The sequence below is a fragment of the Peromyscus californicus genome, unplaced genomic scaffold, assembly GCF_007827085.1.
Source record: "Peromyscus californicus insignis strain IS unplaced genomic scaffold, ASM782708v3 Scaffold_4__1_contigs__length_199733344, whole genome shotgun sequence".
Lineage (NCBI taxonomy): Eukaryota > Metazoa > Chordata > Mammalia > Rodentia > Cricetidae > Peromyscus > Peromyscus californicus.
The window spans coordinates 1,279,320-1,336,210 of NW_026294562.1; the positions used below are offsets into that span (position 1 = coordinate 1,279,320).

At 39.9% G+C, this 56,891-nt stretch overlaps 1 protein-coding gene across 4 annotated transcripts; it reads left to right on the forward strand.

The window, feature by feature from the left end:
• Positions 1-3,390: 3,390 nt before the first annotated feature.
• Rab11fip2 (RAB11 family interacting protein 2) lies at positions 3,391-43,647 on the forward strand. 4 transcript variants are annotated; one of them, XM_052760858.1, is made up of 6 exons: positions 3,407-4,287; positions 9,387-9,829; positions 10,628-11,096; positions 15,679-15,720; positions 33,620-33,665; positions 39,404-43,647. In XM_052760858.1, exons 1-6 carry the CDS (start codon positions 3,935-3,937, stop codon positions 39,629-39,631), a joined length of 1,581 nt encoding a protein of 526 aa, XP_052616818.1. In that variant the 5' UTR covers positions 3,407-3,934; the 3' UTR covers positions 39,632-43,647. The 4 variants fall into 4 exon arrangements, with proteins under 4 accessions (XP_052616821.1, XP_052616822.1, XP_052616818.1 ...); XM_052760862.1 differs by lacking the exons at positions 33,620-33,665; positions 39,404-43,647 and adding an exon at positions 24,584-27,123 and having other exon boundaries at positions 3,398-4,287; XM_052760860.1 differs by lacking the exon at positions 15,679-15,720.
• The last annotated feature ends 13,244 nt before the right edge of the window (positions 43,648-56,891 follow it).

A 56,891-nucleotide genomic window follows, 5' to 3' on the forward strand; every position in this document is an offset into this window, starting at 1 on the left:
TTAGCGAGAGTTACATTTGCTTCCTTTTTCTGATCATTAATTGATTTCATTTGGGAGAGAGAATACACAGGACATCTTGAACATATACAGACATACATATTTACATATATATGCCTTCCAAATTAGAGGATCCGTGATTAATAAGTTACATAAAAAGGAAATCTGTTTTAGTGTATTTTCTGCACCCAATTAGGTAATTAAAACGCAATTTGCTTTTTTGTCCTACAGTTGGACTAGTTGGAATTATGACTGTGAGGGGATGCCCTGGTGTTTGCTAGGACAGACTCTGATTTTACAGATGGCTCAAAGAAGGAAATTTCCTTCCTGAAGAGACACAGCCAGCAACAGGCAAATGTGGGATTCAGACCCAGGCTTCTGGCTCGGGCTTTGCACACTGCATAGAACATTGCTTCTCATGTATCACAGACTGAGACCTCACAACCCCACAAGACCGAGTGATGAAAATGAACCAGAACAACCTCCTACACCCTCAATACTACTTCCTTGTTGTTAGACTTCAATTTGCTAAATAATTTCTTACTTAAAAATTGTGTATCGTGTGTGTGTGTGTGTGTGTGTGTGTGTGTGTGTGTGTGTGTGTGAGTGTGTGAAGTATGAACACTTTAATAATACCTTGGAAAAGCTTCTTGCTTCCCTTTGGCTTCTGCATCTCCATCTGGAAAACAATTAACACACCCGTTACATAATGCATGCTGAAGCATTAACACACTGGACCCAGTGGGCTATTTAAACACTGTGGGCTCATCATTGTACTACAGGAGATCAGCAAGATGTGAGTTTAGAGATACTGATGTTCAGTGGGAAAATCTTCCATAATGCTTGGAATGAACTCCCTTGTGAAAATGTCCTGAAAGGCATAGTACCTGCTAACTATTTTCATCTGTGAAATCTTCTCCTGGTGGGGTGTGTGTGGTGGATAGTGGTGAACGGTATAAAATTAGAATTCTCAACATATCCCTTCTATAAAATATGTCCTTTACCTCAAGCCCTTGTTTGTGGAATTGTACTCAAGATTTTTGGACATGTCATTAGTAAGAATAAAAAAAAAAAAAAGAAAGAAAAAAGAAGTAGCTGTCTTCAATTTGGGGGTTGTCCTTATTCACTCATATGGTCTATCTTTAAAAATATCTATAAATACATACATCTTAAAAGTAGTTAAATAATTTTTAAAATGTAGAAAGAAACCTGAACACGTTAGTAGATCACTTTGATCTCAGTTCTTATATAAATACTTTTATTTTTCCATATGAGCCAACCATATACTTGGCTCAGCTGATTTTTTTATATTCTGAATGTAGTGAGGCAATAAAAAAAAGAATTACTCTAGGAAATTAGTTCCTTTTTATAATGCAATTCTGGACTTTCTTTGGCTCTTATGGTTTGTGTGTTTGCTTCCCCAGTGAGCAAAAAGATGCTATTTTCTTATTCTGACTTGAAACTATTATGTTATGATTTCTGATTTTGATAGATAGTATGTTAAACAATTTTGGCTCTAGCTAGGTTTTGAGAAAACTCAACTTTAGGTGTGATGGAAGAGAGGATAATGATCTCAGTTGTCCAGCTTTTCTTGTCTTTAGGGCAGTCTCTGGGTTGTGTTGAAGTCTGTTATTGTGAACTACTGCAGCCAACTTCTACCCCAGAGATGGCTGTATTTCAACCATGAGTGAAATGATACTTGTAAACAAGCTTATAATCATTAATAAAGCTTACCGAACATTTTAAGCTCTTTAAAAACACACATCCATTATTATAATTAATTGCCTATTGTTTAATTACAACCTATAATAGAAATGTGAATCCTTTAAAGTATAGTTTATAAGACTTCTAAACTTAAATTGGATTTCATGATGCTTATTTTGTTTTTCTGCAAGTTTCAGGTGTCAAATTATTTCTCTCTAGAGATGCTGATGAAATTCCACCGCTGACTGCTCCACTGTACTCTTTTCAAATCCCTGAGAATATTTTTCTTTATACTTGACAACTGCCCACTCTGGGATCCAGATGCTATGCATGCAGTGTGATGATTTTGTTCTGCTTTGCACACATGGCCTTTTCAAACACTGTCTCCCAGGGCTGAAGACTCTGCCTGTACAACAGAAGTTTTAAACCTTGCCCGAAAATAATAAACACAATACCTTATAGTTTGTGGCCATTTTAAGTTCGAAAAAGCACATTCCCATCTATCAAATTGTTTTATTCTCAAAATTAGTCCTGTAAGGGAAGAAAAGGCATTTAGTCAGTCAATAGATTGGCTAGCATGCCTACTTAATGCTTAGTTCCCTGAAGGCCTTTAGGGATATCCATCCTTTTGACATTGCTACAAGATGCTGTTATCTGTCTACAAAGTTCTCCCTGGAGAACAGCACAATGAAGTTAAGTAATCCCATAACGTGTAGGTAAGTTTATAATGCGTTCATTAGGTCTCATTCATAGCTGCTGTTGGCCGCAGGCTGGACATGCTGCCAGGTAGTCCAAAGAATTTAAGTATTTTCCTAGGAAGACATGGATGGAAAAGTCAACAGAGGTAGTATACGTGTCTTCTGAGATTGAAAACTAGCAGGGAAGGGAGACATAGAGCACATTTCACAGTGCTGGCAGGAAAGCGCCACTTAGGATCCCACAATAGTCCTACCAATGAAGCAAGGGCTTGGTCTCCAGGAGCGCTCAAGAGGGCTCAAAGAACATTTGGGACACCATACTCACAACTTAGGCTGGAGACCTGGTAGAGACCCAAAACTGTGAAAAAGTGGGACTTAGGGAAAGAAAATGACTTGACTAAATCGTCCACAGAGAATGATGGCAGCAGTCACGGGGGCCAGACCGATTCTATGATCTTTATTAAGCAATGCTAGCTTTGGAATCTATCTGCGCCCTTCGCTTTTGGTCTGTGCTCAGGAGGTCCCTCTGGTCAGCTGAAAGTTTCCTCTTCAAGAGGGATGGAGAATGGTTGGATGAAGTGTGTATCTGTCACTGAAGAAGAGCTATGTGCTCCACCACCATTTAAGGCCACCAGGGCCTGGCCAGGCACAGAGAATACAGCTGGGATAGATTCCTGACTTCCAAGATGGAAACGGGTTCTCTGCCAAGTGCAGGCGTTGTGCGGGGCCCAGTGCCGCCTCCCAGAATCCTCCTGTCGGCCTCTGCGGGCTCACACGTCCCGCGCCCAGCAACTGCCAGGCCTGAACCACAGCGCCTACAGACCAGTGCGCGCGTCCCAGCCTCCGCGTCCCGCGCACGGCCCCGCGTCGTCACGGCAACTAGGGCGGTGCTAACCCCCAACCCCGCCCGGCCCCGCCCCTCGCGCAGCCCGGCTCAACATGGAGACCGCCAACCCGGAAGTGGCGCGGCCGCCGCGCGCCGGGCGCTAGGAGCCGCGAGTCCCTAGCCAGGCCTCGCCCCGTGCCGCCGCCGCCGCCGATCCAGGAGGGCGGCTTCCACCCCCCTCGCCCAGGCCTACGCCACTCTCGGGGGAGGAGCCGAGGCGAGGCTGCGCGGGCGGAGGGAGCCAGGCCCCGCGGGCCGCCGACGGTTCGTATCAGCCGGGTCGGAGGAGGAGCCGGGCCGCAGGGGCGCTGGCCCAGGGACGGTGCGACGCGAGGCGTCCGGTTGCGCGCGGAGGCCTGGACTGCGCGGCCAGGTGATGTGGACCCCTGTGCTTCTGCAGAAGAAAGGGACCCCCGCAGCGGCGGCGGCGGCCCCGGCCGTCCGTACCAGTTATTTTGACATTAGCCGTTAGGGACCTTGGGGCAGCCCCACTCCCCAGCTCGCTCAAGTGCCCTTAAGGATGCAGATCAGGGAATAGGGCTCTCCCTGCGGGAGGGGCACTGCCTGCGCTTCCGAACTCTGTGCAGAGGAAAAAAGAACAGAAAAGAAACAACAAAACCCGAAAAACATAACAAAACAAAATCCCAGAATGATGTTGTCCGAGCAAGCCCAAAAGTGGTTTCCAACCCACGTGCAGGTCACAGTGCTCCAAGCTAAAGATCTGAAGCCAAAAGGCAAAAGTGGCACCAATGACACGTACACCATAATTCAGTTGGGCAAAGAAAAGTACTCTACATCTGTAGCAGAGAAAACACTGGAGCCTGTCTGGAAGGAGGAGGCCTCCTTTGAGCTGCCTGGGTTGCTCATGCAGGGCAATCCAGAGAAATACATTCTTTTTCTTATAGTGATGCACAGGTCCCTAGTGGGACTGGACAAGTTTTTAGGGCAGGTGGCAATCAATCTCAATGACATCTTTGAGGATAAACAAAGGAGGAAAACAGAGTAAGTTCTATAATTTATTTTAAATGTTGGGTGCTTAAATGTATATGGATTTACTGTTCTTGAACATAATATGTCTGAGGCATTGGCATTTGGGATTGAAATAAGACCCAGTTTTAAGCACTTCTGTTTGCATATGACTTTGAAGAAAAATAGCCTTTGCTATGAAATGATTTTTTTAAAATGAGTTATTAGTGATCCGTGGTTTTTCTCATTTCTGTGAGGTAAACAACTCTTAAGCAGTGGACTATATTGCGGATTTTAAGATACTTTTTGTAAGAGGCCTAGGGCATGAACTAGAAAATCAGAAAATTAAATCTATGCATGTAATGGTTTATGTTTGTTGAGCACTGTTAAAAGATAAATTACCAATAAGGGCTGTCAAAAAGTAAATTACTGATTTGAGAACTCTGCATTTCAGCATTGTAAACAGTTGGCCTTTATTTTTGCTCCACCAGTTTTCAGGGTCAGTACTTCTTGATAGAGTAGAAAGTTGTTAAAAGAAAAAAAAAGTTTTGGAAGTCTGCACAAACATCTCCAGTTTTGAACCCACTGACATTTTCCCTTTGAATTTGCAGTATAGTGGAGCTATTGTTTACTGAAGAATCAGTTCAGCAAAGCTGGTGTGTTTAGACCGAATTAACTACTGTAAGATTGGAGACAGTGATTAAAGTCTTGTGATGCAGTGATTTAATGAGTTCTTCAATGAAAACATGGCTTTTGAAACAGAACGTTCAAGCCTGAGTTAGATATACTTAATTTAAGAAACCAAAATACAAATCAACACTAGGATGTTATGGCCTAAGTCTAAACAAGTAGCGTGCTTGGCAAGGTGGGTCTCCTGCTCCATCCTCTAACTTAACGTGCTTCTTTGGTCCGAAGGCTCATTGAGATGGCTGGAATTTTATGAAAGGAGGGTGGATGGAACTCATCAGAGGACTTCACATTTACCATTTTTTTTTTCCGGTCCTGATGCAGGTTTATCTACCCTTTAGAGCACTTTTTTTACAGTGATAATTTTAAGTTCATGTTAATTTCTTACATTTTAAAAATAATAATCATTTTTTTCTTGTAAAACCTGCCAGCAGACTTCACTTAATAGGAATTGTTTTTGTTTTGTTTGAATCAAGTCTTTATCTAAGATTTAGTGTATGTAAGATAAAATACTAGACATACAAGAAGATCAAAAGGTAAATATTCATTGAGGAGAGGAGAAAAAGTTTGAATATCATACTTAATAATTTTAAACTTCTTGATATTTAACAAGTAGCATTTACTTTCTTCTGAAGGGTTCTTCATGGAATTTAAAATGAAAAATGAATAATAACCAAATAATTTGTCCCAAATTGTCAGTTTGGGGTGATTTAGTATATAACCTGTAAAGTGTTTTGACTGTGAGCTTTTAAGTATCTACAGCTTCAGATTTCTTGCCATGCTTTAAACAGTACTTTTAATATTAATGATAATATACTACAGACCTCTCAAATTTAAATTCTCCAAATTTAAGTAGGCCCAAGTGTGTATACAAAGATCCTGAGAACGAAATAGCCTTTTAAAATTTCTTGTTTTATTTCCATCTTTGGCAGCTTCACAGTTACAATAAACTAGACCATGAACAATCTCTAATATCGTAGTCTGTCTATAAAACCAAGGAGAGCTTTTGGAGCGGAGATGCTTTGAAATGCTCTCAACAGAGCTTGTGATGTTACTGCATACAAAGGGATTTTCATATGGTATTAAACCCTTAATATTTTGTGTGGGTGACTAAATGGGAACTGTGTATTTGATGAGGTATCTTTATTGGTAATATTTCTAGATTTTTAATATATTTAATAGCTTCCTTTTTTAGTCCAGCTGCACATGTGGCACAGTAAGAGACAGACTTGAGCCACCAGTGTATTAAAAGAAAGGTATTTAATATTCTGCACATTGCTAAACCTTGTCAGCATATTCCCAAGTGCTTTTTGGAAAAGTGGAATGAGTGGTGAAGGCTGCCAGTTGATTGAGATGTCCCATGGTACTGCTGGGTGTGACACTTTGTACTTTTTGACAGTGAAAAGACAAGTGTTTACATCTTGTCTTCCAGTTGTGTCATGAGAGGCAAAAAGTATCATGCTCAAAATTATTATTTTAACTTAATTTTTAATATATATATGTATATATATACATATATACACACACACGTATATATATATATGTTAAGGAAGGGGAGTGGGGGGAAGGGCCTGAGCCAAATCCTTTGAGCAGACAGAGAACTTTCGAATTTGCCTTCTTTTAATAGGTGTCTGGGTTGGTTCTGGCATGAGATTTAAGGAAAAAACACAATGTTTAATAATAGAATGGGAAAATCATTGATGCTGTTATGAAATATCCATTGATTTTTTTTAATAACCCAAGTAGGTGATGTTCATGTTTTTCTTAATGCTCTTAAAATCAATAATAATCAGAGTATTTAGAACCAGGTGTGATTTGCACATATGTAGATTTTAGGATGTGTGTGTGTGTGTGTGTGTGTGTGTGTGTGTGTGTGTGTGTGTGTATCTGCCTTGCACCTGCCTTCTGGCCTCTGGCCTCCTTATTGCCAGTCTTGTCCCATTTTTGACCACACAGCACCGATTGCTTGGGAATCATTCCCACATGTGTGGTAGTTTTGGACATGGACCTGTGCCCACTGAAAATTGAACAGAAGCCATATACCATTTCAACCCAGCACTCCAGAGGTGGAAAAGAATAGGCATTAATCCAGCAACTCCCAAGTTCTGTGTCTTCATTTGTCCCTTTGAAGCCTGGGAAAACAAACACTATTTCAGGATTCTTGAAGTTCTCATTAAGATCAGTTTCAAAACAGAATAGCTAAAGTTACTTGTCAGGCATCTCTATAAATCAGTGTGTTTATTAGAGTTCTTTGCAGGGGTTTCTTTTGTTTTTGTTGTTTTGTTTTTATGGGGGAGAAAGGAAAAAAATCCATTGTATTTACATTTGTATTCAAATGCATTGTTGTTTTATTCTTTAAAGTTTGCATAGGTGTTTAGAGTTTCCTACTAAAACAAAAATGGTACAAGACATGCATGTTTGGAGTTGAATCTTGTTGATTTTATGAAGAAGGTTCTAGAAATAAAAAGTAGAGTGAATTTTTAGTGTAAAGCAAGCTGTCTTCAAGGAGCTAGACTCTTGGAGGAAAGCCCCCCGCCCCCATGCTTTCTGGTTAAATACAGTGTTCTGTAACGTGTGGCAGCCATGTGGTTAACCTTATTAACACATGCGCTTCATCAAATAAGGACTAGCTTGTATTTTCTGCAGATGTTTTTCATCAGCTTTAGATGTTTTTCTTATTGGCTTCTATCTGACTTGGGGAAATGGCTTGCCATTCTCCTTGCCTCAGTTTCTTTATCACTGGAGTAAATAAGAGTGTTAAAGTAGATAAATTCATTTGCTCTTATTTCAAAAACTCTGAATTTTGTCCACCTTCCCCCTTCCATTTTGGTGAGCATTGATACTGTCCTCGACTTGGGTTTCATCAAGTTGTTATAAACTTCACATACATGTTTTTGTTGCTTGTTTTTTTTTTGGGGGGGGGGGGTAACGGTCTTATAAAGAGCGATCGCTCATTTTTCACATAGCCTGAGGTTTTAGAGTATTTCTCAGACATCACCCATCAGAAGCATTTCTCAGACCATTGAAAATGGCTCTCTTTTCCAAGACCCTAAGTTAATTCTGGGTTGTACAGCTTTGCCTCATTTGGAGGTGTTCTGAGAACTCATGTTTGTGTTGTTTGGTGTCCTCCATCCTACAGTTCATTGCCGCCATTTCTTATTCCCAGTCCTGTTTAGATGTTATCATTGTATAACTTTTTCAGGTTCTTGGAGTAATGCATTCTATTATAAACTGTTCTGTTGTAAGAAACTGCTCCTTTTGGCATGTTTGGCAGTATGGTATGTCTTAATTGATTGAATCGTTCGAGTCCATTAAGGAAGCACGGCACCATCATGAAGCTGATACAGGTTGTATGTTGGGCTCTCTGTCCTGCCTGTGTGCCAGTCTTTGGCTTGATGTATACTAAATCCAGCCATCTTTTAGCTATCCTGTTGGCAAACAACAAGAAAAAAAAAGTAATGTAAAATTAGGTCAGAGTTGCTTCATAATAAAATTCATTGCATTTACTAGCGCTATATTTAAGTAACAGCATGTCTTCAGAATGGGGCTCAGACTCTGTCGTTAAATGATGTGAAAACATTGGGGCAACATACTGCAGGTTGAGGCTGTTTAACCTGTAGAGTGACCACTAGTGACACTAACAACTGGGAGGATTCCTTGAGGATAAAAATACTGTAAACAAAATCAAAAGAGGCCCTGCTTCTTATATAGTTCACTTCAAAATTGGCAGCATGAGGCAAGACGTTCCTGGAGGCGGGGGTCTGGCTGTTTGTAAAGTCCTTTTTACTTCACAGAGTCAATAGCTTCTGGCAAGAAATATTTGATCTTTTTATTCTTTGAAAACTTCACAAGATTTATTGTTTATCACTTCTTACATTTTATTCATTTTTCATATTTTATTTAGGAAAAGGCTTAGATTCATTTTATATGAATATTGGAGCTTTAATGATTAGCACACTATGTACTATTCCTATTGTTAATAAAATTTTTTTACTATAAATTTATATATTGGGATAGGGGTTAAGTATTTTATTTAAATGTCATCATTATTTGTCATTTTATGGTACTCAGAAATAATTGAAAGTGATGCATTATACGTTCCTGGCTCAGTGTCTTTGAATGTTAAACATATCCTTAGGCCATTAGTAACACTTGTCCCATATGGAAACATAATTAGCTGTTGTTGATAAGAATTTTTGATGATGATTTTTGAATTATGAGGGGAAAGTTTATCTAAAACCCTTTATATACTCCAAAGATTCATTTCTTTGGTATGTGTCACTCTATAGAATCTAGGACCAGTTTGTTTGTTTGATTTGTTTTCTTCTTAAACAATGAGTTAAACTAGAAATTTGTGGGTGGTCACTTTACTTAAAAAGCTGCCTGGATATAACAAAGCTTGCTGTTACCATTATATGTTACAACCAACTTTTTCTCTTCTCTTGAAGGTGGTTTAGATTAGAATCCAAACAAGGAAAGAGAATCAAAAACAGGGGTGAGATAAAGGTCAATATTCAGTTTATGAGAAACAATATGACAGCAAGTATGTTTGACTTGTCAATGAAGGATAAGACAAGATCGCCTTTTGCAAAATTAAAAGATAAGATGAAAGGGAGAAAAAATGACGGGACATTTTCTGATACATCTTCTGCAATCATTCCAAGCACGCACATGCCTGATGCCAATACTGAATTTTCAAGCAGTGAAATACAGATGAAATCCAAACCAAAAAAGCCTTTTCTTTTGGGTCCTCAGCGGCTCTCTTCTGCCCATTCAATGTCTGATTTAACTGGGTCCCACTTACCTTCTGAAAAACTGAAGTCCAGTGCTGTAGGTCCAACACATCTTCTCAGTCGCCAGATAGATTCCTTTGGAATTGTTCCAGAAAGTGGTAAGTGGCACTCATTTCTGTTTATCCTCCCCTGTATTTTATGTATTTGTGTTTATATTATAGGTGATAATGAAATGAATCCCAGTCTTCTCTCATGGCCTGGCTCCCCCCCCCCCCCATTTCTCCTTCTCAAAAGCTTGCAGCAGGACTAGGATGTTAAAGTGCTTACCTTGAAAGCATGAGAACCTGAGTTCAGTCTCCAAAACCCACATTCAAAAAGCAAGGCAGGTGGTGGTGTGCGGCTTGTAATCTTGTGTCTAAGAGGTGGAGACAGGTGGGTCCCTGGGGCTCTCAGGCCGGCCAACCTAGGCCACTTGACAAATTTCCTTACCAGTGAGAGATCCTGTCTCAAAAAACAAGATGGGTATGAAGAATGGCAGTAAAGGTTGATTTATGGCCTCCACCAACACCCACATCCACACCAAAAACCAAACCATACCAAACAACCTGCAGCATATATTCCCTCCCATCTAAGTGTTTCTAGAAAGTACGTCTATATCCAGAGGAAAGTAAATTTGATTCTAGTGATGGAAAAGTTTTGACAGCAGGTCCTTTGGGTTGACCTTATACTTTTCTCGTGTGGTGGTTTCTAAGCCAGTAAGATATTAATTTTCTCACAATACACCATTATTAGCACATCTACTTCATAATATCCCTCACCTAATTTTAAGATTGTTTTGATTATTTTGAGGGTTAATATCTTTAGCTAATTGCTCTCATTCTGAAGCAGCAGAATGTGTCAGATAGTGTAATAGCATATGTCATCCATCACCTACTAATGAAAAAAAATGTTTGTAGGAAGTCTCAAATCTCCACACAGAAGAACACTAAGCTTTGATACTTCTAAATTGAACCAACCTGGCAGCATTGTGGATGAAGGCGAACCCTCTTTTGGAAGACAGAGTGACCCATTTACAAATGTGACTGCTTCATTACCCCAAAAATTTGCAACACTGCCAAGGAAGAAAAATCCATTTGAAGAAAGCAGTGAGTCATGGGACAGCAGCATGAATTTATTTTCAAAACCAATTGAATTAAGGAAAGAAAATAAGAGAGAGAAAAGAGAGAAAGTGAGCCTTTTTGAAAGAGTGACCGGGAAGAAAGATAGCAGACGATCTGAGAAGCTTAACAATGGGGGATCTGATAGCCCCTGTGACTTGAAATCACCTAGTGCGTTTAATGAAAATCAGCAGGACTATTTTGACTATGAATCAACCAATCCATTTACAGCAAAATTCAGGGCTTCAACTATAATGTCATCTTCAAGGTAAGCTCACCAAAGAGGAGTGTGTGCCATTTGGGGAACTTTGTACTTGAAAGCAATAAATATTCCTTTTAGATGCATGAATATTTTATATTCATTTTATTTTTTAACTTAATTTTTTTCTAACAATTCATCATAGACCTAAACATTGTTGCTTGCATGTGTCCTTGGAAATGGATGTTTTGCCTTGGAAGGACAAAGGCTTCTTCCTCTTATCCTAGTCTGCTCCTACCTATGGGAGCCTGGAAGCTACCATAGATAGTTCTTGGAGAAAACAGCAAGGCTTTTGATGAGACCCAGTGAGAGTGAATAAACCATGGGTATGAATTCAATCCGGAAATGTGTTTCTAGGTACTTCCCGAGGATTAAATCATGGGCTGCTTGGAGAACGTTAGTGGGCCAATAGCAGTCAACATGCTGTTCTTTAGCAAACACTGGCTAGAGTATTAATATTGTCATAATAGATGTTAACTGTCCTTATGAAATGGCTGATCAGAAATAACTTTTATTCATGAATGTTTTCTGGAATCTGGTGACCCTTGTGGGTACTGTGAATACACTAACCAGAGCCTTGGGATGACAAGTAGCCATAGGTATAATCAGCTGATAAATATTAAAGTTTTAATGTCCTGGGTCCTTCCATATGTCCTGCTGCTTACTCCACAGCATCTTAAAGTCAGGGGTTCTGCAGATATGAGTGATGGAGGGTCTGATTAAGGAACCTCAAGCAAAGAGGAAGATGGCCTTGAAACTTTTAAGTAATTGTGGAAGAACATAGTAGAGGCAGAGTGTTTGCTACATAATGGAAGCTTTTCCTTCAGTTGTAACGTGTAATAAATATATAGGCCTGAGTGGGAATCCTTGCTTTGTAGTACTATGACGTCTGTAGATATCAGCATCTACATCTTTTGAGGCAAAGAGAACAATACTTTGTAGGATTCAGTGAGGGTAAATAATGCATAAATTGCATAGTACAAAGCCAGGCACCAAATAGAGAACCAATAGATGGTCACTGCTTCAGCCTGAGCATCCTTAATTTGAAACTTGATCTACTGTTATGTAGAAATATGGCATCAGTATTAATGCTTTCATCATGGATGGAACTCTTAAATTTCAGATTTGGAACATTTCAGATTTGGGCTTTTTGTATGTAAAGTCTATGTAGATTCTAAAATCTCCCCAAACCAAACTCTAAAGCATGTTGGGTCCCAGGAGTTTTCAGTACGGGGTAGGTGACCTCTATCTCGTTTGATGTATTGTCTGTATTATTTTCTTTAAGATTAGTGCTTTTTGTTCTGTTCCACTACAAACAGAAGATGGAGCATCATCAGCCAAGTTCGGAGGGAAGTGCTCATTTTTTTTGTTTGTTTTATTTTATTATTAGATGGGGATTTGCTGTGATTTTAGAAAAAATTTCATTCTTTATGTTTATAGACTATACTTCAGAGAAACAGCTTTTTGTTTTGTGGTATTAGTAGTCCATTGGAGAGTTCAGTGTTGATGAGCTGCTCTAACATGCTGATATTAGTGTAGTCTCCTTCATATTTCATCAAATCCTAAATACAGGCGTAAATAGGAGTATGCCCCACCCACTTTCTGAACATTTTTAATTTTTGAAGGGATTGTTGAATACAATTGTTTAAGATAATTTAGAGATTGGCTAATCCAGGTAATTTTAGAGTCAGTGAAAAGCAAGAAAAGGGGAACTAGTTGGAAAATAATATTTTAAAATTATGCTATCATTTGAAAAAATAAGTATCCTCAAGTCTTTCATGCCTTGGGCTGCCATGAACTTTAATAGGGAAGATGGTCTTCAGTAGATTTCAGCTTCCAGTTGCTCTACTTTAATATTAACAGTACTTTTATCAAAATTAGGGCTGTATTGTACATTCTGTGATTACAATTATATAAGAGTAGATTTTTTCTTTAAATTTAAGTCATTTTTCTTTGTGTTTATGAGGCTATAGGTATGAGGACAAAATGTACATTCCTGGAAGTTTGTTTTTCTGTGTCACAAGCCGTCTTTCTGATAAATTAAAACATTTGTAGTTCATGAGTGGTTCCAGTTAAAGTGCAAACAGTTGGATAGAAATGGACTGAATAAAAAGGCTGCAGTTCCGAGGTCCCAGCCAGCAGTTTTAGCGTGGGTGGAATTTGAGAGAATATTGCCAGCATAGTGTCTAGAATTCCTCTCCTCCAGTATCATCCCTCAGCTGGATCAAGCAGCATCCAGACCAGGGCTTTTGAAGACAGTATGTTAAGTAAAACTTACTTAGAGATCTCCTGGACTTTTGTGACCCATAATTTTGAGATTACTGAGTCAATTCAAAGCTCAATTAATTGTCATAAAACTGGTGTGTGAACTGACATGCCTAGGATTGCAGGAGCATTGGAACTATATCAATGTCCTCTAAGTGATTAAGCATGTGACTAGAACTAGAGAATCTTCTTTATGTCCCTCCGTCTCAGTAACTAAGAACATAATATTTAGAAGTTAAAGTTTTTAGTTTTTGTGTATGTTACATCTGCCTGAGGAAAAACCACATTAGAAACCACAAAATCCACTTCATTTTGTGTCTTGAAATTGTTCATATAGCCTTGTGGAAATCTGATGAGGAAATTAGTCAGGCTGCGTGCTGAGCTGATTCAGCATAGTGCAAGGTTCCTCCCTGATGTTCACTCTTTCAGTGTTCTTCCTAGTGACTTCCTCTGGTTCTTTGAAGCCTTAACCACACTGCTAGAAGGAAATAGTGGCTTCCAGAGCTCAGTGTTTTCTGATACAGTCTAACCTTCTGAAGGAATATCTTAGTCACTTTTCCTTCCATTGTCATGAGTAATTGAAGGGCAGGGCCTGCATTTCATTCATCTTTTTTACCTTAATCTCCAGTCCACAGTAGAGATTTTGAACATAGAGCAAAACAGGCGCTAGAAATGTTCTTTTCATTCTTACTGTCTCCTGCTTCCAGTGCAGAGTGAGCTGTGGAGATCTTTCTAATAGACTGAAAATGGATCCAAAAAGGTTGATATGTACATATTTTACATAAACACTATTTAAAATCTAAGAGAGTAAGCAGGTGTGTCAACAAATACCTGTTAGCCTAGCACTAGGGAGGTTGAGGCATCCTGGGCAACTCAATGAAATCTTATTTAATAATTGAAAAGTTTAAATAAATGAGCAAAGATGTAGCTCATTGGTAAGAGCATTTGCCTGGTGTGTACAAGGTCCTGGGTTAAGTCCCCAGCATTAATTTAAGAAGCTGAGTTTTACACTAATATTTAAGATTTATGACATGAGCAGACATTTCTAGTGTATATATGGTAGGTAGGCTAGGTTATCAACTGCAGTAACTCCAGATCTCAATGACTTTGTGCAGGACATTCTTAGGAGAATGGAATAAATAAGTGCTCCATGGAGTCTCTCAACCCCTACAAAGTTTCTCTGGAGCTAGGTTTCTTCCTTCTGGTAATGCCACCATTGTTTTTTCCCTTCAAACATCAGTGAGGCACACAGTGAGAGGTGGGGACCATCCATCATAGTATGTTGTCATGTGCTAGGACTGGAGTCATGAGTCTGCATATGGCCCTTTGGCCAGAGTTTAGTCAGGTCCCATCCTTACAGCAAACTGTTAAGAAATTGGGTTTAGCTATATGCCCAGAGGGAAATGGAGTTGGTTTAGTATACAGAATAGTATAGGTGAAAGACACCAGTTCAGTTTCCACTGAGATTCTAGATGCCATCTAGCACTTAGCATCTGTCAATCTTCCACTGCTCATGAGCATGAAATTATAGTTAGAATTCATGTCACTTTTAGGAAAATGTCAGATGGTATTGTTTGTGCTTCAGAATTGTTCCTCTTGCCTTTTATTGGCAAAACTCTGAGGAAAGTATTGATAAATTTTTGTATCAACAGATTTAAATACTAATTTGTGTTATGTCTTCTTAATTGTAAAGCAGTGCTTTTTGTATCAGCAAAAACATCATTTTAACAAAAGCAGATATGCCTTCAGAGTTAGGATTTTTTAAAAGGTTGTTTACATAATTGTTTTTTAAAAACAGATTATAAATGATCAGAAGAGTGGAAATGGGCAGATATGTTCACCCAATCAATGTTGTTTTTCAGACCTAGTCTCACTATGTATTACAGGATGGGCTGGATTTGAGCTCCTCTTTCTTCAACCTTCCAAGCATTGCGATTGAACCTGAGTGCTTCCATAGCCACAGTTTGTTGTGTTTTCTACAGTCGAGCATGTAACTGTTCTGGCTCTGTACAGAGGTGGTGTGAGAGTTGCGCAGCACATCAACTTCCCTGTCTGCAGTTTCCTGCTTGCCCCCATTGTCGGTTCCTCGCTTAGACTAGGAATTGGCCAAAGAGGCCTTGTGATCACCTCTGCCTTGTTGACTGTTTCTGTAAATGACATTTTGTTGGATTACAACTATCCTCGTCTTTGTGTGGATGTTTGGTGCAAGAATGAATGAGCTGAATAATATGTGTCAGAAACATATGACCTGCAGAACCAATATTTATCCTTTGGCCTTTTTTTTTTTTTTTTTTTTTTTTTTAACCTCCATGCTTTCACTATGCAGTCCATGCTGGCCCCAAGCACCTCTTCATTGTTGGAATTACAGGTATGCACTATCACACTGGACTTTATTCTTTGACCTTTTCCTTTTTCAATAGTATGTTGACATCCATACTGGCTGAGTGGAGATCAGTCTGGATCTCAGAAGGACAGGAGACCTGAAACAACCACTTGGACTTTGAAAGACAGATGCTCCCAGAATTAAGTCGCTAAGATATTCTCATGGAGTCACATTTACCATTATTTATCTTTCTAAGTGAGCAGTGGGTCAAAATGCCTTCTGTTCTGTTTAAGAAAACTCAAGTCAGAAATGCTTAAGAAGTGTGGATCCAAACAGCAACTCCAAATACTTTGTAAATGTTAAGATTTATCATACTGTAGCCTTTTCTTCCTACCTGACTTTTCTTTTTGCTGAACCTCCCTACTCATCTTAGGAAGTTCATTTCCTTAGAAGACTTCTCTACCTCTACCCCAAGAATGTCGTCAGCCATATGCATTCCTTTCTTGGACTCGGGCAGGAGGGAGTGTCACAAACCCTTCTGTCCACAATGCTAAGAACTCATGATCTCCCAAGTAGAATCCTGGTGTTTCCTCTCCTTTGGATTTGTTCAGATAGAGAAGTTGGAATTGCCATCAGGTGCTTGTGTCTGGGTCTTAGGATGTTCTCTTGAGTGTCATGCCAGTCTTGTTGACTGCCCCCAACCCTAGCCTCCTCTCACCTGGGCTAGTGCTCATCAGCATTGGCTCCTGTGTAGATGTATCCAACCTTCTTATTAAATAAGAAACACAGAACCAATGCAAAGAAGAAAGCCAAGAGGTCAGAGCTAAGAGCTAAAACCTTACCCTTCCTCCTGCGGTGGTCCTACCTCTCCGAACCAGAGCTACCCCTGTGTTAAAGTCTTTATATAGAGTTCCTGTCCTGCCTTCTCATTGGTTGTAAACCCAACCACATGACCACCTCCTCACAGCCTGTCTGTATAGGCCTCCAGGTTTTCCATGATTGGTATTAAGATTAAAGGCATGTGTATCCAATAATGGCTGTATCCCTGAACACACAGAGACTTACCCAGCTCTGCCTACCAAGTGCTGGAATTACAAGCGTACGCTACCACTGCCCTGCTTTCCTATGGCTTGCTAATAGCTCTGACCCCCGGGCAACTTTATTTATTAACATACAAATAACATTTTAATACAAATAAAATATCACCATATTTCCCCTTTTCTATTTTAATAAAAAGGAAAAAAAAAGAAAAAGCTTATAACTAATATAAGAAAAACTATATACAAAAGGACAATAACTATATACAATATATACAAGTAATAAATACCTAAACAATGTCTAGTCCATTTGTATTTGACAAATTCAGAGAAAATAATTTCATTATCTATCCTATTTTGGTAAGTCCAAAATGTATCCTAATTAATCTTCAACTATAACTAACTAACCTTCAACTATAACTAACTAATCTTCAACTCCCTCAGAGACCCAAGAAGGAAATAATATTAGCTAACAAAAATAAAAACAGGAAGTGCACATAAGCAACTTCCAAAAAATTTGTGAGTTGACAGAAACAGACAGCTGTCTGGACAGTCACCTGAGGTTTCTCCGAAGTGCTGGGGCATCATCTTCAGCCTATAGGCTTAGCATATCTGACAGACTCATTTGTGAAGTAGGATGTACACAAGGTCAACAGTTCAACCTCACATTGAGTGAGAGTAGTCCATGTACCAGAAACACCTGAATTCCACTAGTGTCATGTCATGATTCAGGATTTTAAATTCTGGAAATTGTTGATGGTTTTTTAATTCTTTAAAAAAGAAACAGTCTTTTAAATCCTCCTGTTTCATTTTGTTTTTAAACTATAGTTTGCTGGACCTCCTTTCATGTGAAGTATGAATCTTTTCATCAGTGTGCCTTGAAGGAAAATCAGTGTTTTAAAAACTTCCCACTGATGATCTAAATTGTATCCCTCTAGTCATATATATTCAGTTTTGACAGCTGGGAGTCAGGAGTTGAGCTGATAAACTCAGATTTGAATGGACCCTACCTGAGATAGAGAACAGCAGGGAAATCAGGTTGGCTAAAACAGATCCACAGACAAAGAGGAGATTCCATGTGTTGAAATAGGTAAGAGGCACCTGAGCTATAGTGAGCATTGAAGACAAGGCTGACCTGTGACATGGGGGGAACTGTTTGTCAGGATACAGATGAAACTGGGCATCAGTTGTGAAGTTGTGATCAGTGACTCAAAAGCATATTTAGTCAATTGAGGAGATGATGTGTATACCTCATGATGTGTTTTCCTGAGGAGGTCTGAAAAATGTCAGACCTCTATCTAGTTTTGAGAATTCTTTGACTATGTGGAGAAAGTTACTTCCTGTCTTACTTTAATGAACAAATAAACATACAACCAACCAAACCCACTTTTGTCTCTTATATCCTAGGCCAGTACTCCACTACTTAGCTCCTTTTTACTTTTTACTTTGAGACAGGGTCTCATTAAGTTGCTCAGGGTGACCTTAAGCTTCCTTCGGGCTGGGCTGACCTTGGAGTTATGACATTCCTGCCTCATCTTCCAGAGTAGCCGTGGTTATGGACCTATGCTACCAGGATGGTACTTTGAGCTTTTAAAAATGCAAATAATACAAATCTGCTTCATGTGAAGAGCTAATGAAGTCAGAGAGCAATATATAATGCAAGGCATTTTGTGTTTGACTTGGAAACGTAGGTCTGTCTGTGACTGGCACAGAAAACATGTTTCCTTCCTCCTTTGCTTTGTTGCAACCCTGAGTACCGGTAGCTCTTGCTCAGTTGCTGTACGATAACTTGGTAGTGAGCTTTATATTTATTTCTGGGATTTTTCATTTTATTAGGTGGTGTATTTTACTTGTATTTGGTCATCAAAGAACCTTCCTAGTCTTCCCATGTCCTTCCTTGCCAGTGAGCTCAAACCAAATATTTTTTAGGAAAGTATAGAAATAGTATCTAAGATAAAGACATATTTATCACTAATATTTTGCAGTTTTAATTGACAGTATACCTTTTCCTTTTGTGATCGGGTAGTTCTCCATTCCTTACTCCCTTCTTTCCTTAACCCCTTAACTGGTCATTTCCTGTTTGTGATTGTGTCACATCATTCTTAGGACCTACAGAAAATTAGATACCCAGAATGTATGTTTAAGTGTGTCTAACTTCCACAGACCAAGAATCACTATAAACTGTTGCATGTAGCCATTATCAGGAAGCTGTAACATGTCTATAAAAATGGACTATTATTGTAAGGTTACATTTTTTTTTTTTACTTGAAAAAATAAATAAGCGATCCTAAAGAAAATATCTTATTCATAGTTGTTACATCTTCCTTTCCAATGTCTTCTATGGACATTTTGTGTGTGTGTGTGTGTGTGTGTGTGTGTGTGTGTGTGTGTGTGTGTGTGTGAGAGAGAGAGAGAGAGAGAGAGAGAGAGAGACAGAGACAGAGACAGAGACAGAAAGAGACAGAGAGAGACAGAGAGAGAGACACAGAGAGAGAGAGACAGAGAGAGAGAGAGAGAGAGAGAGAGAGAGAGAGAGAGAGAGAATTTAAAGCAGTCCTTAGCATTGTAAACGTTACTGTGTGTAAGGTTTTACTCGTTGTTCATACTTGTATGAAGATGGCTTGCCTATTAGTCTGTCTGTCGTTTCTGAGTCTGAAAACTTGCAGTCTCGTTGATGAGACTGAGAATGTCAACTTTGGATGATTTTTTTTTTTTTGAGCTCTTAATCCATTAGTGGCCAGGGATTTTCAGGGTTTCCCATGTAATAGTGACTGGGAGTGAGAGGCAAGGGTGTGATTAGTTCCCACAGCACTGACTGGAACTTATGTGTGACTCCCTAGAGATGACTTGAAACTTTTTTACCCTTTGTCATCCTAATACTCATTATAATGGGTCTCATTAATTGGCGCATCTCCCATTGGGTTAATTTGCAGATACCATCCATGCCATCCTTTTCTTAACTCTCTAATGCAAATTGATATTTATGGTCTTTAAAATTTAAAACAAAAGAAAATCTGTAACAAAAAAGACAAACTTTGCTAAGTTTTCCTTTTTTATTTTTTTAAGATGAGAGATTAAGATACAGAGAGATTATGTGTGAGAGAAAAGGAAGCAAACACACCACGAACCCCCACGAAAACTACTGTAGGCTAATAAACTGATGTGAAAATTTCTCAATTTACAGCACTTGACAGGTGCTAAAAGAAAAGCATCTTTAATTTTAATGTGTTGTTAGGACCTCTTTAGAGAGACTGTACAAGTTATTAACAAGGTCCTCCGAGACAGGAGACGGGTAATTAACAAGACCTATGGAGATATAGTTTAGGTAATTAACGAGCTCTTAGGCACTGGACACAGGATAACACGTGGTGAGTCCGATAGTTAAAGAGAGCAGGTCGTTATGATGTGACCAAATGCAAGCAAGAGCCTGTACATCCTCTGGAGCTTTCCAATAGGAAAGTATTAAGACTACATTCCAATGACCCCAGCGTGCTAATTTTCATAAATCAATACATAAGCTTTTTGGTTGAAGATAATATTTGAGAGAATTACTTCTTTGTAAAACCAAGAAGCAGAAGAGCTTCCTAGATGGAGGCTGATGATCTTTTTTAATGGTGGGCACTGAACTGTATAGTTAAGAGGAAAGTCTGTCAGAAGGACATACATTATATGTTTCTCAGTTGTTTTAAACATCATTGGTTGAGTGTGTTTTTCACTTGTGTCCTCTTGTCTAAAACTGCCTATTCTAGATTATCTTGCTCCTCTGATAACTTTAAAACAATCAGGCTTTTGGCGAGAGAGGAGACAACAGTGGGGACAGTCGGTTTTGACATCCTGGCCTGGGTTCCTTCACTCACCTCTCTTCTACCTTCATGTTTGAGAGATGCTGTTACCAGTTGGTTTGGTTATTTCCATGTAACTTTGATATTGGTGTCTATAGTTTTAATTCAGAAAACTCCCAGGTAAGCATTTTATTACAAACATGTTGTATTTGATAGGTGTGTCTCAACTAGTGGCCACAGGTCATTTAGGCTGAGTGAGTTTTAACTATGTGGTTCTTGAGCACAACCTTTATAGATGACATCATGTCTCAATGTCAAAAGCTAGAATGTGCCTGCAAAGGTTAAAATCTAATGAGTTTCTGATGTTGCATGACCTGTCTCAGTATGGCTCCTGTAGGCCATCAAGATGAATATGTTTCTGAATTTCAACTCTGATGATCAAATGATACTTTTATTATTTCTTTTCAGTATTTTCCACATGAGAGAGTATGGTGGTTTAAATGAGAATATATCCCATTAGCTAAGATACTTGAATACTTGTTCTTTAGTTGGTGACATTGTTTGGAGAAGTTAGGAGGTGAGGCCTTATTGGAGGAAGTATGTAACCAGGGGTGGGATTTGGAAAGCTTTAGGCCTTGCTTTATTCCCACTTCATTTTCTCTGTTTTGTGGTTGTGGTTGAGATGAGCTCTTGGCTTCCTGCTATGTCTCCCTGCATAAATTGAATGTGCTTAGGCTTCTAGAGCATTTTAAGGTGGGATGTGATAGGATAGAATTAATGTCTTAGTCCAGAGATAACATGGAGTGCCTGTGGGGAAATAATGGGAGGGGATGACTAAGGCTGGGGTGACTAGTCAGTTAGGAAGCTGTGAACATTGTGGGGCTTTGGGTGGAGAGGAAGGGAGTGCCTTCTGAGAAACGCTTCCGTGTATTCTCCTGCCTTTGAGAGAGACAATGGCAAAGGACTGGTAAGAGGAGAAAAGGAACCAATGTAAGGATGAATCTCAAGTGTGGAAGCCAAAGATCGTGATGTCTTATGTGTGCGTGCGTTTGTGTGTGTGTGTGTGTGTGTGTGTGTGTGTGTGTGTGTGTGTGTGTTGTAGGTCCACACTGGGTGTCTTCCTCTATCTCTCTCCACCTTACTTTTTGCATCAGGGTCTCTCACTGAACCTAGAGCTTACCAATTTGGCTATACTAGCTTGCCAGCAAGCCCTAGCAATCCCGTCTCTGCCTTCCTAGTGCTGGGGTTACAGGTGCACATTCTGGGACTGTGCCTCTCTGTTATGAGTGTGCTGGAGATCAGAACTCAGGTCCTCATGCTTGGGTGGCAAGTGCTTTACTACCTGAATTGACTCCCCAGGCCATGGTGTGTCTTAAATTTGACAGGATAGAGCATTTTTGAAACTGTTTTGTTTCATAGAAGAGTGTAAGGTATATGGTTTCTGAATCAGACTTAGGGTGTTAGTTTTGATGGAGAGGTTTGAGGTTTTAGTTTTAGTTTTGTTTTGTTTTGTTTTTTATCATAAGGTGGTGTTTCTTTGTCTTCTTTTCTTTTTCAAGAATAGGGACTGTGTGTTTTGAATTAAAACTAGCAAGCTAGTATGAAAACATTAACAGCTCTTGCAAGTTTGTTTTCCAACACTTGAATAATCTTTGGCTTCTTTGAACACAAGAATGCAAATTTCAGTAACTTTAAAGATTTGTGCATTTAAAGTGTTTTCATCTTATCGTTATAATGATTATACACATTTCTCTCCAGTGGTTCTAGCTTTTCCAAATCTTGCCCTTCTTAATCTCCCGTGAGTCTTTCACTGTGGAAATAACCTTGCTTCTTACACCTATAGCCCTCATTTATTTTTGTGCACGCCTCCTCTGCAGGCTTCTGTTTTCTGTGCCCAAGACATTTCCAACTGGGCTCTGTGACTGCGTCACCTGATACTGCTTTCATTTTATTGATGATAACGCTTTCCCTTTTGAAATTCAGGCAATGTATTTATGTATTATGTATTTATGGTAGTAACTACTGTAGCCAGATTATCTAAATATCTAATGGTGATGTATAAAATAGACCAAAAATTGTTACTGTATTCACTTACTCCATTGAAATATTAGGATCTGAGCATATGACATAGATGTCTTTGAACTTACTGTTTAAAGGTGAATTATTCCTCTTTGAATTAATTTGAATATAATGTTATTATATAATTATGAATAAATAGCTAAATTTTTATTAGATGTTGAATGATGTTTTAATGAGCTTTATATACTTATTTTACATTTGGAAATTGTTCTGATGAAGGAGCTAATACCATTTAAATAGCTGATGCTTGAACATGCTTGGTTTTCTTAAAGTTTATGTCCCCATATTTTCGGTGTAGTTTCACAGGCTTGTGTAAAGCTTCACTAAGGCAAGGAGTGGAGGTTTGAGGGCATGATTTACATGACTAAGATAGTTGGGAGGGTCATGAAAGAAATGACCTGTTACCAATACAGAATAGAGCATGCCCTTTAGAAGTACAGGAAATTTGCCATGGAAAGGTAGAGAAAGGAGCAGTTCAGTGTACTGAAAATTGAGGAAAGGTTTCCTCAAGGCACATGTCTTTGGCCTTGATCTTGACCACTGAACATGGACTTTATAAGTTAGGAAATGAGTTGATAGACATATCCATTTTAGTAAACAGTAATGAAGAGCATATAGAAAGTATTTAGAGAGGCATGTGTGGTGGTACACACCTGTAATTCCAGCTCTCAAGATGCTGAGGCACCAAGATCATGAGTTCAAGGCCATCCTTTGCCATATAATGAGGCCTTGTCTCAAAAACAACTAAATGAGTAAAGCAAACAGGAAAAAGAAAAGGTCATTTGATAGGTTTCAAAGGAATAGTTTCTAAATAGTGGTTTTTATACTATTAAATTATTAGTTCTTTATTAAAAACTGAGCAATCTCACCATTTCTTCTCTAGCTAGAGTTAGGGAGCTGTATTTCATGTCTGTCATTTGCTGCCTGGTAAGTTCCTGAGGAAGCAGGTTTGCTACTGCAGGCTACCAGTGCTCCACTTAATAGGTGCAGCAGCTCAGCTTTAAGCACCATGGACACTTTGTTAGGGAGTTTGGTATAGGAGGAGAGTGTCCAGACAGTCATGTATTTTGTTTATCAGAGACATAACAAATATGGTTTTTCATATCTTTCTTTATCTTCAAAGAAATGAATTGTCTAAAGCTATGAAAAATGAAAATCACACTGAATGTGATTTACATTTTGATTCAGGGTTATATTTGATTCTTCAGCAAAGGATTTCACAATGTACTATGAAAATAGAACACTTTGAAGGGAATATGGGATAGGTACAAGTTCAGAATTGTAAGTCAGGTTTGGGTTTATTTACATCTTTGGTAAAAAGCTGTAGGGCCTTGTATGTTAGCCTTTCACTGTGAAACAGGGTAACCTGATGAGGAAGAGATTAGCATGGCACCCGAAGTGCGGAGGGCAGTGCTGGACCCATCACTGGAGATGGTCACTCTGGCTATGATCTCACTACACAGCATCTACAGAACACTTAACGATTGTGCTAACTATATTAGATGGAGATACTCCAAGTAGAGTATAAGCTCTACTTGAAAGAAATACTAGAATTTATTAAAGAAGGCAGCTTCAGCTGTCATAATAAGAAGGATAAAAGACATTTATTGAGAACTTGCAACATTTCAGAGTCCCTTTTGAGAAGAGCCCTGCTTTAGGAAATCCATGGAAGCACCAGTGTGTCCCCTTACACTGCTCACAGTTTCAGGACTCAAAATTCCTTCATCTGACTAGTGTAGTGGTGATTATATTTTTTATGTTCTGTTATTGTTGTGCTTTTAGAAATAATAAGCATTTCTCATCAAACAGAAAACATATAAAATGAGAATTTGAATGTTAAATATGCTTATATTGTGGTCATTTTATAGGAATCAGTAGGATCTTAAAAGGTTATCTTCTTGGGCCTGCTCATTTAGACTACCAGAGTTCCAAAAGAAAGGTGCTTGTTTTCACACTGAATGAAGGAAGATTATTGTTCTTAATTGGCTGTGATGGTTCTCTCTCATACAGGAGACTGCTACTGAGAGACAAAGGCTACATGAGGTGAGGTCTGTCTGTAAGGCTGTCGGCAGGGAGATTCAAAGTGTGGAATTGTCCTAATGCATGGTACAGTTGGGAAGTGTTATTGGAAGTAAAATCACAGGTGAGATGAGGCTGTGCTGTGCATGTGTCATCCCAGTGTTCAGGAGATAGAAGCAGGAGGATCGTGAGTTCAAGGCCAGTTGAATCTGCCTAGCAAGACCCTGTGTAAAAATAACAAGTGCAGAAGTGTAAATGAGCAGAGCTGGTCAGTCTGGGGATGATGGAAAGGGGAAATGAACAGCCTCAATGGATAGATGTATGAAAAGAGATGGGGGAAGGGATCTGGTGAAGGGTAAATGCTTTAAAGGGCTCTCAGGGACCCAGTGTGTCTAAAACTGTCAGCGATTGTAGGTGGTGGTGGCATGGGCCTGGCTTACTGGGAATTTGGCATGTCATGGTTTGATTTTAGCACCCAGTTCTCTAGGAGTGGGGATTCTTCAGCACAAGAGGAGGTGCCCAGATCCTATTTAGGAAAACTCAGGAAATTGCCACCTGGACCTGAGTAGGAAGAAACACACAGGAACTCCAAAGTTCCAGTAAGGCCACATTTCAAGTGCAGTGTTAGATTCTGGAAAAAGCAACCCCCACCCTCCAAAAAAGCAGCATTGTGTGGTGTAGTGTAATTTTCGTTATAAAACTTAGAGGAGCCCATCAGTGGGAAAGTTACTGTAGCATAAGAAACTTTAGATGTCAGCATTGGTTATACCTGTAGTCTTTGAACTGGTGGGAACGAGTGTTTTAACCATTTTCTGAATGAAGAAACATTTAGGAAAATCTGAGTGCGATAGAATAATGTATAATTTCTAGTGAGATTATTCATATGTCTGTAGGGGCAAAGAGTGTTTTTTCATGCAAAACCTTGTATTCTTTTCCGGCAGACATGGAGTTCTACAGTCTTGCTGAGGCAAACTTGGTCACTGTGCATGCCTTAGGGGCTGGGCTTCTCAGCCTGGGAGCTTAGCATGTAGAACTCTTGCTCCCACAGCTGTGCTTTGTCACCAAGGAAGGGGCTCTGAGGATTCACTGCTATGGACAGCCCTTCCTGAAGGCTTTGCAGAGATGGCTGCAGCCTTGAGTGCTTATGGGCAAACACCCTCTCTGTGTGTTGTTCTTGAACACCTGAAGCCTTCCTGGAAACCAGGGGGTACCACAGCTTTTCTTCAGATATGACTTGTCTCAGCCACAGCCAGCGAATTTGTGTCTTGGCCAAGAGTGGTGTGGCCTTTTTAATCTGGTTTAGAGGATGGCAGATGCTTCCTCCTGCTCCTCCTCAGGAGCTCAGACTTTCTTCAAACTTCCCCATAGCGGCAGGAAGCTTAGGGAGGCTGGGCTGCCCTTGATTTCATAGGCAGATGGAGATAGTGTACCAGTCCAGTGAGGGGTGTTGGTACCTTGCTTTCATCACTCCATCCTAATTCCCGTTTTGCTTCTGAACTACAAGGGACAACTTTCCCTCCCACAGCCACCACTACTAGTGGGTTTGTGGCACTAGCAGTGGCAGGCCAAGGTCTCCTCAGAGCACAGAGATAAGCAATACAGTTTCCTCAGTGACAGAGAATCATCTTACATCAAGCGAGGCATGATAGAACTATGAAGTAAAATGCCTGAAAATTTTCAAATTTTCATCTTGACATGTCAGCGAAATTGTGTGTGTGTTGCTGGATTTATTCTTCTCATGTATTAAGGGTACTTAAGAGAAAAAACATTTGAGAGGCTTAGCTTTAAAGGAGTGGGGTTTGGCCTCCATGGGCTTATGTGTGGGAATCAGTGAACTGTTATACTGACATTTTAAAGACATAAAATAATTCCACGTACTTTCTTCAGCAGGAGAAAATGGTTAATAAACTTGATTGATTATTAAGTTTTCGAAGCCTGCCTTTCTTTGGCAGATATCTACAAGTCCTTTTATGTTCTAGGCCTTCCTGCAGCAGCAGCTAGTATTCATTATAGAAATGCTGCTGGTCTAGATTTGCTGTCCATGACCTTTGGTGTTACTGACCACGGTTTTTAATTGTCTTGCCTCTGAGATCTCCTAAAAGATACCTCATGAGAATATTAATAAGCAGATTGTTGTTACTCTCCACAGACACTTCTGCTTTAGTTCTGTTTTGTCACTGGAGGGTTGGGTGTGCCCAGTCCCAGGAGAGAGCATGTAGTTCCTGGTGCTGTTCTGTCATTAATTTGACTTAGTCCGATATTGCTTGCTTTTTTCCTAAAAAGAAAGAAATAAAAATACTGTTTCATCTTGTCTCCTCAGCTTTATTTGCCTATGTAACAGACATAATTATAATTAAAATGTGCATACTAAAGAATCTCGTTGGCTACTTCAATTAAAAATTTTTTTTTGAGCCGGGCGGTGGTGGCGCACGCCTTTAATCCCAGCACTCGGGAGGCAGAGGCAGGCGGATCTCTGTGAGTTCGAGGCCAGCCCGGGCTACCAAGTGAGTCCCAGGAAAGGCGCAAAGCTACACAGAGAAACCCTGTCTCGAAAAACCAAAAAAAAAAAAAAAAAAAAAAATTTTGAGCTTTGGGAAGAGGATCGATAACAATTTTTTAGAACTCCTTTAGTGTGAAACCACTCAGGAGCATGAAATAAGAAGCACAGGAGTAACTCTTCAGAACTTACCGAGGTTCTCCAGTTGGTTTGTGGTGTGGTCAGATAGTAAAGTGGTGGCAGGTTGTGTGCTCGTAAACCAACCAGTTAATTTTATTCAAAGTCCATTAATTTGGAACTTATTTAAACTCTTATTGGCAGTTTGTCTTGGTTTACCTTTTTTTTTTTCTGTGATAGAGACCATAACCAAAAGCATTTTAGGGAGGAAAGGGTTTATTAGCAAACAGCTCATAGTTCCCCATGAAGGGAAGGCTGAGCAAGAACTCAGGGCAGGAACCTGAAGGCAGGAAATGAAGCCATGGAAGGATGCTGCTTACTGACTTGCTCCCTGTGGCTTACTCAGCCTGCTTTCTTATTATACCCCAGGACCACCTGCCCAGAAGGCAGCACCACCTACAGTGAGCAGGCCTCCAAGATGAGCATTCATTGAGAAGATGCCCCACAGGCTTGCTTACAGGACAGTCTTATGCGGCATTTTCTCAGTAGAGGTTTTCTGTTATCAGATGACTCTAGCTTTGTGTTGACAAAAGCCAACCAGGACATAGCTGTAAATGCTGGAATATATCTTCCCATCTTAAAAAGAACTGAAAATAGTCTACTAGTAACCTCTCAGATATAAACATAAGTAACTTTTGTTATTTAGGAAAAGGGTTTTCTCTGTACCTTGGGGACTTGCTATCTTGTTGGCAGACATTGTATTGTCTTACCATTGATTTACTCAGCCAACCATCCTGGCTCTTACAAATTGTTAAAAAGTCATTCAGCATCCATATTTTATGTTCCTACCATGCCTTAGACACCATGGCAGAAGTAAGGCTGGAAAGGTTAATGAGATATGATCCCTTCAAGTGGCTTCCAGCAAAGAGGCATGGGAAGCCCTGGGGTGAGACCAGATTCAGAAAAGGCAGCTGTTGAGCTTCAGTTTGCTGTATAAAACAGTCATGCTAATTTCTTTTATTGTTCTTCTAATGTTAATTTTTTGAAAGTTAAAAATATGAAATTTTGAATAGTTAGGTGGCTTGTACTTGGGCACTGCGTACTGGAAAGATAGCTGAATAAAATGTGGTGGGATTGAAACTTTGGCTAAAGAATTTATCATTATTCAAGCAGAATATCCAAGCCAGAGATTCTGACAGCTAAATCATGAAGTTAGACTTGCATCTGAGATACCACCATTGCCAACAGAGCCTTGGCTAGATTTGGTAAGATGGGGTGAATAGAGGTGTGATCATGTTCCTATGATCAGAAAGGTAGCACACATGAGCAGCAAGGAGATGTGATCTAGGCTGAGAGTCCCAAGTAGGATGGATTTATGGGACTTGCCAGCTAAAGACTGATGTTTCACTTTGGGTGCCCAGGAGACAGTTGATGGAAAAGGCAAAGGGGTAGATAGTTTAGGCACATTCACCTTGAGGTACAGGTAGGGTTCTTGTTCTGAATCTGTAGCAAGACATTTGTAAGCCCAGTATTCTAGAGGATAAAGAAGTTGTGTTTGTAGAGAAAATTATTTCAGTCATTCATCCATGATGTGGTAGCAGCTAAAGTAGCAGGAGATGTGAAGCCATCGAGGCAGAGTAGAGAGAGGTCTGGCCTCTTTCCTAGGAAGTAGCTGGCATTTCCCACATAAGGACAGAAAGAGGAAGGTGGCAACAAAAGGGGCATTTGGGAGTGTGGGTGGAAACAGGCTGGCATGCTGAACAGAAAAAAAAGTCTCAAAAAGAAAGAGTAGCCATTAGTGAAATGGAAGGAGAGATTGGAAAGTGAGGCAATTGCCCTGGTAAAAGAAGTTTGTCATCAAAGAAGCAATGTTGGGACTGTGGGGATTACAGAGTGTAGAAGAGTAATTTCCTTTTGCTGTGAGGGCTGGTGTTCGTGTTCTACTCTCCAGTATATACCAGTCCAATGCTGTAAAGCATGCTTCTCTCATATTCTTATACATGTTAAAGATTTAATGATGCATGATGGCTTCTTGTAGCACCTCTTCCCACCCACCCTTGCCACTGAGGGAAGCTTGGGTCCTAGAGTTTTTTCCCTTCACTTAAAGGACAGGATCAATAGGATGCTGACCTTGGAAAGAGTTACACTTGCTTCATTCACATAGTAAGATACTGACCAGTGTCTAAAGAAACTGCCCTCCTCTCCCTGCCAGGTGTCACATCTGTGGAGTTGTCAATAATTTGGATTCACATATTAAATGGAAAATGCAGAAAGCTGTAGGACAAAGTAGACTTTGTCCTTTGAGCAGTGATGGTGTTTAGAGAGTAGGAAGTATGAGATGCTCCCTAAGCTTTGGAAAGAGTGGTCCATGCAAGTGATAGCCTCCTGCTTGGAAGGTTTCCCATCCTGAAGCCAGGAGGTTATATAGTTGTATCTGCTTATAATAGACCTTTGTTCTCAGTTGCTCTGTTGTCTTTACAAGTGCTTCATGCTTTAACATTCTGAATAGTTCTTCCCCTTTCTTAGAACTTCCTGCTTTAAAGAATGTGTTTGCTTTAAGAAGGAAACATTTTGAGTACCGCCAGAAGCCCAAATCACCACTGTAACAACTGTCCATCACTTCATACAGACAGGTTTATTTTTAGTGCCTATGTATGGAAGACTAGTATAACACAGACTTCAATTTCTACTCAATTATTTATTTACTCCTTGCTCTAACTTTAAGATAAATTAATAAATGATATTGTAGGAAAGTTAATGATTTCTATAAAAATAATATTTAAAAAGCACAATAGTTTATATTTCAAATTTTTAGAGTTTACTTGTAAACATTTTTCAGAATTTTAAAATGAATTTGCAGATAAAAAATTGATACTTTTGCCGGGCGGTGGTGGCGCACACCTTTAATCCCAGCATTTGGGAGGCAGAGCCAGGCGGATCTCTGTGAGTTCGAGGCCAGCCTGGGCTACCAAGTGAGTTCCAGGAGAGGCGCAAAGCTACACAGAAAAACCCCGTCTCGAAAAACCAAAAAAAAAAAAAAAAAATTGATACTTTTACCTGAAAACTTGATTATGTTAAGCTTAAGACATTTTATCCCTTTAAAATATGTTTAAGCATATGAGTTAAAATATTTTATCTGTTTAAAAAGTACTTTAGGATCCTGTGGCTCCTTCAGACTTCCTCAAGTCTTTTTCTAAAATTAAACTTCAATTCCGGAGTTTAGTTCATATAGACTTCCTCTTCATCATGAACATATCCAGGTTTATTTTCTACCTGATTGAAATCCGTAACTTGTCAGCAGCTCAGTTGAGCAGTCAAACTGTATTATTCAATATCTTGTCTGACATGAGGACACCAGTCCAAAGAAACAGATATCACAAATTGGTGCCACACTTCAATAAATAGAGACATTTTATTTTGCATCACACTAATTCAATCCAGTTCAGTTAACTCTTTTTTCTCCCATGTAAGGACAGATTAAAAAAAAGGCAGTCATGAATGACTGAGTTGGTCATGTGTTTGACACGTCAGTGTGTGTATACAAAGCAGACCACAATGGAGGGCTCAGCCTTTGGATTTCAGACAATACCAATGTGGGAGCCTTCTCAACACATGGTGTAGAATGGGGACCTCAGCTCACAGACAAGCTCATACCCATGCGCATGCTCAGGTACAGAGGGCAGGGACTGGGCTGTTGCCCTGAATACCTTGCCCTTCTAGCCCTTACAGTGTAAACTCCCCAGAATTTTCAGCCCTTTCTCGGTCCTTGAGTTTCATTTTAGCTTCCTGAGCAAAAATTACTCAACACTGCATATTGTTTTGTGATTTTTGATAAAAATCTGTGATCTAAATGTGTTCCTTAAAAATCCTTTTGATAATATAATGCCCATGCTTCTGTTATTTCTCACTTCACTGATTTCTGCCTGAGACAGACCATTGACTAGATACAGTCATGGTCTTTTATTCTTGGAGTAGAGCAGAGTAGAGCAGAGACTCAAATGTGGAACATTGCTATCTTATTGACAGGAGACTAATATTGTTGGAAAACATGCGCTTACTGCTTCATGGATAAGGTCTGAGGTCCTTGAGTTTGGCCTTAGAACCCTTCAGGAGCATCTTACCCCTGCAGTTTGTGCTCCAAAGTCCTGTAGTGATGGCACTGTCTAGCACACATTGCTCTCCCCAAGTCTCCACAGAGCCCTCTTCTAGACAGCCAAGCCTCTCTGTCAGTCTTGCTTTTCCCACGAAACAGGCCTTCTTCAAGGAGAGAACATGACTTTCCCACACTTGCTCTAAGAATTTTAGGATACCCTACTCCTCCATCCTGTGAATGAGGCTTTATCCCATGATGAAGTGAGATTGGCCATTTAATCCAAAATGCCTGTGTGAGGCTTTGGCAGTACAGTCAGCACTCACAAAGGCATAGGGCTGGTATCCCAATTAGGACAGATCTTGGAGCCAGATTCCACCAGTCAGCAGTGAAGGACTCATACCCATTGCCTACTTTCCCTTATTTTTAAAATGAAGTTATGGAAGACAGAATATGGTACCATGTGGCCCTCTTAATTGGCAGGAAAATAACAGTTAATTTTGATAAAGAGTTTGAGACATTGATGAAATCATGCGTGGAATGTGCTCTTTCTGCTCTTTGTTTTCTGAGTTAGTCCATTCATGTTCTCTTCATAGCAGTCTTGTTTGAGAGACACTTTTACCATCATGGTTTTACAAGTGAAGAAACCAAGATACAGTCAAAGTCACTTGTTCAAGGTCACAAAGCAGCAGGTTCAGGGGTAAAGCCACAGCTCCAGAGCCCTTGACCCTTTCTCTGGTACCCCTGAGTGTAAGCGATGATACCCATGGGATTGTCCACCAGTGAGTACGGATGTAGTGCAGTGTTCTGCTTATCAGGAAGCATGTGTAAGGTCATGGAGCAAGGAGACACTACTCTCACTGGCCCCTTCATTCCACCAGCTTAGATTGAGAACTGGAGAAAGCAAGAAACCACCCATCAGCTGTTGCTACCACTGTGGGTTTGTTCTTATTGTTTCATTTCTTGTCAGGGTTTTGAGGCATGCATGATTCTATGACACTAGTAAAGGACCTTGCAGAACACCATGCAGATGGTGACATACAGGGATGGGGAAATGTGGCAGCCACATAAGCCTGTCAGTGGTAAACTGCAGGTGCTCAGCCCATGTCTCATGGTTGTCTGCCTGGTCACTCAGCCCCACTGCAATGTTAAAATGCTTCCACAGGCTCTCTTTCAGGGAAAGGTCCACACCCAGTTCTTATGATCTGGATGTGCAAATCTGAGTGTACCATGTACCATAACAAGTGTACCATGGCTACATAGGAAATTTTCATGCTGTGGTCCTGCAAGCATCATGCCTTTTAGGGTTTGCCGTGTGGGACATGACCTATAATTAGGGATGTGTTTCAGACAAGATTTCCAGTGTCCACACTTTCTGTCACACAGTCAAGGTTTTAAAAGCGAATTCCCTAAGTCTTCAGAGGAATCTGTTTTTTTTTTTTTAATGTAGTATGCAGATAATGGAAAATATGTCTTATAGTTAAGTCTTCTTTTTGATATGTGTATGTGGAATAAAAAGACTCCTAGGACATTAATATGCTTTGTAGCTGTTCTGGGGATAAGTGTCTTAGATGCTGGGTACAATTTAAAGTGGAAGAGCACTGATGAAATATTTACTCGTCAGATGGCTTTGAAGTTGAGCTTCTCTGGGGTGGTTGCAGTCTCCTTCCTAATGGGCATGTTTCAAAGGAGAAAGTAGCTGTGGCATTCTGCTGTGATGTCTCCAAATGAACAAGATCTCTTTTGTTTTGGTCTGTTTCTGACTAAGTTTTGGGAGCTAGATACTTAGAATCACATTAATGACAGAAATAGTTTCTGCCACTGTGGACTCATTCTCATTGACAAGGTAAGGTTTGAAAGTTAATTTTTCCAATACAGTTTGACATTTTAAACAAAGGGTGCCTGAGTTCTTTTATTTTATAACCTTTCCAAACCTAAATTTACTCAGCTTTCCACAGTAATATATCAAAAGGGTTGAGGGTATGTCTATATAAGATGAGGAATATATTATAAGAACTCTTTTTATGAAGAAACTTGCTGGTAAAGTCACTATGCTTAAAGATATTTAGAAACTATGTATTTAAGATTGATGGTTCTTTGATTCTGATAACTGGAGGATTTTCTTTCACGGTTTAAACCTGCAAATGCTTTAAGGATGTTAAGTAAATACTGTTTTGCTTTCTACATTTTTAATTGAATCTCACTTACCTAAGCTAGGACTTTAGACAGACATGTTGCAGTGTGGCCTAAAATGTTTCTGGTTTTGTTTCTTACCATACAGACTGTGCCATATTTAACCTTTATTTTATGCTTTATTACTTAGTTTTCATGTGAATCCAACAAGCAGTGAAGACCTCAGGAAAGTCCCGGTAAGTTGACAAGGGGTTACAAGATCACCAGAGAGCAAACCTGGCTTCTCCATAGCACACATTTCCCAAATCACCTCCTTAGTGGCAGAAATATTGTTGATTAGTGTGGTGATTTGGGGAGAAAAAAGAAAGTGAAACTGAGACTTTGTCTTTATTGTACAAGTGAGTGTGACTTCTGTATGTGCTCAGAGACAGTTCAAGCTGATGTAGTTACAGTCAACATCTATCTAGTATATACATGTTTGTTTATAACTTGTAACCTCAATGTGAAAGCTGTATATCAGAGTCAACATTATAGTTGTAATAGTTGACTGACATTTGTTGTTTGGACAGGGATAGAATATAAAACAAAGCTGCTTGTAATATACATCAGGAAAGCAGTGTGGTAAGAGACCAGAGTTTACCAGGCAAGGCTTTGGAAGGATGGATACTTCAGGGTACTTACCTTCTAAGTCAGACCCAAACCAGAGCTATCCTAGAATTGGCAGCAGTCAGTTAAATGGATGTGTGTAGTTTGCAGCAATTGTTGAGATAGTTTGACTTTGTTTTATTGTTATCTGAAGTTCAGGATTGTACAGGAAAGTTCAGTTGCATCTGAGTGTTCTAAATATGTTGACCTGGAGAAAAATCACTTTATAAAAATACAGGCAGTTGTTCTTGCTGGAAAACTACATTCTTACTGAGTAACAGAAAGAGGCCGGTGGTTTCAACCATCTGCCCTTAGTGTGTGTGATCCAGATGTATTTAAATATTTTCTAGCAATTGCATATTACAATTTCCAGTATATTGTTTGTCTAAAAGAAATCAAGGTGGGGTTACAGTTTATTTTATTAACCATTTTAAGTGCAGATGTGTGTCTAAAGAATGGTAGAAGACACTTCAGATGCACAGACTTTAGATAATGCTTTGCTGTTTTATGTAAATGATTTTTAAGTTTTGATGTTTCATAAATACTTAAGTCTTTAATAATATGGCAGTCTTGAAGCAATGTCAGATTATATGAAGTCAGCCTTTGATCAGATAGTGAAATGAATTCTACTGGGCTGTTACTTAATCTCAAACAAAATGCAACATCAAAAATCGATTTAATATGTAGCTATTGTTTATTAGGTAACCTTAATTACAATTTCTGTGTGCTTGTAGATATACTTTTCCAAATCTTATAATTTATTGCTGTTAAAACATCCTCAGAAATCTTTAAAGAATAAAATGTGAAAATTGTTTTAGTTCAAGGATTTAAAGGTGATAAAAGAATCCTTGATGTGTGATTATTTTTCTCTGGAATCTAACTATTCTAAATGACAGTTAAAGGATTACTAGGTGTTGCTAATGTACTGCAAGATACAATTAAGAGGAGAAAGCATCCTTACAGACTAGATTTCAGGAGACGTATTTGAACAATTTTTATGTTGAAGATTATAAGATGTTTGAAGTAATTTACATGAAGTTCTCTAGTAATAGCCATCCACCAAGTTATTTTCTCTCCTTCTGGACGGAGTATTGTGTAATTAGGTTTGTATGTCGGCTATGCTGGTGCCAACACCTGTCTGTGGAGGCTCGGTGTTTAGGCAGGAGCAGTAGCCAGTTGAAAGGGCAGTGTGAGCTCTTTAAGGCCTAATTAAGACCTGAAAGGGAGATGGAGAGAGGAGGACAAAAGATGTGAAAGTAGCTGAGATGGTGTTCCCAGAGCAGAGTTCCTCATTAGACAATAATGAGATGATCCGAGAACACCAGGCCTTCATCTCCTCCCTCTCTCTCCCCGAGTCGCCTTGGATGTCACTTAGAACCCCACCAATATTTGGTTACCAGGACAACCTTTCTTTAAATCTTCAGTTATTTTGAATCATGATAATTTGCTTTTGTCTGGATTTAAATATTGTAAAATTTACATATATATATATATATATATATATATATATATATATTTCTTAGTTTAAAAGACTAGATTGTGTGTAAGGTAAAAATAGCTAATAATTCTGAGAATCTTCCACATGACTCTTATTATTTAACATTCTGATTAAAAACTTCATAGAGGACTGTTCCTCTCTTGCCCAGTCCTCCATCTTTGTGTCTGTATAAGGGACTTACTCTTAGCAGACATGAAGTAGATAAGAGAAAGGATTAGTTGTGAAAGAAAAGAGACAAGGAAAATTTATATTAAATTTCAAAATAGGAAAACCTCTTAAAACGTGTGCTGTGAACTGTGGGGACAAATACTGAATTCGTGGTAGCTCCGTTGCGTCTGCATTTGCTCTCTCCTGGTTTCAAGGTTGGAGTTTTTAGGTTTTCCTAGATATTAGTAAATGTACCTTTGAAAAACTATTTCTGTATTTGCTTGAGAGTATTATTCCTCTTTAAGCAAACTATTTTTTGTAACCAGAAAACATTTTAACATTGTTTATATTAGTTAATATTAATCTTTATTACTTCCTTTGAAGTTGTGTGTGTGTGTGTGTGTGTGTGTGTGTGTGTGTGTGTGTGTAGTAATATGTCAGTTTAAGAACTATAAGCCTAAAATTAGAAAATTTGCATGGTTTTCAAATATTGAGTAAAATCTGTAGCCACGGATGAGCTATATTAATTATTTTTATTCTTTCTCAGAGTGTAGTTTATAGTACATGTGTCTCTGTTTTCCTGTTCAGAAACCTGAGGCTGAATTTTGGGTAAAATATCCACTTGAAAAGAAGACAGGAGAACTTTACTAATAACAGAAATTCATTTCTAGGAAGTAGACTGGGGTGAAGGAGATAGAGAATATATGTGTGTATTGTTCATTCTGGCTGTAAAATATTGAACAGTATATATAATGGTGATCTTGTGAGAGACTAAGATGATTCTTGTCATGGCATTTAGACCACTTATATCATAATGGAAAATTTTGGACATATCATTTGTCTTCCTTAAATAAATGTTAAAATATTAACTACATAAACCAGTATTATTAGTGCAGTATTAAATGTAACCATGTGAATGATTTTTAAATGTATGCCATCACTTGTAATTTGAAAAATCATTGTATTTATTATATAATTTGATTAAAATTAGAGAGTTTTAACAGATGCCATTATGTTAAATTCATTAAAAAACAACAACAACATAAAGCTGGCAACCTGTAAGTAACATAGCCCATTTAGTTTAATTTTATGACCCCCATGATTCTCAGATTTTCCAGTAAATATTTTGTTAGAGAATTAAAATCACAGGAATTGGACTTTATTATTTTAAAATGCAGTTCAGAAAAAAAAATTAGTCAGTAGATAACAGAATTCTGGAGTTGGAAGGAGTTGGAGATAACTCACCAGATAAGGGCTGTGAGACTGGCTGATTCCAGCCTCATTTTTATACACTAGTACTTGTGCTAAGGTACAAAGATTATCTTATTTCTGACAAATCAAAAATATCTCTATAATTTATCTTGTATTTACTATAGAAAATGCATAATACAATGTATATTTTATGAGAATATAATTAACAAATTTATAATTACCTCTAAACAAATGGTGACCAATACACTATTTTATAGGCTTAGCTGATCCAAGACAGAAAGAGGCAGCCAGCACTTACCCCAGAATTATTCTTATAAGACCAACATTTGAAACGTTGGGGCACAAGTAATTTAATTCAGAAAGTTTCAACTTTTCCTATTTGCTAAGGGAAAATAAAATAAGTTTAAAGTATTTCTCAGGATTGAAACTCACTTTGCTTAAATATTATGTTTATTGACTTATGATTAAAGTGAGTTTATAATAAACTTCAATATCTAGTAAAGGATTTGATTTTCCTGTTTGAGGTCTTGGTAAATATTCTTTTTTAAGTGGTGCCATTTTAAATGAACATTTATTAAATGTTAAAAAATTCTTCGCATATTTTATCATGGCGTTATAGAGGTGGTTAAGATTTTTATAGCATCCAAATTCATGTTTTCAGTATTTTAATAGCTCTGGAAGTAGCCTCTGCTCCCCCAGACGATCTTACCCATAGTTGCCATGTTAGTTTCCTAGAACATTGCCTCAAAGATATTTCTGCTTTACAGTTGATCATAGCAGAAAAGCCAAGAAGTGATTCATTTCTGCTTAGAAACCTTCAGTGGTATTTTTCCCTTAGGAAAAATGCTACAGGTCCTCAAGGATGATATTGCGCATGCTTGATGGTGCAGTGGGCATCACCAGAGCCTCTCTTACTTGTTTTCTGGTCTTGCCTCTCTGGCCTGTGGCAGGCCACTAGATCTTGAGCCCTGTTTGCTAATTGTCCATGCCCATCACACTGCCCATTTCTGTCTGGAGAGTGTGAAGCCTGTTGCAAGCTGTCACCACCCGAGCCCTGAGGCCTTGGGTATTTGAGGAGCTTCTCAGCCTAAAGTTTGTATATCCAGGAAGAAGAGGCACATTCGATGACTGGGATGTCACTCTAGCTTCTGCCTGGGGTCTCACAGTAGGAGCATATGGTGAAGTTCTGGCTTTGGCTTTAATGGAAAAGTTCCAGACACATAGCAGTCAAAGAGGATGCTGAAGATGGGAGAACAAGCGTCTTCCTGCCTCCGCCAGGCCTCACCCATCCTCTGCTGGACAGACCGAGTCCTGCGTCTTCCTGCCTCCGCCAGGCCTCACCCATCCTCTGCTGGACAGACCGAGTCCTGCCTTAGGAACAAGAAAACTAGTTTTCTGCATATTTCAGTTGATTTTCTTACAGCAAAATGGAAGTGTTTTGGCTAACAGTGATGCAAATCATCCTAAATTGTTGGGTTTAGGAATAGAACTGTATTTTCAAGGCATAAAATGTGCTGTTTTGTATCAAGATATATACACGATATCTTTTGATTGTGTTTATGCTTTTGTTTGATTTTTTTTTTGGCCACTAGAATATTGTTAGCTAAATAAATAAGTGAGATGAGAGGCCATGTAGCTGTCCTGACCATAGTATTAATGTGGCTGTAGCTGAGCTCTGAGCTTCCTGATAACAGGACAAAAATTGGAAACAACATCAAACAAATGAATGTTGTTTATGGGAAATGGAAAAATCCATTACTCAGGGAAAAAAGCTCACCTTGCTGATCAGCTAAGACAGAAGTTATACCCATGGACCATGATCATTGGTTTAGTTCCAGGTGCCTTCATCATTTTCAACAAATTAGAGAAGCAGGTTTGTATTTCTGTTTCTCACAGCCATCATCAGTAAAAAGCCCAGGTGGAAATGGGAATCTGAATTTAGTGGAGTGATTCTGTGAACACAGTGTCTGTATGGGCAGTGTCTATATGTGCAGTTTCTATAGATTCTTGCCAGTCCTTTGGCTAAATCCCTACAGATGTTTAGTTTTAACCTATTTTCATTACATTGGATAACTTGTAGTTTGAAATTATAGAGCATGTGCCATCCATTCCCTCTAGCATGCTGAGGATGGAACCTAGGGCCTTCTGCATGCTAAAGCAAGTACTCTGCCACTGAGCCATACCTCAGCCTCTGGTTGTGGTTTCGTCCTCACTGGTATGGACAGGCTCTGCACTTGGAAGTTGTTCCCAGTGTAAGAAGGAATTTCCGGTGCAGAGTTGAATCAGGCTTCGTCTGTCTGCTCTCTTTTCTTCATGGGACTAGCTGGCACCTGAAAACTGACACCCTGGTTCTATCTATGGCTGGAGAGAAACTTTATCAGCCTCAGCAAAACCAGAAGATGAAATTCTGAGTAGCTCTTAATGTCTGTCCCTGCGTCCTGCCTGCTAAAGCAAGTCTGCACTTCATTACAGGACAACAATCCTTTCGATGCCACGGCTGGGTACCGCAGTCTGACCTACGAAGAGGTGCTGCAGGAGCTGGTGAAGCACAAAGAACTTCTTCGGAGGAAGGACACCCACATCCGGGAACTAGAGGACTACATTGACAACCTCCTTGTCAGGGTGATGGAGGAGACACCCAGCATCCTGCGAGTGCCCTACGAGCCATCCAGGAAAGCTGGCAAGTTCACCAATAGCTAGTGGAGACAGCAGGACTGTATTCATAGTTGAGAAGAGAGTGAGAGGGAATGAGGAAGGAAGGGAGGGAGGGAAGGAGGAAGGAGTGCGTTACTGGAGGACACCACGCTGTCAGGTTTCACCTCCTCCCCTCCATCATTGGGAAAGGGTGTTGGTCCTATACATAATCACAGGTGTTATCTAGAGTGAGTGACCTTTGGAGTGAGTGAATCACTCTAGACTCTGACCCTGAAAACGGGCCATGTCCTGATGAGTGAAGAGTTCTGTGGCATCACTTGGGTGCTTGTTCTGGACCCTTGTCTGCCATAGGCCTGGAAATATCTTCAACATCCCATGAGTTATTCCTCAGGAATAGATTCCATAAAGCAGAATTGATACTGTTGTTGGATTCTTAGAAGTCAGTCTAGACACATTTAGCATCAGGAACACTACTCATTATAAAACACTACTAAAAAAAGGCAGGTTCCTCATATATCTATGACTATGTATGTTCGAGTGTCTCTGTGTATAAAGTACATGCATATACCTCATATACACATGTGTTTTTAAGACATTGAAAAACAAGTGGTTGCCTCTAAGGTTTAGATACCAATCTTATAGTTTAATATGCGCTTTCGCAGTATACACCCAGGACTGCTTGTCACCAGGACCACCCCACCTCAGTGGCGAAGCTGCTTCAATCCACTTCTGATTTTTTGAACCTTGATTTTGAGGGGATTCACTACATCCACCTCCAGCCTCCAACATCACGCCCCCCCCCCAAAAGCCCTGTGCCCCAAAATGTGATGATCTCAAGTTTTTTCAAGGAATGACAAAATTTAGGGCTCTTTATTCTTTCTGCAGAAGCATAGATTCCTTCAACCAGTGCTCTGGTATTTGAGTTTATGGGAAGTATAAGCAGGAGATAGGCTAGAACAGTTTGTTCTACTGTGGATCATGAACAAAGACAACACCAAAGTTATACTGAAAATGAGATGGGGGTGGGGGCTAGTCGTCCGTTGCCTGATAACCCAAGGCAACGGCAAGTTCTAGGAATGAAGGGCTTGGTTTCAATTTCATTAGTAGTAGAACAGATGGTTGCCTTTGAGCCCTGAGTCAGAAACTCACTGTGGCAGTGAGTGTTGAGAGCAGCCCTTCACCAGCATCACAACACGGAGCACCCCACGTCTACCCTTGAGGAATTGGTTTGTCACCAAATTATGGGCTCTTTGTTTAAGCCCGCCTCCATAGAATGGTGGTTCCTCTGTGGATTAGCTTTATGTATTTGTAGAAAATTATCCTAAAATTTAAAGTGAAAAGCAATGAGATAAGAATATTGCTGATCTTCTGCTGGTATTTTAACCTTTCAGATCTAAACACTCTGAAACAGATTGACTTTTTGAATAGAGAATGAAAAGACTGCCTGCATACAGAGACTGATACTGAGGATATTCTCGAGCCCTATAGTGAATTGCATTTTTCTGATGTTTATCTCTAGTAAGACTTCACTGAGAGTTAAATGAAAGCAGAGATTATAGTTTTGCTGATTTTCATATTTTTTAGTCACAAAATCCCTTGTTACCTGTATTTTCTGAGTTTCTGTGCTTTTCTAGAAAACATGGGTTTTGAAGTGAATTTTTCCCAAATACAAACTTAGATACTTTTCTAAAATTAAAATAGAGAAGGAAAAATGGCCTTTTAAAATCAATTTTCCTTCCACTTATAACTAAAGTGATTCTGTAATAAACTTCAAAGTCTAGTATAGATTTGATTTTCCCATGTGAGATCTTGGTAAAAATTATTTTTAAAATGGTGCCATTTAAAAATTAACATTTATTAGATGTTACCAAATTCTTAAAATTCTTAGCGTATTTTCATCATGGCATTGTTGAGACTCTTCAAAGAACCCAGACCTGTGTTTTCAGGTTGTGATGGACGTCTGCAGGTGCAGGGGCAGGCGTGAGCAAACACGTCCTCTCTAGAGTGACCTTGAGCTGGGATAAGTTTTCCATAAATCTCATCTGAAAAGCATGGTTCAAATGCCGTTGCTCCTTTTTATGAGAACTAAGTTATATGGTAGTTTTTGCCTCCATAAGAATCCATGTATGTGTACTCATCTGCCCTTAGTGACTGGCCAGGCTGAACTGGTCTTTGCCTCTTCAGAATCTGAAATGAAACTTTGTCCAGTGGCAGTCTTATGGGCAGGTTTATCTGAGGTTTATTTGAGGTTTATCTGAGGAACGATTATTGTTCCTAAATTAAAAACAAAAGTCTAAGGCAAATAAAAAGTAGCCATTTACACTCTGTAAAATGTTATGATCACTCACGAATTTAATGCTTTTATCATCAGGCAACACAACAAACTTAGACGTGAACAAGTGAACACAGCACGTGGTGGTGCCTGAGCATAAGTGGGAGCCGGGCACTGCAGAAAGAAGGCGGGGAAGGTGATCAGTTCATTTTCCAAGTGTAACACAGAATATTCTAGTGGTTTATTTTTTTATTAACTTAGAAGTGGAAATAAAATGTATGCTTCAGTAAACAGTGCATGCACAATAGATTTTTAAAGACATTTTATTTATACTTTTAGCCTAAAAATACATGCTCAAAATCACTTCTACTGACAAGAAGATTTTTTAAAATCACAGAATCAACACCTCTCAAGCCTGATTTAAGCTAACACACTTTTGTTACATAATTAAACTATTTCTTGAAACAACAACAGTATTTTACAACCAGTCTCTTCCCAGTTCTAAACTCAGCGACAGTATTACCACTTCACCTGTCTACTGGGACTTAAGTGTCATTCCTCGAACACCAAGGTCATTCTTAGACTTGTATATAAGATGCCGTGTAACCCATTGACGTGAGTGTTGGAAGCATTGCCTTTTGCTGCTGTGTTCTGCGTAGACCCTAGTTTTGCTCCCCCCATGAATGTAGAATCATTCATAGATTACACATAACTACGTGTGTTGCTTTTGGCAGTAAATCAAGATCTAGTTGTAGTTTTCCAGCTGTGAAAATGTCACCTTGTATTTAAAAGGGTTTCACCAGTGGAAACCTAAGTAAATAAGCTCATTAGTGACAGCCCTGCTTTTTCATGTCCCCATTACCATCCTACCCACTCCTGCTGCATCCGACCCCCACCCCCATGTGAGTGCTTGTTCTTGACAAGGAGACTCTTAAACGAAAAATAAAAAGGAAGACTTGCTGACGCTAAGTATCTATAGTAACTGTTACACTAAAGCTTTTGTTTTCCTGGATAGTGTTATTTCCCCTAAAACATAGAAGCAGCTTACCTTGGATTAGGGAAGCAGGTGAAACCTCCTTGCCATCTGTGTGCTCATCTTTCTGAAGGTGCAGTAGGTGTCACTCGTTGTGTGGGTGAGGTGTGAGCATGCCCAGTCATTTGATCTCTTTCCAACAGAGGGAAGGACTGCACTGCAAGCTCCTGGTGGTGCTGGAGAGGGTCTGTCAGCACATACCGAAAGCCCCCATTTTCACAGATCTATAACTTTAATAATCCAGATGCTGTCCTTGGAAGTATTTAATATGCAATAGGTAGCACCTTCACTAATTAATCTGCATATGAAGGGCTTCCTGATGTATTTAATAAGATGTGTAGAAGTTCTTCAAGCATTAAACTAAAGTTGACGTTTTATTTCATTTACTTTTCTCTGTCAAAAAAAAATCAACCCTTACAATGGACTTGAAATCTGTTACCTAATGGTACATTTGAGCCTTTTAATTTCTAGAACTTCTAGATTGTATGTATTGTGAGGAATAAAAAAAAAATGCTGCAGATCTACAAACGTTCTTAGCAAGTGTTTGAATGATGTAAGCATTATTTATAATCGAAGAGTATTACCCCTACCTTCTTAAGTAAATGCTTAGTAACTCATATACATTTTTGCAGGTACAAAAGTATTTAAACATTGTATAATGTGACAGTTGTATAATTTATGTAATCTGATGCATGAGTCAGAATTTTTATATATGATAATTGATTTGTTATAGTTGAATAAAGTGTTTAAACTTAATCCAGTCATCAGAATTTCTTATTGTAGATAAAGCTGTTCCCATCATGCACTTCTATAAGCTTCTTCATTGTCTCTTGATAATGAGACAGGTTGTGTTGGGGCAAGTGTTCAGTACTATTGGTGAAATTATTAAGGCCACTCCACGTAGTTAAAAGGGAGGTTTATTTAGTGGCATAACTTACAAATGAAGGGATAGGTAGGTTGTAGGGTCTGGGGAAGACGTAGCGCGCAGTCCGGCGGTGTTCTCTGGAGAACTCTGCTTGGTCTACCTCCAGCATCCAGGAACCAAGAGAGGGCGGCGCATCCCGATCTCGGGTCTTCAGGGCCCTCTCTTGGCCCCGCCTTGTAGGCTTGACAGTTACTGAAGCCTCAATGGGGGTTGGAACTTCCAGATCAAAGCTGGAATGGCTACCCACTACATCTCCCCCTTTTGTCTAAAGGTTATAACTTAATACAAGACTATATACAAAGGAATGGTTATCAAATATTGTCCAGGAGTAATGAGGGATAATGACCTAGATAAGATGGAACTACAATCAATGCGAAAAATATCAAGCAAGAAACATATACTAAAATCCAGAGAAGTCTAGAGCGTGGGCAAATGATATTTTACAAAGATCATTCCAAAAGATGTCCTATCCTAAAGAACCTGAATCTAATAATTAATATGTTCTAAGACTATATATATATACTAAGTTGTAACTATAACTGCTAGTATTCAATCCCACCAAAGACCTGAGAAGGAATATAATGGTACCGGAGAAATGGAAGATGATGTAAGCAACTTTCGGGCAGTTTGGAAGCTGAAAGCCAGTGGCATGAAGTGGTCAATTTTTTGGTCATGGTAGTTTTTGTCTCAGTTCCTGTCTCAGAAATGATACATCCAAATGCTCACATTTTATGCTTTCCTCAAGTAATCTTGCATAACACATTTTTACACTTTTATCTTTTTGTGAATATACAGTTGCTTACAATTAACTATTTGAACCCAAAGTGCTTCATATTCTCATATTTCTTACACACTAAAGTTTCATGCTTAAATGTTCAGTGGTTTTATCACTTGTTAATCCCACCATATACCAGGATTCATGGCAGAAAACAAGATCATAAATTTCTTAGGTGTTTTCAACTTTGCTGTGTGGTGGTCAAATTCAAGATAATGTCTGGTTAGTGTTATTAATACCAAAGTTGGTGAATTATTTTAAAGAAGTGAGCATAGCAAAGATTATAGCTGCTGTAATGTCACTCAGATTCTGCTGTACCCTTGTTAGTAGTAGAAGCACAGGAGACTGAGGCTTATCCAGCAAATGTCCTCACTAGTGCTATGAGCAGCAGTCTAGTGACTACACCACACACATTAGGCCATGGGGTTATGACACATGTCAAGGCAAGTGTAAGAGTATAGATATCACGGGGACAGTGACAAACCAGAACCCCTTTCCTGAAACTGTTCAGCTCCAGGGCACAGGTCTGGAGGTATTAGAGGCCAGAGGCATTAGATCCCTTGGGGAAGGAATTACAGGTGGTTGTGAGCCTCCTGACATAGATTGCTGGAATTCAGGTCCTCCACTTAAGAGCTGAGGCATTTCTCCATTTAATATTTTTTGAGAAATTTTAGGTTTTATATATTAGCTATTTAAAATTCTACCATACTTTTGCATCTACCAGATGAGCAGATATGGCTGGATTGAGTCATTGGTGCTCATAGCCTTGTCCTACATCAGCATCTAGGAACTTAATGGTTTGAATTCTCAGGCCCTTCCCCAGCCTTAAAAAGGTCATAAGTGAAGTCAAAGATACTAGCATAGGAACAAGAACAGGGTACAGTCCACATTCAGTGTGGTAAGAAAATGTGTTGCATAATATATATATCCAAAATGCACTAAGATGAATGATGACGTGTAGCTGGAAGTTTTCCTATGTCCCAGCTGGCCGGCATTTGAAACAAATTTCTCCCACTCACATCGCTCAAGTAAACACACAGAGGCTTACTCACTCATAGGTGGATACTAGATGTAAAACAAAGGATGACTAAACTGCTACTCACAACTCCAGGGAGGCTACCTAGAAAAGAGGATCCTAAGATGTCTAGTTTCTTGATTCTTTATATATTTTGGAGATCAGCCCTCTGTCAGATGTGAGGTTGGTGAAGATCTTTTCCCATTCTGTAGGCTGTCATTTTGTCTTATTTACCATGACCTTTGCCCTACCAAAGCTTCTCAATTTCAGGAGGTCCCATTTATTAATTGTTGCTCTCAGTGTCTGTGCTACTGGTGTTATATTTAGGAAGTGGTCTCCTGTGCTAGTGCATTCAAGACTACAACCAAGATACCCTTCAACTGAAGAATGGATAAAGAAAATGTGGTACATATACACAATGGAGTACTATTCAGCAATAAAAAAAAACAATGATATGAACTTTGCAGGCAAATGGATGGAACTAGAAAATATCCTGAGTGAGGTAACCCAGACTCAGAAGGACAAACATGGTATGTTCTTACTTATAAGTGGATACTAGATGTAAAGCAAAGGATAACCAGTCGCAACCCACAGCTCCAGAGAAGCTAGCTAACAAGGAGGACCCTAAGAGGGATGCATAGATCACCCAGCAAAGGTGAAATAGATGAGATCTACATGAGCAAACTGTGGGTGAGAGGGGGTAATGGAGGGCAAGGGATGGGGGATGAGAACATAAGGGAATGAGAAGTTCAAGCTGGAACAGGGACAGAATGGGAGGGCAAGGAAAAAGATACCATGATAAATGAAGACATCATGGGAATAGGGAGAAACAGGGTGCTAGGGAAGTTCCCAGGAATCCACAAGGATGACCCCACCTGAGACTACTGGCAATAGTTGAGGGAGTACCTGAACTGGCCAACTCTGGTGATCAGATTAGTGAATACCCTAACTGTCATCATAGAACCCTCATCCAATGACTCATGGAATCAGATGCAGAGATTCACGGCGCCAGGCTGAGCTCCAGGAGTCCAATCAATGAGAGAGAGGAGGGATTCTATGAGCAAGGGACATCAAGAGCATGATGGGAAAATGTACAGAGATAGCCAGCCAAACTAGTGGAAATTCATAAACTGTGGACCAATAGCTGAGGAGCCCCCATGGGACTGGACTAGGCCCTATGGATATGGGAGACAGTTGTTTAGTTTGAACTGTTTAGGGGGCCCCCAAACAGTGGGATCAGGAGCCATCCCTGGTGCATGAGCAGACTTCTTGGAGCCCAGTGCCTACTGTGGGACACCTTTTGCAGCCTTGGTGCAGCGGGGGTGGGGGGGTGGGGGGGTGGGTGGGTGGACCTGCCTCAACTGAATGGACCAGGCTCTGCTGACTCCCCAGGGGAGACCTTGCCTTGGAGGAGGTGGGAATGGGGGGTGGGAGGAGGGAGGAGAGGGGGATCTGTGGTTGGTATGTAAAATGAATAGAAAATTTCTTAATAAAAATTTTTAAAAAAGAGAAGAGACTGGTGGAGTTATTTCTGAAGAAAATGGCTAGCCCTTTGCATGGAGATGTTAACTTTCCCAACACCCTTTTGATTTTTTTTTCCTATATGCAAATACTAGTTTCAGAATTAAATAAAGTAGATCTTTCGATCAATTTCAAGACAATTTCACTATTATCTGACTATAAATACATAATATATACTACATATCCGTATTCTGTGTATAACGTAGGGTCTATTTTATCTGACTTCAGAAGTATATATGTATGTTCTGTATATAATGCAAAATCTATGTGAAAAACCTCTGTACCACAGAAGTAAGAAACTCACATGTGGCCAAGAATCTTTGAGTCCAACATGATGTGGTGGCACTGAGTTGCTTTTCCAGTACTTTGGAGATAGAGGACAGCCGGGGCTACATAAAACCCCCCAACTCAGAGTGAGCAAACAAGAAAAAGGCCAACAAAAGCAGAAGGGGGGCTTCTTTGCTGTCATATGCATCCAGAATGTGGATCCTCTGGCTAAGGCATGAAATACTCTGTGCCAGGTTCTTCATAGAGACTTCTACCGATGCGCTGTCTGTGGGAGGACCATAGTGCAGAGTCCTGTTCCTCCAGGGTTCTCAGATGAACACCCCATGGAATCCAGGACAGGAATTTCTTCTGCAATTTTCTCTGTCTTGGGCAACAACATTCTAGAATTTGTAGTCGGTAGCCATTCCAGCTTTGATCTGGAAGTTCCAACCCCCATTGAGACTTTGGCAACTGTCATGCCTACAAGGCAGGGCCAAGGGAGGTGCCTGGAGACCTGAGATCTGGATGGGCTGCGCTCTCGCTCTGTTCTGGGACCCTGGACGGTGGAGGTGGGCCAAGCAGAGCTCCAGAGAACACCGCTGGACTGCGATACACCTTCTCCAGACCCCGCGACCTACCTATCCCTTAATTTGTAAGTTACGCCATTAAATACATCTCCTTTTAACTATGTGAAGTGGCCTTAATAATTTCACCAATAAGAATTTACTTTCTTTAACAGATTGTTTTTCTTGCCTTGAATCTTAGCATCAAATTCAATGACCATTATATGGCTGGGTGGCTATTAACTATTTTAACTATCTGCTTATAACCCAAATGACTTGTAAATTGAAACCAAGACCTGAGTATAAATTTTAAAAACAAACAAGTAAACAAACAAGATTCATGCATTCATGGGTGAGCCAAGGAGCCCTGAGGTGCAGCTTCCCTCTGAAAAGACAGTATCTCCTTGGTAATTGTTTTTTGCCAGAGATACTTAATTTTAATCAAGAGAAAAATTTCAAATTACAGCAAAACCAGAATAAGATGGATCCCATCTTCAAGAAAGTCTGTGAGGGGAGGCAAACAATAATTATTTAATAAAGTGTTTCCAATTAAAATAGGTCATAGAGACATACATAAATGCATTGTGCAGATATCTCTGTATTTTTGGATTTGAAGGGGTAATAGAGAGCTTTGGTGGATAACTGAAAATTGAATATGAACTACTTAATAAGTGAAATTAATGAAAATTTCCCTAGGTATGTTCATATTTATGTAATGCAGTGACCTTGTTCTTAGAAACAGGATGTATCAGAGTATCCATCAGTGAAAACTGTTATGATGTATGCAATTGATATTCAAATGGGCCTAAAAATGAATGTGGAGCTCAAACACAAAAGCAAAATGGCCTCCCTTTGCAATCATGCTGAAGAGAATTCATGAGGACAGAGGGTAATGTTCTCATTCTTCTGTAAGTTTAGCATTTGCAAAATAAATGAGAAAAGGGAAAATCTAATTTAGTCTTCACAGAATCACAAGGCTATCCAATGGATGCTTAAGGCAAACAAAATTTAAAACACTGGTTCTCAAACTGTTGATCTTCACACCTTGAAGTCAAACAACCCTTTCACAGGGGTCACATATCAGATACCCTACATGTCAGATATTTATGTTATGATTCATAACAGTAGTAAAATTACAGTTATGAAGCAGCAATGAAAATAGTTTTGTGGTTGGGGGTCACCACAACATGAGGAACTGTATTAAAGGGTCACAGCATTAGGAAAGTGAAGAACCACTGATCTAAAAGGAGAGAGACTCATTAGGCTGAGCGCCAGTCCTTTCTAGTATACCACCAGGCTTGGCATTTACCCTTATACTATATCTAGTCAGCAGGCTCATCCCTTCGATGTTTCCTAGGCCTTGAGACCTCTGTCAGCACCTGCAACTCCCTCCCTCCTTCCCTCCCTCCCTCCCAGCTTCCATTTCTACCCTTCATCTGCTGTAACCCCCTCTCTGCCTCCCTATCCTGCTTCTTCACAAGTTCCCCCAGGGATTGCTTCCATTAGGGTCCCAGGTGACTTGTTTTGCTCAACTTTTGCCCCTGACCTACAGCTTTCACTCCCCAGGTGTCTCTGCTCTCAGGCTTCAAGTCTCCCCCATCACCTAATTAAACCCAAGTGGTGTCACCTGGCTTTTTCCTTCCTCCTTCGGTCTCTCAGTCTCTTTTTATGGGTTTCTTGTCAGTATCTCTGCCCTTGCCTGCCCTCCTTTGTCTGAAGGTGCCTGTGGGTCCCCAGGTGTCCAATCTTCAGCTGTCACTGCAGTGGCTGATGGCCCTTGAAGAAGACCCCTGCTCCTCCAGGCTCTGGCTCTTCAAAAATGCCCTGACAGGTAGGTGGATCCTCTGTGACCCTCTCTGCTAAGCCTACTCCTATCTTGCACAGCCTGAATGCCAAGGGGGATGCTCTTGCCACCTCACCCATTTCCAACTTTTCTTTGACTCTTCATAGTTGAGAGTTGATGCCAAAGCCGACCCCTGTTAATCCTCCTGAACCCCAGGACCTGCCAAACAACCCACACAGATTGTTACTATGGAGGATGTGATTTTTGTTCTTTGTTCAATCAAGTATGAAAGAAAAAACTCATGGATTGGTTCTTTCCTGGCTTTCCCAGATAGAAACTATGACCTGCCCAGTGAAGTAGAATAGGAGACTAGTGACCCTAGTCTCAAATATATTAAAAAGAGAGCTATCTGGCATAGGAAAAGTGTCCCAACACTAATTTTGCTCTGCAACATGCTATAGTTGTCTCTTGATGTCTCTAGGAAATAAATGCCAGGATTTCCCCTGTGTACCAAAATGTGCAGATGCTTATGTCCCTGATATCCAACATTGTAGCAGTTTGCATGCATGATCTACAGGTATTGACCATTCAAATCACTTCAAAGCACTTGTCATGTCAGCTGCAACTGTTGCATGTATGGTTGCTGTCCTACAGTATGTAGGGAATAATGACAAGAAAAAACATCTAGACATGTCCAGTACAGCTAAAGAAAATTTTCAGTCCAAGGTTGGTTGAATTAATGGAGCAGAAGTAAGAGGAGGAACTGTGTCTACAGCTGATTAGAGAACGTGATCCCTCCTCCAGTCAGGTCACTGGGTGACATCCCCACTACCTTCCTCTTTTTAATGCTGAGTGCTCTCTATAATTTTACAGAGTTTGTTGAGGCAGAAATGAATAAAGATGGAAGACTGCATATGTAAATTTGATTCAACTACTAAACTTTTTTTTGCATCTATTTCCTCATTTGATAGAAAGAGGAAGTGTTGGGGGGTGTTAGATCTGATATTCTAAAATCTCCCACAGCCCTAAAATGCCACAATTATAAAATGGGGTGGTCTAGGGTTTTATAGTGTTCATCTGCATAAAAAAATAACTTTTCAGGGGCTAGAGATGTAGCTCACTTGGCAGAGTAGGATGCAAGAAGTCCTAGGTTCAACCCCCAACGTTGCATACACCCAGTGTGGTGGTGAATGCCAGCACTTGAGAGGTGGAAGCAAGAGGATCAGAAGTTTGAGGTTATTCTCAACTACATAACAAGATAGAAACCATCAGGATTATGAGGCCCTGACTCAAATCAAAACCATCAATTTTTAAAACAGGTGTTTCCATGTTTCACAATTCTAGCAGGTTGGTTTTGAGCTGTGAAAGCTGAGCTGAACCCAAGACTCCACTAGTGTCAAAAGAACCGGGTGAAAATCAAAGAGTGGCAGCTGGCAGGACACCTGCAGTGCAGCAGCACCCAGTTTTCCTCCCTGATCACCTCTCTGAGGAGCCTTGTGCAGACACCCCAGGACACCCTGCCTGCTATCTGCCTTCTGCACTACAGAGCCACATTGGGTTTCATCACCACTGTTAAGTGTTTGATGGTAGTACCTTTGATGTAAGCCTGGACCGCAAAATCAAAGTGATGGTTTATTTAATGTTTGTCACACATCCGGGGGATTCTGAAGCCAACACAGAAGAGGAGGCACATTACAAGAGGGATTTCTCTCTCTAGCCAATTAAGGTCATTCAAGAAGTTTCCCAATTTAAATAGTTGCCCAAGCAGAGAATGACTGAGTCTCCCCAGCAACAATTTACTAAGAAGGCACGTCAAAAAATTGTGAACAGACCAAAAATGCATACATAAAAAGTACGAGCCAGCAATTACTTGGACACTAACAGTTACATAGAGGGCACACTTAGTGTAGCAGGAATCTTAAAATGTTCTTATTAATAAAATCAAACCTGAGGCCAGTTATTGGGGTGAATGCTGGAAGATCAGAGAAGCAGAACAAGCCACAACCACCTCACCTTGCCAGTTCTTCAGCTGATCCTGTTTCCTCAGATTGGAAGCTTCTGAGTCCTCATTCAAATGGATCTCAGCTGAACTGCTGCTCAGAAGCCTGAATGCTTAACCAGCCAAAAGCTTCTAGTTTCTGGTCCTCACACCTTATATACCTTTCTGCTTTCTGCCATCACTCCCTGGAATTAAAGGCGTGTGTCACCATGCCTGGCTGTTTCCAATGTGGCCTTGAACTCACAGAGATCCAGAGGGATTTCTGCCTCTGGAATGCTAGGATTAAAGGCATGTGCTACCACTGCCCAACCTCTATGTTTAATATTGTGGCTGTTCTGTCTCTGACCCCAGATAAGTTTATTAGCATGCACAATATTTTGGGGAACATAATGCCACCACACTTGAGACCTGATACTGAGCTGTGTGATGAACCCTAATGTTAGTTAGAGGTGTATTTACCCTCAGTTTTTACTCTGCTTACCACACCAAAAATAAATTTGAGAATTCTAAACCCAGTGAGGCACAAATACAATAGTAAGACATGATTTTTAAATCACATCCTTCTCTGACATTTTAATTCCATGACTGTGTATTTCTATAGAAGGGCATCAGTTTCCTCTCTATTTTCCAGAAGAGAAAGCCTGGGGACAGTCCAGCTCTGCCCAGCCTCAGGGTTTGTGGCTCCCTGGACTGAGCAGGATGGGAACCTTACCTCTGAAGCACTTTGTCCTCCTTGAGGGGAGTATTTCTGCATTCTAGGATGTTTTAGTGACAGTGTGAGTGCAGTGGGTAAGCTCTACTTGTGTAAGGCCTTTGCTAGGAGACTAGAGCTATGGATGACTGGGGACTAGTTCAGTTTCATCTAACTTCCAATGCATAAGGCATCAATGCCCAATCATTTGGTTTTACCTTTAATAAAATAGATACCTTGCTTCAACCCAGTTGATCCTACATGGCTCCCAGCGTAGGAAGAATGGATGTTATGAAATATGGCTGCAAAAGTTTCATAATAATAAGCAATCAACATTGACTTCCAGGAAGCCCTGTTCATTCCATTACTTCGAAAGGAGACCATCTGTGGAAAAGAGTACCACTAGGTCTCTGTCCTGAGAACATGCAATGTAGTCAACTGCAATTAATGTTATTAATTTTAATTGCACACAGGATTCTTTGATGTCTTTAGTATTATTCTGCCTTACAAATTTATTTAGCACTACCTCTCTGATATAAGTTTGGGGAAAGCTATTTTAGTCCACTTTGTATTACTGTCAGGCAGTGGGCTTTACCAGCTCACATAGAACAAATTTGATTGTGTTTATATTTAAGCTGTCTTAACAAGGGAAACAGGAGGATTAGCTTCAATAAAAACAGGAGCAGCATTCTGAATGTGTTTAAACAAGTTTTCCCCACCAAAAAATAGACCTATAGCATATCATTTTCAACTACACTGAAAGAAAAAAAGCCAAGGTTCCCCTGAAGAATTTGGCCATGCTCAAGGCAAGTTACAGCTGGATCCTATTATAGAAATCAATCTTTTCTCAACAATAAGTCGTAAGTCCATTTACATCTATGAAGCTTTTCAGTAAATTCATTCAATCAAAAGCAGTTTTCAATGCTTTGGCAAATATTAGATTACACATAATATACTTGTAATGTCAGCAGGGAAAAGAGGATGACACCCACCCAGGCCATTCTTCAGAACAGCGGCTATGTCCTCCCAGCCCCAGGCATGTCTCTGTGTGGATTGATGGGACTTAGTTTAGTTCACTAATGCTGACAAATTTACTTATCATTCATGATAATCACTCCTGCTGCTTCAGGGAGAAAATTTTTTAAGTACCTAAGTATTGGAGGATTAATTATGGTGTGCTGAAAAGGAAGAAAGAACTTTTGGGGTGACAGGGCAATGTTTGTCAAGACTCTGGTCCAGCTAATCTTATTTATTCTCTTAGTAAATTAGAATAACTTGTCTATGATCTCGGTGTTCTTCGTCTCAAACTGGAGCAGTGGTGTTTTCTTTAAAAAAAAAAAAAAAAACATTGGTTGGAGAGATGGCTCAGTAGGTAAAGTTCAAGTCCCTAATACCCATGTAGAAAGTTATGCCTGGCTGTGAGTATCTCTTCAACCCAGCATTGAGGAGACAGACACAGGATCCTCTCTTGGACTTGATGCCTAGTCAGCCTAGTCAAAATGACAAGCTGCAGGTTCAATGAAGAGACACAATCTCAAAAATTAAGGTGCAAGGGGATTGAGGAAGACATACCAAAGGCAGCCTGTGGCTTCCACAGTCCCACACCCACATGATCACATACATTGCCTAAACCACACACACACACACACACACACACACACACACACACACACACACACACACACACATAGGAAAAAATTCATTTGTCATTTGGAAAACTTCACTCTGAACTATGCTATACATTTCTCTTTATGTAGCTTTCATTTTTGCACTTGACAAAACACCCTGCTAAAAAAATGTCTTCTATCCCCACTCAGAAAGTATAGTCTAATAGTTAGAACAGTGAGTTGAATAGATAAAGGACCACAGTGAAAAGAAAGACAGGTCCCCTCCTTCCTTCTTCACCAGTCTGTAGGTAGAAGTCTCAAGATTCAGTGGCTTGATCTCTCCAAGTACCACTGGGAAGGGGCAGATGTTGGCTCTTCCTTTTGGTGTAACAAGTTATTTTTACAGTGAGGAGACACTTGAAGTGCTTTGAAGATCTGAGGATAAATACAGCACATTCTTAAAATCTGAGGTTTCCAAGAAAAATGATGGTGAGAATCCAGGAGGTACTAGGTTAGATTTGTAGAGTGAAAGCCAGGTGGTGCCCAGTGTTGGTGGGGTGTAGGAATCTAGGCTCATTCTTCAGCACTGGAGAGCCTGGGCACAGTGAATGCATGGTGATCAGCATAATGAAATGCTTTAGGTCTTAGCAACTATGCCTTTCAAGATGTATCCATGGGGATTCTCTGACAGTTTCCAAGCAGAGTTCACTGGAACAGAGGCTTTTACAAGAGTAGGTGAAACACAAAGCACATGTATCATAAATGCTTTGCCCCAATTGAGAGTCACAGGATAGATACACATATAGTAGGGTGGACTGGTGAGAAAATGTAAGTGTGACTCTTTCCCAGCATGGAACAGAATAGCACCTATATTACAGCACTGCATATGTAAATAAAAAATAACAAAAACTCTGCATTTTCCTCAAACGCACACATGTTCAAAGATTAACCAGACCAGCTGCAGTGGTTGCATAGGATGGGAATGAGCAAGGGTGGGTAAAAGTGAGGATACTAGAAGATAAATAAACATGCAATTTAAGAATATGAAAAGAAGCCCTGCATGGAACAATAACACTGTGTCAAGAGCCAGACAGAGTAAATTCAAATCTCTGTATTTCAAATGTAACCCTTCCCTAAATTTTACACACACACACACACACACACACACACACACACACACACACACACACGAGCTTGCAAATCTTTCCCCATTGATACTTAGGAAGGGGTTCAGGGAGATTCATACTATCTGATGAAAACTCCTAATGAACACATTTAAGATGAGATGACGCCCCAGAGTTTATGTTCAGCAGGTCAGGTGGATACTTGGGCACCTTCCAAATAAATGGGATAGATGAGATGGATTTCCTTTGTTTACCCCACCATCCCTTCTGCTCTTCCTGGGTTTGCCTTTGTCAGAGTCCTGTCTGTCTTCTGGATGGCAGGTGGACAGGCCCTCAAGACAGGTGGGACAGGTGTGGGTTACACTGATTTGGCCCCACACCTTCATATGGAACACATTAATGTTCAAAGTCACTTCTAGATGCTCATCAGACAATACCACAGTACTGTTGACTGTTTTTAGTGAAGCAAAGAACCAATGAGGAAAGGAGACTTAATGGTGTCAAATCCTCAGGAGGATAGAAAGACGAGACAGCATTGTTCTATACAAGAACCAATCCAGAAGATTTCTGGAGAATTCTTACCTAGAGATGAGTGGGCATGAATAGACATTGGCTATATTCCTCACAGCTTTCAGAAAATGATCTTAGTATCCCAGAAACAACTCCCACCTCCTAGCAAGTGCTAAGAATAGCATTTCCAAAATGCATCTCAGAAGATTTGGCACAAAAACTGTGGCCTCTCTCTCTTTATGAGGTAATGTTTGCCCTGCCTTAAAAGCTACAGTAAACCTCAACAACCCCCTCTCTTTCTCTCTCTCTCCTTCCTTCCCTCTTTCACCCTCTCTGTGCATGTGGGGTGTGTGTGTGTGTGTGTGTGTGTGTGTGTGTGTGTGTGTGTGTGTGTGTATGTGTGTGTGTGTGTGTGTGTGTGTGTGTGTGTGTGTGTGTGTGTAACAATGTGGTATGGAGGTCAGAGGGCCACTTGTGGGAAGCAGTTGTCTCCTTTGACACTCTGGGTCCCGTGGACCAAGCTTGGCTGGGTCCTCAGGCTAGGCAGCACTGACCTGCTGCGCTGTCTCACTAGCCCATGTTCCCTCTTTTCTGATGGGTTATGCAAACTGGTACTGTGAGAAATTGATGGCATTGACTACTGCGCTAATCTTCTTGCTGTAATGCACAAAGCAATCAGGTCCTGAAAACAAAAGCTCCATGGGTACCATTGCTCTTTGAACTTCCTCACTGGCGTCTTGACAAATGCATTTATGGGGACATCAATAAGTTTTCTTCTCCCTTTTTGTTTTCTCACTGACCTAGTGTGTGAAGCTCCTTTTCTGACACGCCTCCACTGGATCTCTCTGTTTCTCTTTTTCTGACATCAGTGTTCTCTGTGCTCTGAACTGCAGGCCTGAACTTCCCTCTCTGGGGCATCCATGTATCTTTTTTTCCTATTTTCTTTTTCCACTGGTTCTTTCATTGGGAAAGGTGTCAAAGTATCATTAATGTTGCTCAACACCCAGTCTCTTCATTGTACCATCTGCTGAATTCAGCCACATTAAGGTCTAATTACAGAGCGAAATGGATTATGATTATATATATGACTGCTTTGGTCTTGTGAAGTGTCTTTTCATTTAGATGAAAACATGCCACATTACCTAGGAACAAATTGGGACAGGGAAAAGGGATGCTAGCTCTTCAGCTAAAATCATACTATTTATTCACTCATTGAATAC

Bases quoted from the DNA above. Each gene is read 5' to 3' on its own strand.
- Rab11fip2 (XM_052760858.1), top strand. From the start codon at position 3,935: ATGATGTTGTCCGAGCAAGCCCAAAAGTGGTTTCCAACCCACGTGCAG. The intron at 11,097-15,678 runs GTAAGCTCACCA...TTCACTATGCAG, and splicing joins ACTATAATGTCATCTTCAAG to TCCATGCTGGCCCCAAGCAC. The intron at 33,666-39,403 runs GTAAGTTGACAA...ACTTCATTACAG, and splicing joins AAGACCTCAGGAAAGTCCCG to GACAACAATCCTTTCGATGC.